The sequence below is a fragment of the Cnephaeus nilssonii genome (assembly GCF_951640355.1).
Source record: "Cnephaeus nilssonii genome assembly, chromosome: 9".
Taxonomy (NCBI): Eukaryota; Metazoa; Chordata; class Mammalia; order Chiroptera; family Vespertilionidae; genus Cnephaeus; species Cnephaeus nilssonii.
Genome location: NC_137080.1, coordinates 92240724 through 92309807, shown reverse-complemented (window position 1 = coordinate 92309807; position 69084 = coordinate 92240724). Strand labels below are relative to the sequence as shown.

General features: G+C 57.8%; 2 protein-coding genes across 7 annotated transcripts in view; one reads left to right on the top strand and one right to left on the bottom strand.

Annotated features, from left to right (window-relative positions):
• Window positions 1-35851, top strand: part of ANKS1A (ankyrin repeat and sterile alpha motif domain containing 1A) — a 174603-nt gene extending 138752 nt beyond the window's left edge. For 2 of the 6 annotated variants that reach the window (XM_079779994.1, XM_079779996.1), the window contains 13 exons: window positions 6176-6242; window positions 11721-11827; window positions 25534-25632; window positions 26286-26438; window positions 26556-26663; window positions 27572-27736; window positions 28462-28587; window positions 29387-29458; window positions 29601-29687; window positions 30009-30146; window positions 31102-31272; window positions 31425-31523; window positions 32362-33602. In XM_079779994.1, the coding sequence (XP_079636120.1) occupies window positions 6176-6242; window positions 11721-11827; window positions 25534-25632; window positions 26286-26438; window positions 26556-26663; window positions 27572-27736; window positions 28462-28587; window positions 29387-29458; window positions 29601-29687; window positions 30009-30146; window positions 31102-31272; window positions 31425-31523; window positions 32362-32481 (1512 nt within the window). In that variant the 3' untranslated portion in view covers window positions 32482-33602. The other 4 variants (XM_079779999.1, XM_079779997.1, XM_079779995.1 and 1 more) reach the window with 3 other exon arrangements.
• Window positions 35852-48533: 12682 nt separating this feature from the next.
• Window positions 48534-65608, bottom strand: TCP11 (t-complex 11). Its single transcript, XM_079781384.1, has 10 exons — window positions 65548-65608; window positions 65109-65246; window positions 60394-60490; window positions 55794-55914; window positions 52110-52330; window positions 51100-51236; window positions 50684-50892; window positions 50424-50605; window positions 49606-49769; window positions 48534-48916 (listed from the first exon to the last, which is right to left on the bottom strand). Exons 2-10 carry the CDS (start codon window positions 65230-65232, stop codon window positions 48684-48686), a joined length of 1488 nt encoding a protein of 495 aa, XP_079637510.1. The 5' UTR covers window positions 65233-65246; window positions 65548-65608; the 3' UTR covers window positions 48534-48683.
• Window positions 65609-69084: the final 3476 nt, after the last annotated feature.

Sequence of the window (69084 nt, the reverse complement as noted above, 5' to 3'; positions counted from 1 at the left end):
CCAGCCGAGAGGCTGTGCCGCGAGCCCCAGGCGCTGTGCCGGGATAGCGACGGCAGCCTCCTCCTGCCTCTCATGTCCGGGGCCTGTGGGCACGTCTCTCTTATTAGCGTGTTGAGCAGAGTTCCTTAGAAATGAAACGCAAACCAAGGTTGAGCTTATCATTTCTTTTTCTCTAAGAGATTTGGCTCTGAAAGGTTTTTCCCCCAGTATTTTATTCTGAAAAAAATGTGAACATTCAGAAAACTGGGTAGAGGCTGGAAGAGTGCATACCTCCATCCCCGCCGAGCCTCGGCTCCCAGTTAGCTGTGCGGTACTTGCTTTGTCTCGTGTCTTTCCATATCGCAGCCTACTTAAAAACCCGTTATTTCCCATGCATTTCAAACATGCATACATCAGTACATTTCATCCTTAAACATTGTATAACGTCTGACATTAACCAGCGGTCAATATTTTTCTATAGTTATTTGGGGGAGGCGGTAAATTTATGCAGAGTTAAGTGCATAAATCTTAAATCTACCATTCCCTGAGTTTTGATAAATACATACATTTGTGTGACCAGATTCATCTCAAGATATGGAAATTATCCCCACCCAGACCGTCCCCTCACGTCCCTCTCCGCTCAGGGCCTGCCCCTCCGCCCAGGGCCTCCGGCGTTCCCGCGCTGCGGACCCTGCCTCTCTGGCTTCGTGGAGACGGACTCACTGCAGCATGTGCTCCGTGTGGGGCTCATCTGAGAGATGTTAGCTGGTGCTTTAACGTGAAGTTTGGGGGCTCTCTCAGCGTCATTTACCCCGCTTCTTCCCGAGTTCAGAGCTGCTAGGCAAGCTGCAGGACACCCCGGTCAGGATGGAGGCTGGCAGTGTGTTTGTATTACGTAGATGCAATTTTTGTTTGACATCGTAAATACATGAGCTTGGTGCTCAGAGTTCCGCATCTGACAACCCTGGTGCTACAAGGCAGGCGTCCCCTGCAGCATCGGAGCCGTGGAGGGCACCGGACCCTTTCCCGGCCTCACTGCTGAGGAAATGTGAGGGGGAGCTTGGGGTGTTTCCTGGGGCTGGTTTACCGCGTAGCCAGGCTAACAGTCAGTGCGCTGGGGTGCCCTGCGCATGTGGGAGGGCGGGGCCAAGGGGCAGCTTGGGGCCATTGGTGAGAGAACCCAGAGGCCCGCGAGGCTGGTTGCCCGGGTCCGAGGGGCCTGCGGCCTTTCTGAGGCTTGTATGCCCCCCCCCCCCCCCCCAGGAAGCCTGCTCCGGGATGGAGAGTAGATCGTGCAAACGGGACTAGAACCCAAATACATAATCCTCATTAAACTTTTAGATTCTTGTCCCACTTTTTAAAGCCAGGACTTGGCACACAACCCAGTGTGATGTGGCGAGCAATAATAACGCTCATTGCAATCTAGGTCTCCCAATGTTTTTTCTTCTCCAGCAGTTTCTGGGGCTTTAAGTTAAAGATTGCCGTTCTGAGAAGGCCATTCAGCAGGTACTGTGTGCAAGCCGGACTCCCTTTCAGTCAAGTTGTGGGTCGGGCGTGAGCACCTGCGGGTCAGGACAAGGGCCGGCCGTCGACATGGGTGAGAGACGCCTTGGGAGCAAGGCCCTGCCTCGGCCTCCGAGAGGGATGGGAAGGATAACGTGGGGAGGGGGAGAGGAGGTTAGAGACTCGACTGTGATCAGTGACAGTCCTCACTCCACTGTCTGAGGGGCCCAGCACAGGCCAGCACGCCGGGCCTTCGGGGAGGACGGAGCCCGGTGGTCTCTGTCACAGGAAAGGGGGTGAGATGGGGTGGGACAGTTAACATGGTCACAGCCCGAGTGCCCTGTGACGAGGCCGATGAAGCTGAGACCCCAGCGTGTCTGTGGAGAAGGGGCCAGGATCGCCACCCTGCGTGCTTCGGGGTGTCTGGGACCCGCCGTGAAACAGCTCACCAGGGAAGCACCAGTGCAGAGAGTGTTTCTGGGCGGGTCTGATGGTAAATGTTGGGGGCAGAGGAGACGTGGAACTCCAGGCGCAAGGAGACTGCAGTGTGTTTTCCGAGTGGTGGGAGAGCCCCAAGGGGCTGGCAGCTCCCGGCACGGGCAGGGGGTTGGAGGGAGCGTCTGAAATCAGGAGCCACATCCCATGTGCCCATTTGCACAGAAGAAGGCAGAAGGAAGGCGATCCCTTCCCCTCCCCCGCTGCACTGGCCTCTGCTCTGACTTGGCTAAGGCTGGGAGCCCCTGCAGCTCACCTTTCCACGCCCCGAAGGAAGGCTGCCCTCGGGCCTGTGGCTCTGCTGTGGACCGGTGTGCCCAGCACACCTCCTGGCACACAGAATGCCCGGGGGAGCACTCTTCCCTCCAGCTGCCCCCCCCTCCCCCTAGAAAGTGGATCTTAGTCTGAGGTGCTCCTGGCAGCAGTCCTGGTGGTGGCGAATGGGGGCCTCTCTGTGCACAGAATCCCCTCCCGGTGCAGCCCGTGGGCGACCAGGATTCCGTGTTCTGTGTTTGTTTTTGGTTTTGTTTTCAGACACATGGGGAATGCATTTTATACAGCCCTGGGGTGGGGGGCAGGGGGCACATGGGGAATGCATATTATACAGCCCGGGGGGGGGGGGGGTGCGGGTGAGGATACAACCATCCTGAGGACTTTGTAAAAATGGAATGTTTCCCTGCGTGAGTCCATTATGGCGATAGCCTCAGGCCCTTCCTTACCGGACACACACAAGTTCCCTCATCGAGTTGGTGGGAAGTGCAGTGTGACTGCGGTTGTTTCCCGTCTCTCTCCAAAACGACACTGATTCTGAACCGTAGAGAAGAGAGCATTGCACCCCCTTCCCCTCACCCTGCCCCCCATTCCTGGGAAAGCAGCCTAAATGGTTAAACTGCACAAAATTTAGATCCAATCAGAATGGTATCTGCCCTCTGTGACCGCTCCTCTTCGTCTAGAGTAGACTGAATGACCGCATTCACTCTCTGCTGCTTCTGGCCTGGAGGGGGGAGGGGGCGGGTGAACAGGGAAAGACCATGTGGCCCAGCTCCTCCCCGTCTCCCAGGCCGGGCAGGACCACACCCCAGTCTGTGCCGTTGTTGCCAGGGCCGGGACCTGCCAGGCTCTGAACAGGCAGGACGGCTGCACTGCCCCTTCCCTCCTGGCCCTGAGCGTCCGCCGAGGCCGGAAGCCGTCCTGCCCGCTGCCGGTACTCCGCTCCTCTGTGAACGAGGCCCTCAGCGGGGCTTGTGCTGCAGGTCACAGAGCACAGCCCCCTTTCCAGGGGGTGGGACCGTCCTGAGTCCTCACCGCCCGGGGGCTGTGGGGCCTAAGGGTGTCTGGGCAAGCAGGAGGCGCAGGGCCAGCCCAGTCCCTGTGACTTCCGAAGGCCCTTTGGCACCGTCTGGTGAATGAGGCAGCCAGGAGGTGTGGATTGGAGAGGCCAGCTGGGGCTTTGGATATTAGGTGATGCCAACCGTGAAATATGCCCTGTGGGCGACCACTTCACCTCAAAGGACACCTGGAGTCTCCTCCCTTTCAGCTCCTCCACCCTTGACCCTCTGCGTGGCCTTGAACACGATTTTCATTGCCGGCTCTAAGCAAGTGGAAACCACTCATATTTCTCCTTATCTGCTCCCCTCCCTCCCCCCTCCCTCCTCCGGTGTGTGTGTGTGTGTGTGTGTGTGTGTGTGTGTGTGTGTGTGTCTGTCTGTGTGTGTGTGGCGAGCCAGGCCCAGGGGCCAGGGATGGGGGGTGTAAAATAGCAACAAAATATGCTCGACTCTACCCCCGTGGTGGGTGCATGGTGATTCTCCCCCACACCCCCGTTGGCTGGAGGAGGGGTGCCTGGGTAAGGACCCGTCACCCACGTAGGATAGCGTTTCCTCACCCGAGCGCCCTACTTTTCTCCTATAAATGTGGAAAGGGGACAAGAAGGCTCATCAGCAGATACGTATTGTGTGCCACTCTTTGCCCAGCTTCCTGGCTCGTCGTCTGATTGGGTAGCCAGGCTTCACCTGGCGCTGACGTGGCATTGCGTGCAGCCTGGGGTGGGGAGCAGCCTGGGGTGGGGAGCAGCTTGCTGGAGAAGAGCCTTCCCTGTGGGAGGCCGGGTGCTCTGGGGAACGGTGGGACCCCTGGGTTGAAGTTAGAAAAAGGGTTTAAGTCGTGAAAAGATAAACGTTTTAAATCAGTGTTTTCTGCAAATGGGGTGAATTGACTGGGGCAGTTAGCAACTGCCCGTCTCGGGACGGCCTTCGCAAAGTCAGAGGGCGGGTAGGACCCGTGTGGTCTGGGCCTGTAAGGATTCTTGGGGTAACTAGCAATTACTCTACGGGTGGACTGCACCTGTGAACAAAGGTGCGTGTAGGACAGTATTCACCGTGGCCCTGCTTACCATGAGAAAGGACCGGAGACCACACGCGCCCGGCAGGGCCTGGTAAATAATTATGGCACAGCCACACGCGGGATGCTGTACCTCATCCATTTAAAATGTTTCCTTTTCTTAAAGTTCTCTTCTGTAGGCAGAATTCCAAGGGGTAGTATTAAATGGAGATGGGATGTAGTATTAAATGCCTCCATCAGTGGGGAGGTGGGATCCGTTCGTAGATTTGATTACATGCGAGTGGACAGATCCAGAGGATACTGGAGAGACTGGTTGTACTGGTTTCCTCCGCAGAGAAGAACTAGGCCGGGTGGGCAGGAGACTTTTCTCTGAATGAATATCCTTTGTACCTTTTGAATGAATTTTGAATCATGTGGATGTATTACCTGTCAAAAAATAAATGTGAGAAAAATAGGTTTTAACACTTTAAAGATAAGTTTCACTGGGCCAGAGCATTCCGACACCTGAGGGACACGGAAAGCTAACTGGCCTTTTATTGAGCTGCTTCTGTGAGCCAGGGCTTCGGCCGGATGCTTTACGTGCCCGCTACTCCTGGTCCACACAACCCTTCGTGGGAGGTAGGACCGCTCCCTGCTTTACAGACCGAACACGGAGGCATTGGTGCCCACCAGGGCCGTTCCCTCGCACCGTGCTGCCTCCTGAGGGGCGGCCTTGACGGCAGGGCCAAGGATCGGGAGCCTGTGGGGTGCTCCGCCGTCAGCTGTCCTGGTCCCTTGGCTTTTGCTGAGCCCAGGGTGGAGCTCGCAGTGTGTGCTAGCAGGCAGTCATTTCTGCAGCTGGAGAATGCTCCTTCCTGGCTGCCCGGGGAGGCGGGGTTGGGAGAGGGGGGTGGGCAGGGCAGGGCGGGCTGCCCTGAGCTCTTCTGCCGGGCGTAAATGTGCCAGCTTTGTCTGCCAGCTGCAGGCTGGCTGGAGAGCGGCTGTTTTTCTGATTGTCAGACCCAGGCTCCTCGCTGGCACTCAGAGGAAAGCCTCCAAGCTCTGGTACAAAAGGTTCTCTTCCCATTTCTTTGGGAAAAGAGCAAGTGAATGAGCTCATTGTCACTGCAGCCCAGAAAGGAGCAGGGGAGGAGGAGAAGGTGGCCCCTCGCTGCCCAGGCCTGCCCCTGGCCAGGTGTCCTGGGGTGGGGGGCTCGGGATGACCAAAGCCAGATGGCTGGGACAGGGGGTCCATACCGGACCAGCGCTGCAGACATGAGACGCCTTGAGACCAGCCGTCGGCTGCGGTCCCGAGGACAAGTGTCTGGCCCTTTGCACCCCTGACGCTGAGCTCTGCCCGGATTGCTGGCCTCCAGGGAGCAAAAGGCCCTCCTCTCAGGGTTACGGGCTCGCTCCGCTCTGGAAAGCAGCCGCACCTCAGCTGGCGGTCATGCAGTATCGGTGATCTATTGAGTGCTTACGACTTGCCACTGCTCTAGGCACATGGGGTACTGCCTGCGACGAAGCTGGCCGCCTCTCTCGTGGACTGGAATGCTAGCACGTGCAGGGAAATGTGCCGGTCTGGCTGCTCCTGACCCTCTGCCCAGTCCTGCCTGGTCCGGGAGAACTGGGGGAGTGAGGTCCACGTGCCTTGGAAGAGCGGCTCTTTGGCATCTCCACCCGCTCACGCCCTTCAGAGCATGTCTTCAGACCCCCCGGCTGTGGCCACTGTGGGCTTCTCTCCGTCTGTGGAGATCCTGGTGCCTTGCAGGTTGGTGCTCCCGGAAGAGCCCGGGGGCCTGCCCGGTGCACGGACGGTGAGCTGCCGTGCTGAGCCCGAGCCTGACGGCCCCTCCTTTTTGTGCCTCTTCCGTTTCAGATCGAGAAAATCATGAGCTCTATCGGAGAAGGGATTGACTTTTCTCAGGAGCAGCAGAGGATCTCAGGTAGGTACCGCCGCGTCTCCCGCGCACACGGGCCTTGGCGCCCTTCCGCCCCGGTTCCTCTGGCCCCGAAGGTGGACCCTGAGGGGCGAGAGGTCAGCCTCAGGCCGCGGCGCCTCCACTCAGCAGCTCCTTGTCCGACAGCCCCGCTCGCTGTCCTCTGGAGCCATGCTCCTCTACATGTCGGAGGGGGGTGTGTGCCTCTTCAGAACGATTTTTCTTAATGAGCAGCCGGCAGTCATTCTTGTCATGAACGGAGGCTTTCTCCGCGTGGCTGACACCGGAGCTTCTCGGGGTTGGTAGGCCCGGCCGCGGGCTGTGAGCCGGCACTCCCCAGGGGTCGGTTTTGCTGCTTCCTGTGTCTCTCTCCGGTTCTGTTTCCTCAGTCCTCGTCTTTTTCACTCAGCTCACCGCTGCTTTGGGTGTTTTTTCCATCTCAGAGCACCCGCGGTGAGGTCTGCCTCTTTCCTTCCCTTGAAACGGGGGGCCAGGGAGTTCTTACCTGAGCTGCTGTCCTTGATAATAGAGTCGTGGTTGTTACTTTCTCAGGTCAGGTGACACTTTCAAAGGTGCCTCTCAGAGCGCGCTCACGCTCCTTCCCCCCAGCACCTGCAGGCCCCCCGGCCCCCCGCCCGGCCTCTACCCCTTACAAGGAGGGGCCTCTCTGCACCGAAGGGATAGGCTTCCTCGCTCGGAGGCTCCTTCCAGGGCTGACCTGTTAGCCCCAAGTGACCTCTGGTTCCTCGTGGGCCTCTGGCCCTGGCGGGAAGTCTGGTGGGTGGGGGTGTGTGTGCACGTCGGGGAGAAAGGACCAGCTGAGGCATGGGCTTGTGGAGGGAGTACCCCGGCCTGGGTTCAAATCGTGGTTCTAGATCCGTGTGTCTCAGACAAGCCACTAGCCTCTGAGCCCCACTCCCGCCATTGGCCTGACAGTCCCTACACATAGGTTGTGGGGCTGAGTGATGTGTGCAAACACTCGAGCTGAGAGACACTCAGTAAACAGTGGCTGTGCTTGCTTCCACCCCTGAAACCCCTGCTGACTCGTCCGGAGAATGCCCGGCTTGTCTCCGCCATTCTCAGACGGGGTTCCAGGGGCGCCCTCCCCCAGCAGCCTTGCTTCCCGGGGTTCCAGCAGGGGCCCAGCTGGCTTTGGTCTGGCTTTGTCTTGGGTTGCGGAGGGTCCACAGAGGCGCTCTCTGGCTTGTGGCCCTGTCTGCAGGCACCTGCTCTCGGGCCTGCAGCCTCACGCTCGGCTGTAGTGTGCAGGCCCGACCAAGGGTCAGGTGTCTGAGGGACAGAAGTTTAGGGCTGAGACCAACACCGCTGCCCTTCCAGAGCTCTGCCAGGGATGGTGGGCACCGCCAGGAATAGTGGGCACCTCCCGGATGGGTGGGCACCGCCAGGGATGGTGGGCACCTCCAGGATGGGTGGGCACCTCCAGGGATGGTGGGCACCTCCGGGGCTGGGTGGGCACCGCCAGGGATGGTGGGCACCTCCGGGGATGGGTGGGCACCTCCAGGGATGGTGGGCACCTCCGGGGATGGGTGGGCACCGCCAGGATGGGTGGGCACCGCCAGGATGGGTGGGCACCTCCAGGATGGGTGGGCACCTCCAGGGATGGTGGGCACCTCCAGGATGGGTGGGCACTGCCAGGGATGGGTGGGCACCTCCAGGATGGGTGGGCACTGCCAGGGATGGTGGGCACCTCCAGGATGGGTGGGCACCGCCAGGGATGGTGGGCACCTCCAGGATGGGTGGGCACCTCCAGGGATGGTGGGCACCTCCAGGATGGGTGGGCACTGCCAGGGATGGGTGGGCACCTCCAGGATGGGTGGGCATCTCCAGGGATGGTGGGCACCTCCAGGGATGGTAGGCACCTCCAGGGATGGTGGGCACCTCCAGGAATGGGTGGGCACTGCCAGGGATGGTGGGCACCTCCAGGGATGGGTGGGCACTGCCAGGGATGGGTGGGCACCGCCAGGGATGGGTGGGCACCGCCGGGGATGGGTGGGCACCTCCAGGGATGGGTGGGCACCTCCAGGGATGGTGGGCACCGCCAGGGATGGTGGGCACCTCCAGGATGGGTGGGCACTGCCAGGATGGGTGGGCACTGTCAGGGATGGGTGGGTACTGCCAGGATGGGTGGGCACTGCCAGGGATGGTGGGCACCTCCGGGGCTGGGTGGCTGACAGTTCAGCCGAGGCCGGTCTTGCTCAGACACCCCTCTGTATCAGAGGGGCCCCACCTCCCGGTGCTTGGAGCTTGGTTGTGCAGTCACCTCTCAGCGTGGCTCAGTCAGAGATCGGCTGCACCTCTGGCAGCACAGAGGAGCCCTTGTTCTTGCCCCCATGACCCATGTGAGGGGGGGCAGTTGGTTGGTCCTGCTACCCCCTAGGTTCCTGGATCCCAGCTCGGTCTTGCTTTCATACTCGTTGGGTTGACTCCTCCTCATACCCCAGCTTAGGACGTCAAAGGCAGGCTCCTGAGGGTGACCACTGGGACAGGGTGGCCACCGGGACAGCGAGGCCACCAGGACAGCATGTGGCCGAGCCCCTGCCGCATGCCCGCCCCCTGCCAGGCGTGACGTGTGGAGAGGGTGGGCTCAGCCTGCCGGGCACTCTGCTTTCTGTCTGACGGTCAGGAGCGGGCTTTCGCCAGGACCCCAGGGAGCACCAGGCCTCAGCCCAGGGTCTGGTTTATTTTGATGGTCCTTGGGCTTCTGGACCCCAGAGAAGGGCCTGGGCTCGGGGTTTGCCCCTCCTGCAGCCAGCCCTCAGCTGAGCGTGGGATTGCCCGGCGAGACCTCTGTGGCGCTCAGGTCTCGGTCCTGTTGGGGCCGTGAGCCCCTGAGCTGCCAGCATTGGAGCCAGTTACCTGAATCCCCGACAGATGTCATTTCTAGCTCACCCCACGTCCCGAGTCCAGGAGGGTGAGCCTGCCCGCTGGCCAGGCCACTCTGGCTTTGTTCTCTCAAGCGGAAGAGACCACCTGGCTTTCTTTTGCCAACGCCAGCCATTCTCGCTGTCGAGTAGCCACTGAATGCCTGCTCCCCCTCTGGGGCCTCCTCCCTGCGCCGGCCCCCGCGCCAGGGCCAGCAGCCGCCTGTTGGGTGCTTAGAGGTGGCATGTGGTCCCTGGGTGTCTTCTGCACATGTTACCTTGCTTGTCTCCACAGCTGGACGTGGGGCTTGGTCCTGGCTTCCCCGGGTCCCCGGTGCCGCCCCTCCGGTGCCCTCCTTCGGGTTGTGGGCAGCCTGCCCCCGGGCTTCTCCCTGCGCTCCACAGGCCGGAGAGAAGTCGCTCGGGCGTTTGGTGCGCTCACCTGAGGAGTGTCAGGTGTCACGGCCTTACTTGGCCGCTGTTTTTGTGATGCCTTGATGCATCTTGGCCGAGAGGCACAGTCGTTCCTCAACCCTGGCTGTGTCCTCAGGGCGGTGACCGTCCTCTGTCCCCTCTCTGGCCGTCCTAGGAACCGCCAGCCAGAACTAGAGGCATGTTCTTCCCTGTCCTCCCTGAGGTCCCTGTCCTGCCCTTGCCGCTGGCGGCTGTGGGCCAGTGTCCGATGTGGGGAAACCTGTCGTTTGTTCGGCTGCTCGTGCTGCTGTGTCCTCCCTCGGCGGTGGCGGTGGCAGCGGCCTCTGCTTCGATGTCCGATCCCTGATGTATTTCCTGAGCGTGGAGGGGAGGAGGGGAGGAGGGGAGGAGGAGGGGAGGGCCAGGCGTGATGAGAGTGAGCAGGGACTGTGGAGCGGCCGGCAGCAGGCGGCGTGGAGCCCAGGAGCCTGTAGACAAAGCCCTCGCTGCGGTTCTGTGAGCGCACACGCCCTCTGGCAGCAGGCAGCTCCACAGCCCGGCCGGCCCGGCGGGATCACAGGCAGGAATGAATCAGCAGCCGGGAGCTCGTGGCCTCACGGGTGGACCAGAGCCTGCTGCGTAGGTCCCTGGAGCAGACAGCCCGCTCCAGGGCAGGGGAGCTCGAGTGGCCCCGGGCCCGGCATCGGGCTGCTGCTGTTGCCGCGCGGGAGGCCGCGTCCCCGGCCACCATCTGTTCGGCAGAGGACAGATGCGGGGCAGCCTGGGACCCTGGGTCCCCGGGGTCTCCTAGACAACCACGCCAGTGGCCCTGGCTGCCCCGAGGGCACAAGTGCCAGGAACAGCAGGATGACTTCCACCAGCAAGACTGCCAGGAGTTCTCTGGAGGTGACGCTTTCGTAGTTGGCTCTTCTCTTCCTTCCTCGCACCTCTCTCTCCTCCCCTTTTCCTTTTCCTCCTTGTATCCCTGCTTGGCCGCGAGCACCAGAGAAGTAGGCGGGGGTTAAGGCGTTCAGCTCCGAGCGTCCTAGGTCTGCCGGGAAGGGCTGGATTCCTCCCTCACCCCACCTCCCTGCCTTCCCTGAGGAGCACGTCGGGATCCGGAGCCTCCGAGGACACTTGCTGTCTTTATCCCTCAGCCAGCGGGCGGACAGCGCAGAGCGTGCACAGACTTAAGCCGCCAGCGCGGCGGACAGAGGACGCTTCCCTTCTCTGGTCTGGCTGGGCTTTCTCTTCCTTGGCCAAGAACTGGCTCTGCCTGCCTGCTTTCCACCTGGGCAGGCAGGTGAGTCACAGGAACAGCCACCAGCCGAGGACAATGAACACCCAGCCCCTGCAAACCCGCCCTGCCCGGGAAGGCAGCCCTTCAGACAGCTCCCTGGCCCGGGAGACGCCCTGCTCGCCGGCGCCCAGGGTCTAGCGTGGACCTGGCTCCTGGCCCGCTGGCCGCACCGCCCTGCGGAGTGCGATGTCGCCGTCCCAGCAGAGCACCCGGAGCCTGGTCTCCGAGCCCTGGCCCGCGCGCCCTGCTCAGCTCCTCGCTGCCTGAGCCTCTGGCACCAAGGGCCATGGTTTGCTTGTTCCGGGACTGTTGGGGGAAAACAAGTAAATGCCTCTCCTCCCCGCTGTGTGCACTGCTGCTTGGGTTGCATGTGCTGGGTCGCGGTGAGCAGCCGCTGCTTCCCTCCCGGAGCCCGCGCGGGGCTGTGTCCCTGGGCTGCATGAAGATGCGTGTGCTCTCCTGACCCGTGTGTGCGGCAAGGTCGGAGGACTGGACCCGCGCCACAGCCCATGGGCTCCGGATGCATGGATGCCCGGCGCTCCCAGCCCCACGGTGCCTGTGGGACCAGACTCTGCGAACCACCTCAGCGTGAGCGCTGATGAGGAGTTGACCCGGAGACCCTCAGGGGTTAGCTTCCCGGCCGGTGGGCAGAGGCCGAGGGGTGAGCGGCCCGTGCCCGAGGTTGCGGGTGTGCACGGTGCCTGGCGGGCTGCCCCCGCCCGACACGGACGAGGCGCTGCGGGTCTTCCGCTCTCGCCTCTTGTCCGTAGTTTGGCTGCTTTACGGTGATGACCATGATGTGGCAGTGCCATCTGTCTTCCTCTGAGTGCCGCTGCTGCCTTAATGGTTTTTCCCTTTGCAAGCGTCTGCCGATCCCTCTCTCGGCAGGTTCGCGGGCGCTGGAGCAGAGCGTCGGGGCGTGGCTGGCGGCGCTGGGCCTGCAGCAGTACGAGAGCAGGCTGCTTCTGAACGGCTTTGACGATGTCCGCTTCCTGGTAAGTGCGAGGCGGCGGGGCGTGGCGGGGCGTGGGCGCTCCCGCTGCCGGCTGAGGTCTGGAGCCCCGCGGAGCCGCCACCAGGGCAGAGCTGACCCACAGTCTCAGCCGCGGTGTCTTGTGCCCTTTCTAGACGGTCCCTCTGCTCTGCTCCCGAAACTCCTGGCGGGAGAGCTCTTTGCAAGTCTGCATCCCAAGGAGGAGGTCCCCTCCCCAGTCCCTCTCACACTTGGGGCCAGGTGTGGTGCGGCGAGGCCCCGGGCCATCTCGTTCCAGTCAGACAGGAGTTTTGGTGGAGGGGACGGCCAGGTCCCTGTGCTGACTCTCCCGTCCTTGCCGGGTACTAGAAGTTTCCTTTGTTCGCCAGAACTTGGAGTCCAGCAGGTAGTCACTGAGCCAGCCGCTGTCTGGGAGGCTGCACGGCCCGGCGCCCGGTGCCCAGGGCCTCCCGGTGGCCCCGAACAGAGGCCGAGGCGGGGTTTGGAGGGCTGGCTGCTTCTCTGAGGTGTAACTTTGTACTCTCCTCTTACAAACACGAGGGTTGAAACAGAAAAGGAAAACCTAGGTGTCCTTCCTCAGGCTCCCGTGAGGACAGGGTGCCCGAGCTGGCACCTCTCTGGGGGCAGCCCCCCGAGACCCCCCAGGGGACACAGCTGAGCACAGGGACCGGCCCCTCAGGGCGGCATGGAGCCTCTCACGGGCCTGCTGTGTGCTGGGCGCCGTCGGCTCACTGGGCTTCCCAGCAGCCCTGGGTGAGCTCTGGCGTTAGCATCTCCGTTTCCCAGACCCAGAGCAGGAGGGGCCTCTTGTGGTCACAGCGCCAGGAACTGGCAGCGGAGGAGCCTGCCCCAGGCACTCTGGGTCCGAGGGTCCGGCTCTGACACGGAGCCACACGGTGCCTCTTACACGTGGATGGGGGAGTGGGTGTAACCGTTCATGTGCTTTAAGTCGCCGTCTTGCATGTGTTACCTCAGGTTTGAGGGGAACTTGGCAAGCCTTCCCTGCCCGCCCCTCCCTGTGCCCTGGCAGGCCTGCCGCCTGCTCTCACAGTCCGGGAGCGCAGTCCTGACGTGGCATTGAGCGGCCTTTTCTCTCGGAAGCAGATCCCCACTGGCACCACCTCCCTCCGTGCCCTGGCTGGGGGACGGTGGTCAGAGTCAGCCCGAGTGCCCCTGCTCTGCTCTCCAGGGCGCAGGCCTGGGCTCCCAGGAGGGGCCTGGCCAGGGCAGCTCCCCTGACCTGGGCCATCATCTCCAGGGCAGGCTGACGTCTGCAAAGCCGCCTTCCAAAGCCCATCTAGGGCCAGACTCTTAGTCCTTAGCTTTAAAAAACGTTAGGTTTTAAAATGACAGTTTTTAAAAAATATATTTTTACTGATTTCAGAGAGGAAGGGAGAGGGAGAGAGAGAGAGAAACATCAATGATGAGAGAGAATCATTGATTGGCTGCCTCCTGCATGCCCCACATTGGGGATCGAGCCCGAAACCTGGGCACGTGCTCTGGATAGAATTGAACCTGGGACCCTTCAGTCTGCAGGCCGATGCTCTATCCACTGAGCCAAACCGGCTTGGGTGACAATTTTTTTTTAAAGTTAAACAGTATATTTGTGGTTCTTGTACCCTAACCCCTGACACGCCAGCATCCCTTGGGGAAGGCTGACAAACCTAGAATGGAGGCGGGGTTCAGCCGGTGAGGGGATGGGAGCCCCTGGCACCGAGTGGAGAGGGGCCTTCCCTCTGGCACACCCTTTGCTCAGACGGGCGAGGGAGGGGGCCGGGACATCACGTGTCCCCTCCCTGTGCTTCAGTGTTTTAGGGGCTGAGCTCTTGACTTCTCGCTCCTCCTGCTAATTTTGGAAAGGGTAAGGTTCCCAACCCTCGAATATCAGGGCACCATTAAAACCGCTTCCCTGCCTTCCCTGTGCCCGACCAGCAAGAAGCGGGACGGCATCCGGGTAGCCTGGCCCCGGGCCAGAGGTCCACTCAGGACGCAGGGCCTGTCAGAGGCATCTGTCCCCGCTGGGGAAGGGCCCTCGGCGAGGGAGGCCAGCAGCTCCCTTTCCCGGGCCCGTCAGGCCCTCCTGTGGCCCCGGGTGCAGGCTGCTCCTCTCGCTGCTCCGGGTTCCGCGGGGTCTGCACAGGACGCCCGAACCGGCGCGTTACTTCAGGCACCAGAGTGGCCTGGGTGGCCTTGCAAAGCATCCTGGGTAATTGCATGTAAATTGCCAGATGGGTTGTGAGGCTAATTAAGTTTTAGCAACCAGAAGAACGAGGACCAAAACACACGCGCAGGGCCCTGTTTGTTTAGAAACATTGCATATGGTGTGACGTCTGTCGCGCTGGCAGTGCTGCGTCCCCGTGTGGGTGTCAGTGCTGCCGTTGTCGCCCTTGGTTCTGAAATGCCCTGGAGACTCTCCTACAAATTGCTCCCGGGGCTCCCAGGAAGCCGGGCTCCAGCTGTAGTGAGAACATCTGGAAACGGGGTGTCTCACAGACGAGGCACTGCTGTGGGGTTTCCCCTGACAGGCTCCCACAGGTTTGTTGTGGGAGGAATACAGGGCATCTGTGGGTGTCATGCAGCCCCTCTCAGGTGGAAGGGACTCAACATGTGGTCTAGTCATCGCTCTATCCTTGCCATGTGTGTTCCAGGGACGGGGCTCACCCCCTGACATGGTAGTAAGTATCCCATTCGTGTTTTCCATCGCGAGGCTGATTTAGAGCATGCTCCATATTGAGCAAAAGTGTGTCTCCTCGTGGCTTCTGTCCCAGGTGTAGCTTTAGAAAAGTGAGGATCGGTCCTGGCTCATCTCCTCACCCTCTTTCTCTTGGCTGCTCCTCCTGTGAGGTGCTGGATGGGCTAGACCAGCGAGCACTGCAGCTGGACCTGTGTCCGCACTCTCTTGCCTGCAGGCAGAAAGGGCCTTTGATTGGCAGGGGCGGGGCGGGGTCAGGGTCAGGGCAGTGGGCCTCCAGGTGCGTCAGGCTGAGCCGTGTCTGGCACCACTCTGGCTCACCACAGGTCTTGCCCACCGGAAATGGCTTTCCTGTGAGCAGGGAGGAGGCCATTGGTGGCGGCAAGTCTGCAGCCCCAAGCACGCGGGTCTCCGTACCTGGGACTTGGTGGAGGTGTTGACTGAGTGACGGTGTCCCTAATCCTGGGGCACTATGTGGACATTAAAAACGTGCTTTTGAATAGTGTCTGATGTGGGAAAACGTTCACCTTGGAGCTGAGGAAGAGTCTGAGACACGGATATCCGTATGCACCGTGATCTCGGGAGCACCGGCTTCTTCTTTGGGGTGTAGTGGATTCCTGCGCTCTCCACAGTGAATGGGTCTGAAACTAGCGTAGGTGCCCTAAGTGACCGTCCAGCTGGGAGCGCAGGCACATAAGGCAGTAAAACAGCAGCCGGGCCAGTGCTGAGCGCCCTGTAAGGTGGTAAGTGCCAGGTGCAGAGGGAGGAGACCCGGGGCGGTGGTGGAGTTGCAGGTGGGCGCTGAGGCCCAGAGGCGGGCACTGCGAGCAGGTGGCACCTCCTCGCCCTCCTCCCTCCCAGGCTTCAAGGGGAGGTGCTGCCCGCACTGCAGTCCCCACGCCCTGCCTCCGCTTTGCCTTCCTCCCCGCCGCACCCCAGGTGACTCCGCAGGTGGTCTGCCTGTGCAGGGCCCAGAGGCGTTCTCCCTGTGGCCTCGGAGTGTCGGGAGCTCAGGGAGCTGGGCTTTGAGAGGCCCCTCAGGCAGCGTGGGTCCTGCCTCCGGGACCAACTCGGCTCTGTGGTCACTTAGGGACTTAACGATCGGTGTCCCGGGGCTGGTGCGCAGCAGCTGCTTCCCCGTCTCTGTCGTGCGCACCGTGGGCCTCTTCTAGCACATTGCTCCCCTCCGCCGGCCCGGGGTTGCTCAGGGTGACGGCAGGGGCAGGGGCCATGGCAGCAGCAGCTGTGTCCGCCTGGCACCGCCCCGGCCTCCAGCCCCCACAGGGAGGGGCATCCGAGCACCAGCCTCACGTCTGTTAACTAACTGACTTGAAGATGGGATTGGATGTAACAGGTCCTGGAACGCAGCTTCTTACAAGTACAGCCGGTCCCCAGCTTTCTGTCTCTAACTCTGTCACTGCCACTCGGAGGAACCCCGGGCCGAGGCAGCCTGCTGAGGCCGCCGTTCAGTAAACCGGACAGGGAAGCAGGACAGAAAGCTCACGGTCCCCCTTCCTGGCAGAGAGCTGGCCCGGGAGTCAGGAGACAGGCTTTCCCAGGTCCCTCTGATTTGGGGCCGGGCGCTCGGCCTCCCTGTTCCTCCCTGTCCCCCGGGACCGCATTTGGCGGCTTACTTCATGGGGGCATGAGGTCTAGGGGGCCCGTTGTTACCTGTGGTGACCGTGACTGAGAACGGGAGGCGGTAGGTGCGTTTTCCCTGCACTGAGGCCGGCAGCAGCCGTTCCCTGCAGGAAGCAGTCGGCGTCCTCGGATCCAGCGGGTCAGGTGCTTTGGGTGGTCTTGGGATCAAGCCCTTTGACCCCAGACGGACTTGGGCCTAGCTAATCTACACTGTTGATTGGGGTGACTATGGCACCTGGACCTCAAATAAGGCCTCAGAAAGGCAAATGTTGGGGGGATGGGCAGCAGATGGGTGGACGGATGCTGGGCCTGGTGCAGAGAATGGGGCACAGGGACCTGCTTGGGAGGACCAGGTCATGAGGCGCTGCTTCCTGAAACGGGAAGAGTCCCTAGCACCTGAGCACCTCGTGAAGGGGCAGGTGGGCGGGCCCCCGGCTGCAGGAGCGGGGGACCTGTGACCTTGGAACTAGCTGCTCTTGGTCACCATCAAAGTCTCTCTTTCCATGTGAGAATTGGGCTGGGGGGTGGGGGGCGGTGGGAGAGTAAGGGGTGTGGGTCAAGGTGTGAGGGTGGTGAGCAGGAAGGTGTCAGCCAGGGCAGGCACAGGTCAGCGATGAGCAGTGAACACAGAGCCCAGGGCACCATCCTGCCAGCAGCTCCGTGCTCGGCACCACGGAAGTCCTTAGTCAACCCTGCCCGGCAGTTGGGTGTATGTCTGTCCACCAGGTTCTGGCTTGTACCAACCTTGAGCAGCAAAGTCGGGATTTGAACCAGTTCTGATGTAAATAGTTCTTATTCCTTGTAACGCAGCTGCCTGTGTAGTAGCTGCCACATGGAAGCCTTCTCGCTAAGACTCCTGGGCCACAGCCCTGCCGCCCCTCCTCTCCCTGCGCCTCCCTCACACCCCGGCTCCCTGGGTTGGGGGCCATGGTCTGCACTGGGAGGCAGGTGCGCTCACCCCTCCCACCTGGCCTACCCCCAGGGTGCGTGTGTGGTTGGTTCAGCCCCACCCTGGGAAGGCGATGCTGGCTTAGACCAGGGTCCTGTTCTGTGTCCCTGTGGCCAGTAGTGTGGCCTGGGGACTGCCTGCGATGGAGGAGCCAGATGTGCAGTGGCGGCTGAAGTCTGGGCCCAGGTACTGGAGAGAGTACTCACCGCGGCTACTCCAGCGTCCCCTCCCCCAGAGAAACGGAGGGAAGTGTGTACGTGCATTGGTGTGTGACAAATGCAGGTTAAAAAACAATATATATACATATATATACTACAACCCCAATTTTGCTAAAATTTAAAAAAAATAAAAGCTTAGAAAAATACACCAAAATGGTAGAAGTGACCCCAATCTTACTTTAAAAAATGTGCTTGACTTCTTTTCAAATTTTTCTACTCAGAAAAAAAAAATTGTTTTAATGTGGGGAAGAGATAAAGACAGGGCCCAGTGGAAATCCACATTTAAAAAAATTACTGATTTTTAATGAGAGAGTAAGGGGAGAGAGAGAGATTTGCATTCATTGGTTGATTCTTGTATGTGTCCTGACGGAGATTGAACCTGAAATCTTGGCATATCGGGATGACACTCGATAACCAACTGAGCTACTCGGCCAGGGCAAATCCACCACATTCTTGAAGTCAGAGACAGCGTAAATGTCCCATTGAACCAGCCAGGCTCCAGGAAGCTCTGTTACTTCCTCAGCACACAGGTTCTGTGTGTGTGTGTGTGGGGGGGGGGGGGGAGCCGTGTCGGGGGGGAGATCTTGGGAGGGGATCTCACCTTGGCCCAGAAGGAGCCACCTGGCCTCTCAAAGACTGAGCTATTTTTTATGTTAACTAGAGGACTGATGCACGAAATTCATGCAAGGGGCTCGGCCGCTGCCTTGGCCTGCGGCCACCTCTGCCTCAGCCCTCGCAGCCCCAGCTTTGTCCAGAAGGTCATCCAGAAGGACATCTGGTCTGATTAGCATATTACACTTTTATTATTATAGACTAGAGGCCTGGTGCACAAAATTCATGCACGGGTAGGGTCCCTAGGCCTGGCCGGCGATCGGGGCCTTCTGGCTGCCAGTGGGGCCTTCCTTTGTTCTGCTCCACCCCCTGGTGGTCAGTGCGTGTCATAGCGAGTGAGCGAACTCCTGGTCAAACTCCCAAGGGGACACTTTGCATATAAGCCTTTTATATATACCAGGTGTACTGGTTAATAATGCGGATTTTTTTCAATAGATGGAGTTACACATATGTTGATATATATGTGATCTGATATGTATGCTATTTTGTTGTATTGACAACAAGCTTCAAAACTTGATGTCAAATTTTCTGAAGGTGTTAACATCATAAATATTTTTACACTTAAAAAAATGTCGGATTTCGTGCCAAAAAAAAAGAACATTTGCCCGAAGTTTTAATTCATTACTTTATTTTGAAGAAAAGTACTGCTGAAAGTTATTGTGTACTTCGGGAAGCTTATGGTGAACGTGCTTCATCTCAAGATACTTGTGAACACTGGTTTAAATGCTTTAAAAGTGATGATTTCGATGTGAAAGACAAAGAACTTCCAGGTCAACCGAAAAAGTTTGAAGACCAACAATTACAAGCATTATTGGATGAAGATGTCAAACTCAAAAATAACTTGCAGAAAGATTAAACGTTGCTCAGCAAACAATTTCCGGTCATTTACAAGCAATGGGAAAGATTTTAAAGGAAGGAAAATGGGTGCTACATCAACTGAACGAAAGACAAATGGAAACCAGAAAAGTCATCAGTAAAATGTGGCTTCAACGGCAGGAAAGAAAGTCTTTTGCATCGAATTGTGACTGGCGATGAAAAGTGGATTTATTTTGAGAATCCCAAATGCACAAAATCATGGGTTGATCCAGGTCAACCATCAGCATCGACTGCAAGGCCAAATCGCTTCAGAAAGAAGACAATGCTCTGCATTTGGTGGGATCAGGAAGGTATGGTGTATTATGAACTCATAAAACCAGGTGAAACTGTTAATACTGATCGCTACTGACAACAAATAATTAATTTGAACCACACTTTGATCGCAAAATGACCAAAATGGGCCAGAAGACACTGCAATGTAATTTTGCTTCATAATAACGCAGCATCACACACTTCAAAACCAGTTAAAGGCACGTTAAAAGATCTTGCCTGGAAAGTATTAACCCACCCGCCGTATTCACCAGAACTTGCTCCTTCAGATCACCACTTGTTCTGATCGATGGCACACGCACTTTCTGAGCAGCACTTCAAAACGTACGAAGAAGTGGAAAATTGGGTCTCTGAATAGTTTGCCTCAAAACAAGAAAAGTTCTATTGGTATGGTATCTGCAAATTACCGTATTTTCTGGCGTATAAGACGACTTTTTAACCCAGGAAAATCTTCTCAAAAGTCAGGGATCGTCTTATACGCCGGGTGTCATCTTATAGGGCAGGTATATCCCAAACTATTTTAACTGGAAAAGTTGGGGGTCGTCTTATACGCCCAGTCGTCTTATACGCCGGAAAATATGGTACCTGAAAGATGGGGGAAATGTGTAGTTAGCAATGGACATTACTTTGAATAAAGCACTTTTGATGTTTCTCTTTAAATTATTGTGTTTTCTTTGATTACAAAATCCGCATTATTAACTGGTACACCTGGTATAGACTAGGTGCCTAGTGCACAAATTCGTGCACCTTGAAAGGAACTGTGGGCGTGAGGCTGCAGTGGGCATAGGGGCAGGTCTCGGCCCATCCTCCAAGCCCCTGCCCAGCCCCTCCCGCCGCAGCCCACAGTCCCCTGTCTGCCGCCGCTCCTTCACACTGATGGCGCCAACCCCACTTACACCTGCTGATGGTGTGGAGCAATTGGGGCCAGCGCCAACAGTGAGTGTGAGCGGGGCCAGTGCTGTCAGTGGGTGCGAGCAGTGGCTGCTGCCCCGATCGCCCCTCTGGAGCAGGGGGAGGTGGAGAAGCCCTGAGTGGCGATCGGGGCCGGCAGCCACTGCTCGCACCTGCTGACAGTGCCGAGCAGTCGGGGTTGGCGCCAGGTGCTGGCAACAGGTGCAAGCAGTGGCTCTGGCACCGGCAGTGGGTGTGAGCGCCCAGCGGGACTGTGGTGTGCAGGAGCAAAGAATTTTCGGTAACCACCAGAGGCTCGCCGCAATGACAGTGACCAGCGCCCCGCCTTGGTCGGGCACCCCCGCTCACCTGCTCTACCATCCCGCCATGGCCCCGATGTCCACCATGTTCCACATGCGCCCCCTGGTGGTCAATGCACTTCATAGCGACTGGTTGTTTGGTTGTTCCGCCGTTTGGTCTATTTGCATATTAGGATTTTATATGTATAGATGAACGTTAGCTGCTCCTCCCCTGGAAGCAGCGCCAGCCCCACAAACCAGTGCAGCAATGGGCCTGAGGACTGTTCGCTCCCTCAGCCTCCCACCCTCCCTACCCTGATTCCTAATTTGCACTTTTCAGGCGAATCCCAGTTGAGCCCCCCACCCCACCCCATCACACACCCTTCTTCCAATTCAGGGCACCCTCTGTCTGGAGCATCTCTTCCCACTGCCCCCTGCTCCTGAGACCCAGAGGGACTGGGGAGTGGGGGTGCAGGAGAAGCACCAGGACCAGGCCCCCTCCCCCCAGAGAAATCAGGCCAGGCCAGTAGCTCTGTCGCATTCCTTCTCCCCCAAGAGAGGAGGCTCAGCCTGGCTTTGTGGCTGATGGCAGGACAAAGGACCGCCATTGTCTGAAGGGAGAGGCCTCACTGAATATGGGAATGAGGCTGGAGGGCGGGCTGAGTGGGAAGTCTGGAAGCCATTTCTGGGAGGTGATCGCCTCCCCCCTCCATTGGAGGAGTCAGTCTGGGGCAGATCTGGGGGCTGCTGCTGGGCATGGGCAGGCGGGAGCGGAGAGCCTGCTTTGTCACGTACCAGTGTGTTGCAGGCACACTCTTCCCTCCATTTGACTGCCCTCTATGAGTCGCTGCGATGAACACCTTCACTCCAGTACCTGGGCTCCCAGACTTCAGCCTCCACTGGACACTGGCTTCCTCCACTGCAGGCTGGGGCTGTGCCAACCTACACACACACCCTGGGGCGGGCCGGGCGGGGGAGGGGCAGCCCGGGAGAGGAGTGGCAGGCTCTGGGGCTCGCACCCTAGACAGCTGTGCCCCACCCCCACCTTGCTGCTCCCCTGCCCCTGTGGGCCTGCCCTCTGCTCCGATTGCTCTTCCAAGGCTGCGTTTGAGCGAGCTGGGGGTGGAGAGTGGGGCTTCAGGCACGTATCCCACAGCCCCCACTGGGTCCCAGGGTCCTAGCTGGTCGGAGGAGGGGCAGGTTGGGCCAGCCCCCAAGGAATCGGGCCCCCTAGACCTGGTGCCAGGGTTGCCCAGCACCTCCAAGCTGAGGGCTCCCCTTCCTCGAGGAGGGGCTGCAGGTCTCAGCCCTGGGCTCAGGAGCCTCTGCCGCCCGGGCGGGCTCGCTGAGCTGGCCTCCCGGCCCGTGTGCAGGAGTGGGCAGAGCAGCGCCGCCCTCGCCCGCAGGCATGGCGTGGGCTCCTGTAGATTGGCTTCCCAGGCGCCTCCAGTTCACCCAGGGACGGCCCAGCCCCTCCCCTCACTGGCACCTTCTGCCTAGGGGCTGCCGAGCCCTCGGTGCCGGAAACAAGTCCCAGGCTTCGGGGTGAAGTCCCGCTTTGGGTCTCCTCAGGTAGGCTGGGGAGAGGCAGCTCAGGGACAGGCCGTGGCCTCAGACAAGCCCCTCCCAGGATGGACCTCCTCCCCGCCTCCAGCAGAGCCCGGGACAGCCCCCGCCAGCCTGGTGCCGCCCATGCTCCCCCAGGGGAGCCGTCAACCCACCTCTCTGCCCGCTCACCACAAGTACGTGAACCCCCCTCCACCCCTCCTCGAGCCCAGACCCTGGGGCTCCCCTTCCCACCCAGCCCCAGACCTCTCCCAGACCTGGTCCCAGACTGAGTCAGCGCATTGGCTCCAGCTGGTCAGCCTCTTCCTGGTTTTTTATCAGTTCCCTCCCAGCCGTACGTGTCCTGGTCACTAGCAAACTTTCACTGAGCAGACGAAGGGCCAGGCACGTAGGCGCCAGGCACCCCCGTAGGCGCGGAGGGCACCGTTGGGAATGAGGTTTCTGCCCGCAGCAGCCTGGGAGCCTCCACAGGTCCTCGGCCTGCTTTCGCTGGCACAGGGGTCCACGCAGTGTGCCAGCGCCCCCCCCCCCCCCGCGCCCCCAGTCCTGCTCCACTGGTTTTGAATGGAGACAGTCCAGCAGTTAAAGAAATTCCCAGCAAAATATTAACAAGTGAGAGATGCCTTTAAGATGTGAAGGACCTTTCCTTCTCCTAAATCCTGTAGCCAAGAGGACTCGGTGATCAGAGCCCTGGAGGCAGGGCGCGGAAGCGCGGCTGGGCCCTGCCGCAGCCCTCCCTCGGCCTGGAGCCAGGCCTCCCTCAGGCCTCCCAGAGGCAGTTCCTGCCGCCTGTGCTCCTTCCCTTCCCGGGAGCCCTGTCCCACCCGGGTGCCCCCTGCCCAGACCCTGCCCTGGCTGCAGACCCCCTCTGCCCCTACACCCGCTGCGCTGTGCCCAGGGCTCCGGGCCGGAGAGCCGCTGTGCAGGCTGCCACTCTGCGCCTGCTGGAGCCCAGGAAGCTGCTGGTGGGAAGGAGAAGGCGTCCAGGGGGTCGGGCTGCGCGGCCACGCAGGCCCTGCTCTAACGGGCGCCTGTCGGGCAGGGCCCCTGCAGTGACCGTGCGCGGCGCGCAGGGTGTTCACTCCGCAGAGCAGTGCGCCTGCCCCTCGCGAGTCCCTCGGGCCGCTGGCCTCCCCCGGTCAGCCTGCTCCAGGCCCCAGACGCGGAGGCCGGGCCACGTCCTGACCGTTTGTCCCTCACTGCGGCCTGGCAGGCCTCCCTCGTCCACCTCTGGGGTCCACTCAGCACTGAGCTTGAATTCTGTCAGAGAAGGAAGCACTGCTCCTCCCCCAGAGGTAGAGGAAGGGGGTGCTCTGGGGGGACACTGGTTTAAGACACTGGGGGGGCCTGTCCCCAGCCCTGGACAGTCCCTGCTCCTGACCCCGGCTGCTGCCCGCACCTTCCACCTGCCCTGCGCCCACCACGCCCACCTGTGCGGGAGCGCAGCCTGGGCGGACTGCGCGGCGTGGCAGGTGGAGTCTCGTGGTCCCTCTGCCGACGCTCACGCGCTCTCGCCGTGCGCGAGTCCTGTTCGTCCTCTGACCTGCTTCCTTGTACACATGGACCATTTCTAGCTCAGAGGCTGACTGGCACGTCTTCAGGTGGTGAAACCCTTGGAGCAGGAGGTGTTTCTAAGCCAGACGTGCCAAGAAGCGCACAGGGCCGTGTGGTCAGGCGTGCCCGGTCCAGCGGGCACAGCACTGGACGTGTCAGGACCCACGTCGGCCTGCCTCTTCACGCGTCCCCCCACAGAGCGGTGGTGGCCCCGGACTCCTGCTCTGTCCGAGCTCAGCGGCCTGAGGACCACTGTTGGCTGTGCTCGTCCCTCGCCGTCTAAGCACAGGTCGTGGGCAGGACGGGGCGTCCGGCACCAGGGCTGCCCTGTGACCTGTCCCCTCACCTGCGAGGAAACACAGGAATGAGGACACGTCAGGACACGTCAGACCGGTGGGAAGAGAGTCCTTTCCAGCGACGGACAGCTTGCTGCCTGGGGAACATACACCTTCCCTCAGAAGGAATGCCACGTAAACTGAAGATTTAATTGTAAACGTGAAACGGTAAAATCGCAGGAAGAACGTGGGAGGTTGTCTGAGAACCTTGGAGGAGGAGGTGTTGCTAAGCCGACAGCCGAGGAGCGCGCAGGCTGCCCACCGGCCTGAGAGCAGAGCAAGCCCCGCAGCGGAGGAGGACACGCGGAGACACACGTCTCCCTTCCCACGCGTGAGAGGCTCGTCTCCTTCCTGTGGACGGCATCCCGACCGTTCGGCCAGAAAAGACGGAGAGCCCCATCGATGGCACGAAAGGAGAGGCGCGGGGTTCCTGGGGGAGGCGCAGCGCCATTCCCCCCGGCGGCCGCCGCAGAGGGAGCCTCGGCTTGGTGCTCGAACCCCGCACCCGGGCTGTGAAGGGTGACTAGCTCCTGTGAGGTGGGTTGGCGGGTGTGAGCCTGGGGGCGGGGCGGGGCTCCGCTTGCTGTGAGAACACGTGATGGACAGGCCTGAAGGATGCGGGGCTCCCCCGGGAGGCTGTCACCGCAGGACGGGAAGTGCTGGGCGGCTTCCCCACAGTGTCCGCCCCGGAACCAGATCGGCCGGGTGGGGACACACCCGACCAGCAGTCTCTTCTTGACGTCACCCCAGAAGGGCCGCAACCGGGGCTTCCGCCGCGCTGCGTGTAAAGCGGAGTGGGGAGCCGGTTAGTGATTCACAATCGTCCACAGTGGTGACTGCGCAGCCTCCGGAGCGGAGGCGGTCGGCACGCGCTGCTAGTGGTCAGAACGGTGGGCACCAGGATGACATTTGTGTGAAAATGAAGCTGGCACATGCCTGTGTGTGCCCAGCTGGGCCATGGAGGGGGCATCCAGGGAAGTGGTGACGCCCCGGAAGGTGGGGGACGCTGTGGCTGAGGGACAGGGCAGCCGTGAGTTTTCCTGTTTCGTAATCGGAAAACACTTGTCTTGGGGCGGACACGGCTGTGAAGAAAAGGCCATCGTGATGGGGTCGGAGCGGAGGCCTCGTCCGTCTGCTCCGATCTTAGCTCCGCACTGGGTGTGTGAGCTCGGGCAAGGTTCTGGCCCCTCTCTGCCTCCGTTTCCTCGTCTGTAAGCGAGGGGTAGGACAGAACCTGATGCACAGCACGCAGCGGCGGTCCGTTAAAGCCCTCGCCCGGTCACACAGCACCGGGCAGTGGGCTCGGCTCTGACCCCCTCCCTGGCCCTTGAGACTCCTCTCCTCGGGTGAGGCTGGTTCCTTGGGTGCCCGCCCTGCGCCCGCTGCCCGGCTGCGGCGATGGTCACAGCCGTAAACTGCGAAGTCGTTTGTTAGGGGCCTGGGCTTGTCTGCCTGTCCTTCGCCTTGGATGGCCATGGAGCCTGCACATTCGCTCGGAGTGGGCGAGGGCGTGCGGCCGGCCTGGGCACGCAGTGTGCCCAGGGCCCTGCTGTTCCGGCCCAGGTCTGTGCCCACGCCCCTGCCCAGCCCCCTGGTGGCCGCTCAGGTGGGAGCGGGCGGCTGGCAGACCTGGCTGCTGCTTCCCTCGGCTCCGGGGGGGCACACGCCTCCCGGGGGCCCGGTCTCCACTCCCTGGTGCCTGAGGCCACAGAGGACGTGGCGCGGAGCCAGGAAAAGCTGGCCTGGCACCCTAGGCGGCCCGGCCACAGTGCAGAGGCCCTCACGCTCGCCTTTCTGCTCTCAGGGGTCTAACGTGATGGAGGAGCAGGACCTGCGGGAGATCGGCATCAGTGACCCGCAGCACCGCCGGAAGCTGCTCCAGGCCGCACGGGCCCTGCCCAAGGTGACCACCCAAGCTCTGCAGCCTGGGCCTCCCTACACCAGCTGGCTCGGGGCGTGCAGACCACGCGGGGTGCTCCCCTCATCCCAGGGCCCAGAGGGCAACAGAGGCCCCAGGAGCCAGCGGAGCGCGAGGGACTGAGAGGACCTGCCCAGCCGCAGCGGGGCTGCAGGCATCTGCCCTGTGCGGCCTGGTGCCCACAGGCCTGGCCCCGGAGCCCTGGGGTCTCTCCGGAATCACTTGAGACCAGGCCGGCCTGTGCGGACCCCTGGCATCTCCCTGGGGGAGGGGCTGGTAGGCCGAGCTCCTCGCTGACCGCGTCCAGTGCCCCATCCCTTCCACGTGCCCAGAGCGCGGGAAGCACGTATAAGTCCCAGCACTGAGGCCAGCCCTCTTCACAGACACAGCTCTCTTGTCCTGTCAGTCCGTGGCCCCATCAGACACGGGGCCTTCTGCAAAGCCTCCCCACCTCACTTAACAGGGCCACCTCCAGACCCAGACGGGAGACCGGAGACCAGGCCCCTCCGTGGTCTCCGAAGCTGCCCCGTACCTACCCAGCCGTGGTCGCTGCTGCGGCTGCGTGCGCTGGCCAGGGTCTCCACCCGGGACCTTGCCCGCGAGGGCCGAGGTGTCAGCCCCGCCCCCTCGCCCCACAGGTGAAGGCCCTGGGCTGCGAGGGGAGCAGCCCCCCGTCGGTGCCCTCCTGGCTGGACTCCCTGGGGCTGCAGGACTACGTCCACTCCTTCCTGTCCAGTGGCTACAGCTCCATCGACTCCGTGAGGAACCTCTGGGAGCTGGAGCTGGTGAACGTGAGTGCAGCCGCCTGGGCATGCGCTGCCCGCTGCCCGCGGCCCTGGGCTGCCGCCTGCCCGGTGGGGGCGCCGTGGGCCCGGGCACCACCTGACTACTGCGCCCCCCCCCCCCAGGTCCTAAAGGTCCACCTGCTCGGCCATCGAAAGCGCATCATCGCCTCCCTCGCCGACAGGCCCTACGAGGAGCCGCCCCAGAAGCCCCCGAGGTTTTCCCAGCTGCGAGTGAGTGGCGGCGGAGCGGCTGTGTTCTCTGTGGGGCTAGCAATTGGGGGAATCCCTGGGATCCCAGAGACGGGGACCTCGGCTAGGACCCTCCCTCTCTGCCCCGGGGCTGGGGGGGGCAGTGGTTTGGGCTGGTGCTCTGTCCATCACATGCCCCCGTCTAAGGGTCAGTAGGAAGTGCCGTGTTGGGAAAGGCAGGAAAACAAACATGCAGATCCCCCAGGAGGGCCCCTTGCGGACAGTGTGACCCGCGCCCGCGCCCGACACAGCCTGGAATGCAGGTCTGCAGGCAGGTCCCTGGGCAGCAGGGCCGGAGAGCCAGACCCGAGCCTCCCAGGTGCTCGGCCGCCAGGCCAGGGACCCCACTGCAAGAGCGGCAGACCCTGCCCTGGTCCAGGACGCTGTCTCCCGCCTTCGGGCTGAGCTGCCCACTCCCGGCGCCTCAGAAAGGGGGTGCCGTTCGGTCCTGCACCTGGGGAGCCGCCGTGGCGCTCAGCTGTGGACGCTGAGGCGCTGACCCCTGTCTCTGGGGGCCTCAGTCCCGCTGTGCTGCGTGTTTCTCCAGAGACCCCGGGGGGTGTGGCAGACAATTTATCTTTGAAGGCACTTCCCAGCCCTGCGGCACCCCTTTTCCTGTGCGGCTCCAGGCCAGGGGGCGCGGGGCGGGTCAGGGCTCCCGGCTCCAGCAGGAAGTTGGTTGCTTTGACTGTGCCCAGGCTGGGCCAGCGAGCCATTGGTCTGGCACCTCCCAGCCCATGCCTGTCCTGCCCCGTGTCTGTCCCGTGTCTGTCCCGTCCGTGGCTGCGCTGCCAGGGTGGGGGAGAGCCCTGAGCAGCCCAGGACTGGCCCACAGCTGGGCCTCGGCCCCACCTCAGCGCAGAGCCTCACGCGGGCTTCTCCTGCCGCAGTGCCAGGACCTGCTCTCCCAGACGTCGTCCCCCCTGAGCCAGAACGACTCGTGCACCGCCCGGTCCGCTGACCTGCTGCTGCCTCCGGGGGACGCGGGCAGAAGGCGGCCGGACAGTCTCCCTGACCCCGCGGCACCCTCTCGGGCGGAGCGCTTCCGAATCCAGGTGGGGCAGGAGGGGGGCTGCAGGGGGTCCCCTCCTTCCTCTGGGCCTCCTAGGCCAGTGCCCAGGCCTGAGCCCTGCTGGGCTGGCACTGGGGCCTCCTCCCGGCATCCCCGGCCCTAAAGGCCTTTGCTCCTCGGAGCTGCCCTCCAGATCGGGGTGCCCTCCTCGCCCTCAGGGTGAACTTTGACCTCACTCCTTTTCCTGCCTTACCTCACACGTCCACGTCTGGCCATGAATTTTACAAGACTTTAAAAGGATGTGTCTGGCAGTTCTAGTTGCAGAGAGACTTTGCACATTGCTGGGGGCGGGGGGGGGGGTGTCGTAAATACTTCCTGAATCTTGCCCTCCCCCGCCTTCCTTCCACCACTGCCCGCCGTAGGGGCCCCCTTAGCCCACGCGGGCCTGCAGTGGCCCCCCGCCTCACCCCAGCACCCCAGTGCCTCCCTGGCTGTGGGTGCCTCAGTGACGTCCCCACCCCAGGACCCGAGCCAGGGCCTCGGCCAGGAAGCTGGCTCCCGCTCCCCCCGCTTCACGCCCACGACGCCCCACATGCTTCCCCGCCGTGGTGTGGCCGTTTCCGCCTCCGTGAAGACCCATCTCAGCCACAGAGCCTTCCCGGCCGAGCAGTGGTGGCTGAGGCCCCTGCCGCCGCCTTTCCCTGCACGGACAGGCCTCGCCTCTGCCCGGCGGGGGGCAGGCAGCCTGTGACGCCGCGTGTTCTGCAGGAAGAGCACCGAGAAGCCAGGCTGACCCTCCGGCCGCCCAGCCTGGCCGCCCCCTACGCCCCTGTGCAGAGCTGGCAGCACCGGCCCGAAAAACTCATCTTCGAGTCCTGCGGTTATGAAGCCAGTGTGAGTGCCTGCCCTCCAGCCAGCAGCCTGCGCGGCCTGCCCCACCCCAGTGCACGCCCACAGCCCCCCACAGCCCCCCACAACCCCCCACACAGCCCCACACAGCCCCTCACAGCCCCCCACACACAGCCCCACACAGCCCATCACAACCCCCCACAGCCCCCCACAACCTCCCACACAGCCCCTCAGCCCCTCACAGCCCCACACAGCCCCCCACACAGCCCCACACAGCCCCCCACAACCTCCCACACAGCCCCCCACAGCCCCTCACAACCCCCCCACAGCCCCCCACAACCCCCCACACACAGCCCCACACAGCCCCTCACAGCCCCCCACACAGCCCCCCACAGCCCATCACAACCCCCCACAGCCCCCAACCTCCCACACAGCCCCTCAGCCCCTCACAGCCCCACACAGCCCCTCAGAGCCCCACACACAGCCCCTCAGCCACACACAGCCCCACACAGCCCCACACACAGCCCCTCACAGCCCCACACAGCCCCACACACAGCCCCTCAGAGCCCCACACACAGCCCCACACACAGCCCCTCACAGCCCCACACAGCCCCCCACAGCCCCACACACAGCCCCTCAGAGCCCCACACACAGCCCCACACACAGCCCCTCACAGCCACACACAGCCCCTCACAGCCCCCCACACAGCCTCGGGCTCGGGCACCTCAGCCGCGCCCAGCAGCAGGGCGGGGCCTCCCGCCGGCGGGGGCAGGGAGTCGTCGGGAGGGGCGGTCACCCGGGTGATGATGAGGGCGCTCCTGAGCCCGGCTCGCTCCCTCCACAGTACCTGGGCTCCATGTTGATCAAAGACCTTCGAGGGACAGAATCCACCCAGGACGCCTGTGCCAAGATGCGGGTGGGTGTCTGTGGGGTGAAGCGGGGCTGGCTAGGTACCAGCCGCAGCCCCTGGGGCCCCATGTCAGGGCGGGTGGGAGGGGGCTGTGGCTGTGGGACCGGGCTTGGCCCTGGGCAGGCGTTCACAGGCCCGTTTCCTGCAGAAATCCACCGAGCACATGAGGAAGGTGCCCACCATCACCCTGTCCATCACCTACAAAGGCGTCAAGTTCATCGACGCCTCCAACAAGGTGCGCTCCCCTGCCCGCAGCCCTGTTCCTCTCCATCCCACCCGCACCCCGATGCCGCAGTGCACTGCTGACCCTGCTGTCTTCCCAGCGTGGGCTCCCTCGCCCGCTGCCTGCTCACAGGGCTCCCCCTTCCCTCTCACCCCCCCTGGAGGCAGAGGGCTGGAGAGCCCGTCAGCTGCCGTGCTCCAGGGCAGAGACCCCAAACCTAAACCGGCGAGGTTAGACGCCGCCCGCCCCGCCCCTCCCCTCCCCGCCCCCACCCGGGGGCAGAGGAAGGCGGCGAGGCCAGGGAGCCGGACTCCAGGCCCCTCTCTTCAGCAGAAGGTCATCGCGGAGCACGAGGTCCGGAACATCTCCTGCGCGGCCCAGGACCCCGAGGACCTGTGCACCTTCGCCTACATCACCAAGGACCTGCACACGGGCCACCACTACTGCCACGTCTTCAGCACGGTGGACGTGGTGGGTAGTCCCGGCGCGCCGCCCTGGCACCGACGGCTCAGCCCCGCAGCCGTCGCCGGCCCCTCTGTGCACAGGGAGACCGCTCAGAGGACAGCGGCCTGTCCGGGGCTCAGCGACAGGCCGTCCTGCTCCGGTTAGAGTTAGTTGGACGCCCCTCGGAGTCCCCAGCCCTGCAGCTCCCTGAAATGCCCTCTGCCCCTCGTGGGAGCGGCAGGCCCTCCTGCCTGTTCTGGCTCGGGTGCTGGGTTGAGGGCGCTGTCCCCCGGCACCCTGAGGCAAGGCCCTCGGGGAGAGGAGCCAGTTCCTGAGTCCGGAGCTGGTTCCCGGCCTGGCGTCAGGCTCCTGGTCTGGACAGGGTGTGATGCGACTGCCTCGTGGGGTTGGGGGTGGGACACGGAGCCACCCCGTCCTCACGTTCTAGGCACTCACTTGTCGCTCGCTTTCTCACGTCAGTCAGCGCTGTGCCCCTGTGTGCTCCTGAAGGCCCCGGGCCGGTAAAACCGGGTAAACCCAGGCACAGCACGCAGAAACTCACCAGCGACACGTTCCAAAGGAACAGGAGCTGAAGGAAAGCCCAGGCCCCGCTTTGTTCTAACTAAACTCCTGAGAGTGGGTCACCGGTCCCACGGGCTCCCTCCGCAGGGCCTGAGGGGGCCTGTGGGAGGGCTGTGGCAGGTGCGGCCTTGAGGGGTCGGGGTGGAGCGTGGCCGCCCTGGGCCGTGGCCGCGTTGGGCAGTTTCTGTGTCTTCCCGGGTCCTGGTCGGCTGGGTGCAGGGTCGCGTTCGCCTAGTTTTCTCCGAGGAAACAAAACGTGTGCGAGGCTCAGGCTGTTGCGATATGTCAGTTGCTTTGGCAGAAATGACTGCTCTGTGCCCTGTCCGGTGCCCCGAGCCTGTGCTGGGGAGACGGGGTGCCCAGGGAGCCCCCGTCAGCTGAGCGTGCTCTTTCCTCGCAGACCCTGACCTACGAGATTATCCTGACGCTGGGGCAGGCGTTCGAGGTGGCCTACCAGCTGGCCCTGCAGGCCCAGAGGGTCCGGCCCGTGGGCGCCTCTGCTGCCGAGCCCATCGAGACGAAATCTTCCAAACCGGTGCCGAAGCCTCGCGTGGGCGTGAGGAAGTCAGCAGTACGTGCCCCTGGCCCGCTCGGGGTCTCCCACCCTCAGCTGCCCCTCGGGAAAGGGCCCGTCCGTTAGGCTCCCGCCGCCAGTCCCACCTCGGCTGCACGGCCGCGGGCCCCTAACGTCGCCCTGTCTGTCCGCTTTGCTCTGCACCCCAGGTGCCGCTGCCCCCTGACACTCGCTGTTGTTACTGTCACACCTGCACCACCCACCGTCCTTCTGACCTGCCGCTGCCGTCTGTCAGTCCTGGAGTCAAGGTCTTTGCGTCCCGTGTCTGTGTCCCATCTTCTGGGGCCTGCGTGGCGCCCTCCTTTCCTGCCCGCCCGCCGCCTGTCTGTGCTTCAGCCCTTGTTCTGTGTCCTCCCGCGGAGGTCCCGTGCCGCTGGGGTCTCGCCGGGGTCCTGCCACGGCTGTGGGGCTCAGAGCACGATGCCCAGGCAGGGAGGCGCCCGTAGGCCAACAGCTCTGAGCATCCCCGGGACCGGCTGCCCATGCGGAGGCCCAGCGTGGCCCTCCCACCATGCTCCCGGGAGGGAGTCGCTCCTGCCACGCGCACGCACACGCACATGCACACGCACACCCCCCCCCAGGGAGTCGCTCCTGACACGCACACGCGCGGACACACACACACACACACACACACACACACCCCAGGGAGTCACTCCTGACACACACACACACACACACACCCCAGGGAGTCGCTCCTCACACACACACACACACACACACACACACACACCCCAGGGAGTCGCTCCTCACACACACACACACACACACACACACACACCAGGGAGTCGCTCCTCACACACACACACACCCCAGGGAGTCGCTCCTGACGCACACGCGAGTGCGCATGAACACACACACACACACACACACACACACACACACGGAGCCTGCTCTTTGGACGTTGGCCTCTGATGGGCCCTGCGTCTTCCCGGCTCCGCACCCGCTGCTGGGGAAGCCTCGGCTGGCGGGCGGCTGGCCGCAGTCACCCAGACGCTGGAGATGCCCGGGCGGGGCGGGGCGGGGCGGGGGCCCTGTTGCCCCGGGCGCAGGTGTGCCCCACCTGACTCTTCCCTTCTTCCTTGGCAGCTGGAACCGCCCGACGTGGAGCCAGACGCCCAGTCCCATGCCGGCGTCTCCTGGGTTGTGGACCCCAAACCAGACTCTAAGCGGAGCCTCAGCACCAAGTACGAGACCACTATCTTCTAACACCCGCCCTCTCCTCCGCTAGTCTCTGTGCCTTGCCGCCCGCCTGTCTGCTCTCCACTCCTCCCAGCCGCCGGCGCCGGGCCCGCCGGGACCGCTCTGCTCGGCAGGAGCTGCAGGCACTGCGCTCCCAGCTTGTGCCACCACCGGACACTGTGAGCCCCTGGGCACGGACGGCTCGGGGATGACTTGCCTTGAGGCGGTGCCAAGCGGGCTAAGGGCCCGCGGCGCCGGGAGCCTCGCGGCCGACACTGTGCACCTGCGGGCGGGGGCGCTGCCGCGTCGGCGCTCCCTGACCGGCGGGCCCTGGCGCGTCCTCCGCTGCCTTCTGTGCGAGCCGCGGGGCCGCTGCTCACAGCTCCCTGTGCACCTTTCTCCACACAACCAGCCACTGTGACCCCTGAGCCAGAGCCCCGCTCTGCCCCCGCTGGCCCGTCTCTCCCCTCGAGGTGCTGGCCACCCCCGAGGCCCTGAGCTCGGTGACGAGCTGGACCGGGGCCAGACTGCTTTCTGTGAGGGCCAAGGCCGCGCCCGGCCCGGGCCCATGCCCCGCAGGGCCTGCCTCTCCCCGCGGTCTCGGGCCCGGTGGGTCTCCCCCTGAGGAAGGGGTGGCACGTGTGGCCGGCCCTCCTGCCTTCGCCGGCGTCACGGGCTGGCCGGGTCTAGCTCACCGCGGAGGAAGGCTCCCTCCCTGCACATGGCGCCCCGTCTTCTGACCTGGTCCCCAGTGTAGGGGCCAGTGTAGTCAGCCGTCACCCGGGCCCTTCCCTGGACAGGGCTGTGCCGGCTCACCGCACAGCAGCCGGCAGCGGCCTCGAGGCTGGCTCCGCCGGGCGGCAGGAGCCGGGCGGCTGCGTAGGGAGCGCAGACACGGCGCAGCCCCGCAGAACGCGAGGTGCTGCTGCCGCTTTAGGACTGAGCCCCCCGTTGGTAAACCAAGGGGTCCTCTGCCCGTCCCGTGCCTGCCAGGCAGACGCGCCGAGCCGGAGGTGACAGTGGGTGCTCGGGGAGGCCGTGAGGGACCTTCTGTTCCGCTTCCTGTCTCCGTTCTGCTTCCTGGTCCCTTTCCATGTCCCCCCTGTGCAGGCCCTGGTTAACCCTCTCCTCCCCCGTTGTGTTTGCTTCTGCCAAGCTGAGCCACTGAGGAACCAGCTGTGCTGCGGACACAGGTGTGGGAGCTCAGGCTTCTGCTGCCGCCACCTGCACCTCCACCACCACCGTCTCACCTGCAGCTTCGAAGCCCCAGGCCCGCCTCCTCCTGGCTGCCCGCCCGCCCGCCGCCGCCTCCTGCCCTGGCTCGGAGCCCTGCGGGCCTCTATCCCAGGAGACTGGAGCCCAGAGCGTCAAGATGTGACTTGTCCAGAACACATGTTTTAATAGAAAAAATTTTTATAAAATGAACTTTTAACACTTGCCTCAAACCTCTAGGTTCAACTGCCAGCCTTTAGACAGGTGCCTGTAGGGTGAGGGGACAGGGAACCGAGGCGGGTAAAGGGCCAGTCTGTCCGGCCTCTGTCCTCAGGACAGGGTTTTGGGAGGTCCAGTGGGTCGGACGGGAGGCAGTGCCCGTGGGTAGGAAAGGGGGACACGCGGGGCAGCCTTGACTACGTGTTGTTAGTCGGCTTTTCAAACCCACCCGAGTTGGACTCTGGTCCCTGAGAGCACGGCTCTCGTCCCCACCTGGCCCTGGGCCCGCCTTCGAGGCGCCTGGCAGGAGCAGAGGCTTCTGGTCCGTCTGGGGTTCCCGGAGGGAAGGTCCAGGTCCTGCTGGAGACGAGCGAACCGTTCCTAGCCGCCGTCAGAGCCCTGCCCTGGCTGCCCGGCCCACGAGCTTTCTGGGGACTTCAGGCGCCTGGGTGGAGTTGGAAGGAGAAGAGGCAGCTGAGTTTTGGGCATTAGTGGGTCGGCAGCTAAGTTGCTGCCTGCTGGTTCGTGGTCTGTCTGACCAGGCCTCCGATAGGCCTCCCTCGGGTTCTCTCAATTCCTGGCTTGACTGTTCTCAGCTGCTGGCTCTTCCCGGCTCCAGGTGGAGGAGAGGGAAGGTGGCAGTTTGGTTCCCCGTGTGGCCTTCAGGGCAGGTGGCGTCCGGAGCTCGCTGCCCCTCGGCCCTCTGGGGCTCGCTTTGCTTTTTACCTGTGGTGTGTGTCTCCATCTCCCCGCACCCCTCCCTCCAGTGGAGCAGAAATGAGGGATTCCTGTGAGGCGGAGCTGGCCAGGCGTGGCGGGCCTTTCCCAGGGAAGGTGCAGGAGAGCCCTGGGTACCTGCTCAGCCTGTGGTTGGCCAGACACGGAAGCAGGGCCGTGTCCTGCCGAGAGCTGGCCACGCACCCAGGCGGTCACCCCCTCCGGGGTAGAGGGGGTTCCTCCACTTTTCGGTACTAAACAGGAAGTGGAGAGTTTGACTCGACTTCCTGCTGCTTCCAGGGCCTGCGAGGACTCCCCTCCGCTCCCGTGAGGGGGCACCCGCTTTCTGCCAGGAGTTGGCGAGGGTGGAGGCGGGAGGGGAACGGCCCCTGCTGGGCCGCGGGGCAGGGGTACCACGAGGCCAGAAGGGAACAGACACTACGACGAGCCCCTCGGCCCGCGCTTCGTCACATGTGGGTGTTTCTCCCTGGAAGCTGCTACGTGTTCTTTATTTATTCAGGGTATTTTCCTATTGGAGAGCCTCGGCCGGTCTGCTGTGGCTCTGGCTTTGTGTTGAGACGCGTTTATTTCTGAATATCGAAAAGGAGAGGACTGGACCTGCCTTCTTCCCTCCTCTGGGCGGCGCTGCCTTCCCTGGAGGAACTGCCAGGACTTGACAGGCTTCCAGCGGACGCCCTGCTCTGCACGTCTCGGTGCAGGTCACGCGTGTGGCAGCCGTCTCCGCGTCTCTGAACTGTGGGCCCGTGTAGCTGGGACGTGGAGCAGGTGGCCCTGTCGCCGCCGCAGGCTCTGGCTGGCCCTCCTGCCTGCCCGCTCACTCCCTCGGGGGCGTCCGCGCCAGGTCCCGGGGGCGGGGGAGCCGCAGTCACCCAGACCTTGGAGGCCGGTCTGACCTCGTCTGTCCTGAGGAGGCCAGGCCGCAGAATGGCTGCCAGGAAAGCATTGTTGCCAATGGTGTGGCGACGGAACGAGTTGTAATAAAGATGTTATTTAATCTGTCTCTGTATTTTGATACTTGAATGACTTCCCTTTTACTTTACTGTACATATAATTGTTCATCTGTCCAATTTGCCGAATTACACACATCTTGTACCAAACAGCCAATCTGTGCAGCAGCATAGACTGACCTCACGCAGGCGTGTGAGCACCCTGGGCCCCGGCGTTGGTTTTGTTATTTCCTAACGTGAAACGTAGAACAGACGGAGCTAATAAACCGGAGCGACACGAAGCCAGCCTTGCTGTTTGGAGTCTTTGGGTTGGAATGTTTCCTGGTGTTTTTCTGGTGCCGCACAGGCCAGACACGTGGGTGTGAGCCCTGCTGTCTGCCGGGGCGAGTTTGGGGGTTCTGCTCTGCCCGCATTCCTCGGGGGAGGGTAGTCAGCTCCACTTCACCTGGTGAGGTTCTGCGGAGCATCGTCTGAGCGCCGGCGGAGCCACGTCTGTCCAGCCGCTGCGTCCCGGCCAGCCCGCACGTGTGGAGCGTCTGCACAGGGCAGTGGGGGCCGAGCTGTGGAAGCAGTGTCTTCCTGGGGGACTTAGTTGGGTTGTGGAGGTTGAGTTTTAGACACACAACTAGCTACCAGCCGGGAGCCATGCCGCAGGCCCACGGCACAGCCCCAGGGCTGTGGGGACTCGGGGCGGTACTCCCAGAGCCGGTGGCAGGGAAGGAGGGCTGGTGCCAGGCTGGTTTTTAAAGAGGAAGGTTTGCAAAGGCCCAGATGACCCTGATGGCCCCTTCATTGACTGGCCAGCCTCTTTACAGGCAACCGTCTCATCGGCCCTCACACTTTTCTGGGTGTTATCACCCTATTTGCAGAGGGAAACAGGCTCAGAAAGGTTAAAGCTCCAGCCCATGGCACCGGGGGGACCCCAGAAACCTGGCCCAGCATCCTCAGAGCCTGTGACATACTCCATTGTGAAGGGCTTCGAAACCATCGCCGAGCTGATCCAGCACCCGGCTGTGTTTATGATGGAAACAAGGCCCAGAGCAGGGGAGCTGTCTCTAAGCAGCCAGCCAGCTCATGGCAGAGACAACACCGAATCCGGGTCCTTCCAACACAGGGCTTCTGAGGGGGCCACACTGAAAGTGGGGGGCGGACAGGCCAGTGGCGGCCTCAGCTCCCTTGCTCCTGCTTCCGCGCCCTCCTGGGCAGCAGACGCCTCAGCCACTGATGCCCCTTCTGCGGACGCTGTACAGGACACGTTGCCACTGTCAGCCCCTTTGGTGCCATCAGAGCCTTCTGTGTGACCGCTGACCCGGCTGCAGTGCTGATTGGGCCTGGGACCTGGGGTGGGCACCTGGGCTGCTGCTCTGAGCCTAGGCCAAATGGGAACCGGGAGAGAACGGAAGGGCCGAAGGGAGAAGGAAAGGGGTGGGGAGGCCTCAGGAGGAAGGGGTGGGGCACACGCAACACAACAGCATCTGCCCCACCTTCACCCAGCAACCTCTCCCGGCTCACGGTGGTCAGGGGCCCGCACCGTCCTCAGGACCGGAGGCTGTTGGGAGGCCTGGGGTGTTGCCTCCTGCCCTGTGTAGAGGAGCATGAGGCAGACGGGCCCTCACAGGCCTCGCCCATGTGCTCCCCGCCCCATCGGCCATTTCTGTCACACTCCCCGCATCCTCCCGGCACCCAGGCCGCTGGGCCTCACTCTTGGAGGCTGAGACAGCTGCGCAGGGACCAGAACTCTGCCCACTGGAGCGCTTCCAGGGACAGCCTGTCAGCCTGGCCACCGCGACTGCACCTGAAGTGTCTGGTGCCCACTGGCTCCCTGCAAACAGGCCAGCAGCCCAGTGTGCCTGCAGTTCCACTGGCCCACCCGGCACCAGGCTCTGTGACCCACACCCACGGCGTCCCGAGCTCCGAGCCACCCATTGCGCAGGGAAGCCTCTACGGCCTGTGGCTGCTCCTCCCAGGTCTCAGGTGCTGGGAACACTTATAAACAAGCATTGACCAAAGTAGAGTCCCTAACACCATGAAACAATTACGGGGCAGCCATGGGGGGGAGAGGTTCCTGTCCCTACTTTCACCAAATAAACTCCAGATGGCGTGCTTGCTTAAATGGTAAAAGAGAGAGAGAGAAAAACCCAAACAAGTTATAAGAAAACGGGAGGTTTTTTCATAAACTTGGTATGAGAAAGTTGCTTCCAAGCATGTTACAAAATTCTGCTTTTTAAAAGATCAATATATTCAACTACATAAAAAACAAACATTTCTGCACAGCAAATGTGCCATAAGGAATGACTAGAACTGTGGCTCACAGCAGGGCGACAGCATCAAAGTGAACGAACTCCTTCCAGGAAGATAAGGAGACAAACGCTTCCCTGAGCCTCTCCCCGAGGACAATGGAAACCCCGGCAGAAACACCAGGGGCCCAGAGGAAGCCGGACACAAGCCTGCGCTCTGCAGCCGAAGAGCAGGAAGAGGCAGCCTGGCAAGAAGAGGAAGCTGCCAGCCACCGCGGGGACAGGCGCCATCGCCAGCGGGCCCGGCTGCCCCGACACACACAGGAACCGCAATGACAACCGAGTGGATGGGCTCCGAGGCAGAATGGAAAAGAAAGACCAACCCCACAAACCGGAGGCGGAACAATAGGCACTGTCCAATCTGAACAACGGAGAAAACAGACTGGAAGAAATGAAGAGTCTCGGGGGCCTCTGGGGACTATAACAAAACATCCACGGTTTCTGTCAGCGGGGTCCCAGGAGAGAAGAGGGTGGGGCTGAAAAAGTACTCCACCAAATAGCAGCTCAAAACGCCACAAATTTGGCGAAATGTGAACCTACAGATTCGAGAAGCGGAGCACACCAGACCAGATAAACCAAAAGAAATCCAAGCTGAGAGGCATCATAACTGAATTTCTGAAAATGGAAGACAAACAATTCCTGAGAGAGAGGGGAAGATGACGGCTTTCCCTCGGGGAAAGTACCCTGAGTGACGCGTCTCTCAGCAGAACTGTGAGGCAGGAGGATGCCGTGCAGTGTTTTTCAGGTGCTGAACGGAAAGAGCAGCGACCCGATATTCTATACCCTGTGAAAGGTGCCTTAGGAATGAGAGGAGAAGGCATGCTCAGACTGAAGGAACATGAAGGGCCTTGGTCACCAGCAGACCTGCCCTGCGGGATGGTGGGAAAGTGTTCTAAATAGAAAGGAGATGAAAAGATAAGGAACCTTGCAACATCAGGAAGGGTAAATGAACGTAAGGAAAAACGGGTAAATACGATAGACTTTCCTTCTCCTGAGTTTTCTAATTATGTTTGATGGTTGAAGCAAAGATTATAACTGAAATCCAGGCGGTGGCAGGCGTGGTTCCTGCGGGGCTGCGAGGGAGAATCCGTCCCCAGCCGCTCTCCCAGTGTCTGGCGGCCTCAGGTCCCTTGGCCTGTAGATGGCATTCTCCGAGTCTTCACACCGTGTACGTCTGTGTCTGTCTCTTCATATGGCACGTGTCTTTTCATAAGGACACTAGTCAGATCAAATCAGGGACCCACCTAACCCCAGTATAACCCCATGTTAACTACATCTGCAATGACCCTATTCCCTATAAGGTCACACTCTGGGGTGCTGGGGGTTAGGACTTCACCGTGTGGATTTGAGGTGAACACATTCAATCCATGACAACTGCCTTCTAAGGAAAAGGGGCCTAGTCCTGTGTGATTAAGTTAAGGATCTTGAGATGGGGAGATTATCCTGGGTTGTGTGTGTGGGCCTTAACCCCAATCACATGTGCCCTTGTAAGAGAGAGACTGAGAGGGATACGCTAGAAGAGGCCCTCCATGTGACCATGGAGGCAGAAGCTGGAGGAATGCCGCCTCAGAAGGGGAATGCCAGCCGCCACCAGAAGCTGGAGGAGGAAAGGAACAGGTTCTCCCTAGAACCTCCGCGGGAACGTGGTCCTGCCAACACTCTGATTTTGACCCAGTGAAACTGGTTTCTGATTTCTAGCCTCCTGGACTGTACGAGAGTATATTTCTGTTTCTCTTGAGCCATTCAATTATGTAATTTGTTACAGCAACCGCAGGAGACTAATACATGCCTAGAGCCTCATGCAGCTCTGCCTATACTTGAATTTTAACCCATAAGACCCGTTGTGGACTTCTCACATCCAGAACTAAAAGATAATAAATTTGCATGGGCTCAAGGCACTACATTTGTGGTACTTTGTTATAGTAGCAATAGAAAACTAATACAGAAGGGAATTTCCTCAAAAACCTACAACTAACATTATATTTAATGGTGAAAGATAACTCCCCCCTAAGATCGGGAACAAGGAAAGGATCCCATTGTCACCAATATTAAAGTGCTGGGCATTGCAGCCAGTGCAACAAGGCGAGAAAAGGAAGTAAACGTCATTCATCTCAGAAAGGAAGAAATAACACTGCCCCGATTTGCAGGTTACAGTAGTCCTCCCTTACCCATGAGGGAGACATTCAGCCCCCCAACAGATTTCTGAAACCCCAGACAGTACCAACTTTTACATGTACTATGTTTTCACCAAGGCATGCACACACCTGACAGCTCTCTGCATGCACTTTGGGGCCATTACTCAGTGAAATAATGGTGCTAGGACACAGGCCTGTGGTACAGAAGCAGCCACCAGCTAACCCGGACTGCTGACTACCTGGCAGGGAGCAGCAACACAGCACACCCCAGGAGATTCGGGCGGCTCAGATTTCGTCATGCTACTCAGAATGTGTGCAATCAAAACTTGGGAATTGCTTACTTCTTGAATTTTCCATGTATATTTTTAGATCATGATTGACCATGTAACCACACCATAGAAAGTGAGACTACAGATGAGCGGGACTACTGTACATGATGATCTATGTAGAAAATTCCAAAGAGCCTACAAAAATATTATTAGAATCAATGAGTTCAACCAGCTCACAGGATACAACATACTAGTAAACATACAAAAGTCTATTGTATTTCTGTATATTAGAAATCAGTATGTGGGCACAATTAAAAATAAAACACTGTTTATAATCACTCAAAAAAATAAAACCCTTAGGAATAAATCTAACAACACATGTTTAGAACATGTATGATAGAAACTACACAATGCTAATGAGAAAACTCAAAGAAGAACTAAGTAACTGAAGAAAGAGACCATGTTCAAGGACTGGGATGTTCAGAATAGTAAAGATGTCAATTCTTCTCAAATTGATACACAGGTTTAAGATGATACCTAACTGAACCCCAGCAAGGTTTTCTGTAGTTATAGATAAGACTAGTCTACAGAAGGCAAAGGAACTAGAGTAGCTAAACAACTCTGAAAAAGAATAAAGTGGGAGGGCTGTCTAATTTCAAGACTTATTACACAACTACAGCAATCCATACTGTGTGCTATGGCAGAGAGACAGACAGACAGACTAATCGAACAGAAGAGACAACCCAGAAAGAGACCCACACAAGCATCCGACTGGTTTTTAATAAAAATAAAGGCACAAAAGCAATTAAATGGAGGAAAGAGAGACTTTTCAGCACATTATGCTGGAGTGGTTAGATATCCATAGGCTTTTTAAAAAGTACCTTAACCGAAGTCTAACACTTTATATAAAAATCAATTCGAAATGGGTCACGGACTTAAATGTAAAACATAAAACTATAAAACTTTTATTTTTTTTATTTTTTTTTTAAATTTCTTTATTGATTAAGGTGTCACATATTTGTCCTCATCCCCCCATTCCCATCCCACACCCCTCCCCATGGATGCCCCAACCCTCTGTTGAACTTAAGCATTGGTTAGGCTCATATGCATGCACACAAGACCTTTGGTTGATCTCTCCCCCCTCCCCCCACCCTCCCCTATTCTCCCTCTGAGGCCCGATAGTCCGATCGATGCCTCCTTGTTTCTGGTTCTGTTCTTGTTCATCAGTCTATGTTGTTCATCATTTCCCCTAGATGAGCGAAATCATGTGTCACTAGAGATATAAGAATTGAATGTGCGACGAGCAATAATAGTTATGCTGACAGGCAAATGAATCAGTCTGTAGTGAGTTTCTTTCTGGTCCAACAGTTCTTTTGAGACCCAATATCAATGTCCACCAGTTCCTTATGAGTACATGTCGGCACTGACCCCTCAGCTCTGGATGGTGGACAAATGGTGGTAATGCAGGTCCGACTCCCTCTGGTTTGGTCTCGGCCGGATCCAGGGGCACGGCTTCACCCGGATCCAGGGGCCCACGGCCTCACCCGGACCCGGGATCCAGCCTCTCCCGGATCTAGGGGCACACGGCCTCGCCCAGACCCAGGATTCAGCTTCATCCGGACCCAGGGGCGCATGGCCTCACCCGGACCCAGGGGCGCGTGGCCTCTCCCAGACCCAGGGTCGCGTGGCCTCACCCGGATCCAGGGGCCCACGACCTCACCCGGACCCGGGACCCAGGCTCACCCGGATTCAGGGGCCCACGGCCTCACCCGGACCCGGGGCCAGGCTCACCCGGATCCAGGGGCCCACGGCCTCACCCGGACCCGGGGCCAGGCTCACCCGGATCCAGGGGCCCACGGCCTAACCCGGACCCGGGGCCAGGCTCACCCGGATCCAGGGGCCCACGGCCTCACCCGGACCCGGGGCCAGGCTCACCCGGATCCAGGGGCCCACGGCCTCACCCGGACCCGGGACCCAGGCTCACCCGGATCCAGGGGCCCACGGCCTCACCCGGACCCGGGACCCAGGCTCACCCGGATCCAGGGGCCCACGGCCTCACCCGGACCTGGGACCCAGGCTCACCCGTATCCAGGGGCCCACGGCCTCACCCGGACCCGGGACCCAGGCTCACCCGTATCCAGGGGCCCACGGCCTCACCCGGACCCGGGGCCAGGCTCACCCGTATCCAGGGGCCCACGGCCTCACCCGGACCCGGGACCCAGGCTCACCCGGATCCAGGGGCCCACGGCCTCACCCGGACCCGGGACCAGGCTCACCCGGATCCAGGGGCCCACGGCCTCACCCGGACCCGGGGCCAGGCTCATCCGGATCCAGGGGCCCACGGCCTCACCCGGATCCAGGGGCCCAGGCCTCACCCGGACCCGGGACCCAGGCTCACCCGGATCCAGGGGCCCACGGCCTCACCCGGACCCGGGGCCAGGCTCACCCGGATCCAGGGGCCCACGGCTTCACCCGGACCCGGGACCCAGGCTCACCCGGATCCAGGGGCCCACGGCCTCACCCGGACCCGGGGCCAGGCTCACCCGGATCCAGGGGCCCACGGCCTCACCTGGACCCGGGACCCAGGCTCACCCGGATCCAGGGGACCAAGGATTCAGCCTCACCCGGACCCAGGGGCGCATGGCCTTGCCCGGACCCAGGGGCACGTGGCCTCACCCGGACCCGGGGCCCCAGCCTCACCCTGACCCAGTTCCCAGCCTCACCCGGACCCAGGGGCACGCGGCTTCACCCGGATCCGGGACCCAGCGGGGTTTCATCTTCTTGATCCCAATTCCTGTTGGTCAATTCCCTCTCAGCAATTCCTTCGGCCATTTTCTCAGAGTTCCAGGGCAGCCACCGCAGAACTCGTTGGGCGGCGGGCTTGGCGAAGCTCCGGTGTGCCCGGTGTGCGGCGGCGGGCTGGTCCGGGGTGGCTGCGTCGGCCCTTGGGTCTGCAGCGGTGGCCGGTCGCCGAGCGTGCGCTCCTGGCCGCTTCCGGGGCGTTGAGATTCTTGAAGGACTCGGAGGTCAGGAAGCGCGTAGTCTCCCACCCCATGTCTCCCAGGGGCTCGTCTGTCCGTGCTCGGCAGCGAGTGAAGCCTTCCCCTCAGCCGGAGACCGCTGGGGGAACTGCGCCGAGCACGATCCAGGCTGCCATTGTGTCGCCTGAGCCGTAGTTTTTAAGGTGTGGTCTTTGGGTCACCGGCATCAGCTTCATCCCGCGTACCCCTCTCTTTTATTCTAGTTGTAGAGCATCTGCTCAGTCAGCCCTCCGGTGGTTCTGGATGGTGTCTGCTCTGCTCTCCCGTCGTAGTCTCAAAATTGTTGTGATAGGCAGCAATCAGGCTTCTGCCCTATGCCTCCATCTTGGTCCTTGTTTGTATAGTTAAGTCTTGATTGTTGTTGGTGTCACTGGGAGGAATTGTCCTCCAGGCCAATTGGCCGTGCGGACCCTCTGTGTCTATAAAGGAAGAGTTGCTGTGCGGGAGACACGTTTATGTGCCGGGTCTTGGTGCAGCAAGGCTTTGGCGCTCACTGCGTCTGCCTCTTGAATGTGTCCTTTATGGGAGTGGTTGAAATCTGGTGTCATCTCACACCGACCACTAGATGCCCTCGTTTCTGGGTCTCCAATGGAGTGTAGGTCAGCTACTGCCTGTGGCCCCTCAGCATGAATTACAGCATCCCTTATATTCGTGACCTGTTTCGGTGTCTTCCCCTTTTGGCTGCCTCCCTATCGCTCAGCTTCCCCAATCTCCCTAGGTGGTCGCTCTTGATACCCCCCTTTGTGGGCTGAGTGCAAAGTCTTGGTGTTGTTAAGCCTTGATTGCTGTTGGTACACTGGGAGGATGTGACCTCCAGTCCAATTGGCTGTGAGGATCAGCTGTGTCTATGCCGGGAGACAGCCCCATTCAACTAGACTTGCAAAATTGTAAAAGCCTCTGTGTTCAGCTTGGATGGGGCGGAGTTTCAGGGCGGAGCCTACAGCCTTGGCTTCCCGTCAGCCCCGCCCTATGAGGTTCCTGTGTCCCTCTGTACTCCCAGCAAACACCTCTGAGAGAAAAGCGCCCTGGAGTTTCGCGCGCTGCCAAACAGTCTAGTCTCTCCCCCAATGAATCTGGATTCCCAGATTCTCGCCCGGAACTGGGTTTCCGTGTAGTCAGAATTGGGGCTCACCGCAGTCTGGCGCTTTTGTCTCCTTCCCTACAGGGCGACTCAGCGGCACAGTCAACAGCCCATCCTCCGCGCACAATCCCCTGCGTGCCTCCGGTGCTCTGCTCTTCGCTGCCTCTCTGCACCTCTGCCCCACAGCCCAGCTTTCCCCAGTATGAGCCTGGCTTCCCCAGGTCCTTCCCGGAACTGGGGATCAGTGCAGTTGGAACTGGGGGTTCAGCACAGTCCGGAGCCCTTGTCTCCCTCCCGCTAGGGCAATCCAGCGGCACAGGCAACAGACCCCTCCTCTGCGCACATTCCCGTGCGCGGCTCCGGCGCAACTCCTCCGTGTCTCCGCCCCACAGCCCAGAATCCCCCAGCATGAGCCCGGCTTCCCAGGGTTTCGCCCGGAACTGGGGTTCAGTGCAGTCAGAGCTGGGGTTCAGCACAATCTGGCGCTTTTATCTCCTTCCCGCCAGAGAACGCCAGCCAGGCCGTCAGCCGCCCCTTCCTCTCCGGCTCCATCTTCCCCGCACGCGCGCGGGCTCGTGTCTCCGCCCGTGTCTCCATACCTCAAGCTTTTACGGCTTCCCTGATTTTCCTTGTGGTCCTCTCTTTCCTTCTAATTGTGGGCCTTTCAGTCAGCCAGCTTTCCTGTGGTTCTGGATGATGTCTGTTTTGATTTTTAGTTGTGTTTTTGAAATTGTTGTGCCCGGCTATAGGTTAGGTGTTTAACCTATGCCGCCATCTTGGTTTCTCCGACTTAAACTATAAAACTTTTAGCAAAAGACATAGGAGAAAATCTTTGGGATCTGGGTCTAGGCAGAGTTCTCAGACTTGACCCCCAAAGCACAATCCATAAAAATAAAATCTGAAATACTGGACTTCATCAAAATTAAAATTTTGTGCATCAAAGGACACTATCAAGAAAGTGAACTGACTCCACATGAGAAAATGTTTGCAAATTACATATCTGATAATATATAAAGAACTCTTACAACTCAACAACAACCAACAACCTAATTCAAAATTAGGCAGAGGACTAAAATAGCCCTTTCTCCAAAGAAGACAGACGAACGCCCGATAAGCACGTGAGCAGATGCCCGGCGTCACTGATCATTAGAGAAATTCACGTCAGACCACAGTGAGACTCCACTTCACACCACCAAGATGCCCACACCTTTTCTTTAAAGAAAGTAAGTGTTGGTGGAAATGTGAAGAAACCGGAAGCCTCATACATTGCTGGGGGGGAGGGGGCGGGGAGGGTGTAAAACAGTGCAGCCACTGTGGAAAACAGTTCTAGTGGTTTCTCAATAAATTGAACATAGAATTACTATATGACACACCAACTCTACTCCTGAGTATATTCCCTACTCAAAAGCATTGAAAACAAGTGTTCAAACAAAAACTTGCACACAAAATATTCACAGCAGCACTATTAACAGCCAAAAGGTGGAAACAAACCACATGTCCATCCCCTGATGAAGGGATAAGCAGTGTGGTAGATCCATATAATAGACTATTAGCCATAGACAGGGATGAACTGCTGATCCATGAACAGGACAAATCTTGAAAACATACTGTTTGTTGTATGATTCTATTTACCTAGAGTCAGAAAATCCACTGAAACAGAAAGCAGGTTAGTGGTCGCCGGGGCAACGGGGAGGGAGTGAGAAGTGACTGCTCCGTGGTCCGGGACTTCCTCTTGGTGACGAGTGTCCTGGAAGTAGGCAGTGGTGGCGCGGCACAGCACTGTGCTCCTGGCCACTAGCGGCACCGTTCCTGTGCATTTGCCACAACATTAAGTTGCTATCCCTCAGCCCAGGTGCAGGACTGAATGGAGCTCTTTCCTGGTGTAGGTCAGGGTCCCTGTCTCCTCCGTGTGGAAGCACAAGAAAACCGATTCAGAATGTCTAAGCCAGTGATGGCGAACCTATGACACGCGTGTCAGCACTGACACGCGTAGCCATTTCTGATGACACGCGGCCGCTGAGGCGGCTGCATGCCGAGGATGAAACATTTGCGACTAGAGTCTTGGAGTTAGTTTTTTCCTCAAAGTGACACACTACCCGAGTTATGCTCAGTTTTTTGGCGAAGTTTGACACACCAAGCTCAAAAGGTTGCCCATCACTGGCTAAGCAATGGATCTTTTCAGATTTTAATTATGAAGTAAAAGCAGGGCTGTTGTCAGCCCGTGTCTGCACCTCCACCAGGCCCTCCTTGCCCAGGATCCCTTCAGAGCACTTCTGCCTCTAAGAGAATGAGGCTTCCAAAATGTAGGGCGAGTGTGGGTTTTTTATGTTGATTTCAGAGAGGAAGGGAGAGGGAGGAAGAGGGAGAGAGAGATCAGTAATGAGAGAGAATCACTGATCAGCTGCCTCCTGCATACCCTCATTGGGAGTTGAGCCCGCAACCCAGGCATGTGCCCTGACTGGAAATCGAACTGTGACCTCATGGTTCACAGGTCAATGTGCAACCACCGAGCAATGCAGCCTGGGCCAAAATGTAGGGTTTTAAATATTGAAATTAATTGTTGCAAATCAGAGGCTGCATCTAGGCAAGCCTTGCTGTTTACTAAACACTAGTGCCCTGGTTCACGGATTTGTGCACATTGAAAGGAAATCAATTAGGTGGCCAGCGAGGTGGGACTGGGCTAGACAGTCTGGACACGCCCTAGAGCCAACCTCCCTCGGTCCCTCCCCAGCCAGCCGCACCTGGCGCCGCAGCTTGAAGGGCATCTGCGGAGTGAGCGGGGTCCCTCCAGCAGGTGGAGTCCCTCAGCCTGGCCTGCGGGGATCGGGCCAAAACTGGCTCTCCGACATCCCCTGAGGGGTCCTGGATTGCGAGAGGGCGGTTCTCGGGTGATGCACCCTGGAATTGGGCTCCCTCCTCTCTGGTTCCAGATGCATCATCTGAGAACCGCCACTGCCAAGTCACCGCAGCTCAGCAGCTCCTGCATTGAGCATCTGCCCCCTGGTGGTCAGGGAGCGTCATAGCTACCGGTCGGACGGTCGCATAGCCTTTTATACACACACACACACACACACACACACACACACACACACACTCCTTTTTCTGGCTTCCCCACTCCGAGGGTGTCTGGCTAGACTGGAAACGAAGGTCCAGGCCCCCAGATTTTCTGGTCAAAGTTGCACTATAGGCGGCTGTGCTGGCCAGCTCTTCTGGGCTCTGCTCTCTAAGAAGGAAGCCCATGGGGGGAGCCCTGGACTAATGGAACTCAATCCCCTGGAGGAAGTATAACCAGCTCCCTCCATCTCCAGAAATGTGAGAACCTTGTTTCTCCTTACCCTACCCGGAGAGCACATACGTGGATTCCACTTTCTCTTGCACATTACAAAAGGGGTAAGGGCCACATCTGAATGGAGCACTCTCAGCTCCGCCCTACTAGGTGCGCTGGTCTGCAGGCACCTGAGAACGACGGCTGACCTCCACGAGCCAGGCCTTTCCGAGCCCCTCTCACTTGTGTTGCCAACAGGAGCTCAGAGCCCAAACCTCTGCAGCACGTAGTCAGGAAGCGCTCTCAGCTTAGAGATGGGGGCAGGAGGCTCGCTCAGCTAGAGGACAGGGCCAAGGAAAACAGCCTGAGTAGGTCCCTGGCCTCACTGTCCAAGCCTGAACTCTGACACTCAAGACACCATGAGCTCTGACACCTGTCACCAGTGTGCCTGCAGCGGCCAGCACCCACTTTACCCAGGCTGCACCGGGCTCCAGACCCCTCCCAGGAGAGGAAGCGGAAGCGAAGCTCTCTTTATTGACCTCGCGTTGCACCACTGGAAACCTTCAGGGAATGAGGTCCCGGAGCCAGGTTCCTAAGGACTCCTTACAGCCACGCCCAATCCTGAGCTGAAGTGCACAAAACACATTTCTAACTCCGCAGGAGCCCTTATACTCACATAGTGGTCATTCCACAGGGCTGAGCCCTCAGACAAAACCGGCTAGCGCCTGGTGCCCTGGCTCCCAGCTCGGCTGTTGGCTTCGTAGCTCACTGGGGGCCGAGGGCGCTGGGGGCCGAGGGCACAGGTTCTGGCCGTGGCTGCACAGAGAGAGCGTTTGCTTGCAGTTCACAGGTTTATTAGTGAACGCGTTGGGGCCGGTGGTGTTTACATGTGTGATCACTACAGCGCTGGTACTGGCTGCAGGAGGGAGGGAGGGAGGCTGCTGCTGGGCTGGTCGCTGTGATGTCACCCAGGAAAATGATGGGCTTCTCTCCTGGATCAAGGCGCCAGGCTCGGGGCTGGTCCGTCAGAGGGACTCCACTCCTGCTTGCGGGGCCTGGCCCGGGGGGATGAGGGTTTTCAGGATCTCCGTGTAGTAGGGGCCGAACACCTGCTGATTGTGGTGCGTTAGGTTGACAAACCTTTGGCCCAGTTCTGCCAGCTCTGCCTCAATGAGAGTGAGGCCTCCGGGGAGGTCCAGCAGAGAGCGCTGCACACCGAGAACCAAGCAGCATTTGAGAAACAGGTGGATCCGCTGATCTGTGAGCAGGAAAGACAGTGAGAAGGGAAGCGGCAGGCGACGCTCAGGGAGAAGCGGCCCTGCACTCATCCAAGCTCGAAGTTAACCTCACCAGACGCGGAAATCTGTTTTGTTTGGGGGGGAGCGGGGGGGGGGGGCTGCTATCGAGCCCTCAAGGGCAACGCAAGGATTGGCAACCAGTGGCTAGTACGTTTTTGACCGTTCCAAAGCTTATACCCCCAGGTCCTGCTGAGGACATGACACAGGAGGCGCTCAGGCTGAGCCCTTGGACGGCTGAGGTTAAGAGCAAGGCCAAGCTCAGAGCCTCCATTCCCACGTGGGACGGTGGGGGTGGGAGTCCCTGCCAGGGGAGCGGCCGCCAGCCTAGCCAGCAGCGTTGCCTGTGGTGGGGGAACGTCACGTGTCTAAGACTGCAGTCAGAAATGGCCAAGAAGGCCAGGGGTGGCCTAACAGGCTGGTTGGCGTGTGCCACACCTAGAAGTCATGAATTCCTGGTGCAGATCTTCCTTAGAGCCAGAGTCCGTCTTTAAACTAAAAAAGATATATTTTTCAACCCAACATTTTGAAAAACTAAAGCCTGAACCGTGACCTGCCCAGGGATCATGCCTTTTACTGGTAGGTTGGCTCAGTGGCCGACTTCCAGGGGAGTCTCCCTCAGCCACACGGCCTCCCCACCCAGGACGCTCACCGACGACGCTGCGGACACAGTTCTGCGCGTGGGCGATGTCCTGGAGCTGTCCCCTCAGAGAGGCCGTGCTGTCGCTGCTCAGAGCCGCGAGGCCCATGTTCTTGAGGCCTTGCTGGATCTCCTGAGACACCTGCTCACTCACAGTCAGCATGGCCTCCTCGGGCCTAGAGCACGAGGGAGAGGAGGCTGGGACCCACGCTGGCCTGGCATCGGCCGGAGCCCTTGAGGGGGACTCCCAGACCTCCTCCTGCCTTCACCAGCCTGGCAGCAGCCCAGCCAATGGGTGGGTTCAGTGTCTCGCTCTTATCTCAACTCATCGACTGTTCTCTACATACAGCACCACGTTCTGCTTCTCAGGGAACAAGATAAACTAAAACCAGCTCCAACAAGCGTGGGCTCGGCCTTGGATCACCTCGGCACCCTCAGCTTCCGGCACTCGTGTCTGTGTGCACCGAGGTGCATTGTACGACTTTTAGGACATTTCCCAGGGCCGTCCTGCTCTCACCAGCGACAGTGACCACCCGCCGGCCTGAGGGCCTGCAGGCGATGCTGCCTGATCCCGCCTGCCGCGCACTAAGCCCAGCCCGCCAGCCTCCGCCCAGCGCCTCCTTTGCAGCAAAGAGGGTGAACCCCTCCACGCTAACCAGCCCCCGTGCCACTCCTCTTGGAGGACAGTTCTCAGTTCTGTGTCTTTGTCACAAGCCTCAAGACCAGCTACAGAGAGACCCCAACGACCTTGGCCATGGGCCTCGCTGCGGCCGTACCCGCCTGTGTCCTCGGACGCGTCACCTCTAAAGACAAAGGTCCGTGCAGCTCACCTGGAATCAAACTGCTCGGTGAGGGCGTGGGTGGCGCGCTTCAGCTTGTCCACGAACTGCGGGGAGCCGAACAGGACGCTGCCGGAGGAGCTGCTGGCCACCAGCAGGACGGAGGCCAGGACGGTGAGGCGGCGCAGCTGCGCCTCCAGCTCCCGCAGCCGGGCCCGGTCCGCCAGCAGCGTCTGAGGACGCGGGAAGGCCGTGAGGCGGAGGCCTGCCCGGGTCCCGCCACAGCCGCGGGGCCGCCCCCCCAGGCCTACCTCAGGGAACTCCTGGTCGTCAGGGTCCCAGAGAAGAAGGTTCAGGAAAGCCTGGGACAGCACCATGGCGGGGCTGAGGGGCTCCGGCCCGGAGGCTGCCTCGCCGGGAGAGGGGCCGGCCGCGCTGGAGGCGGGAGCGTCGGGGCCGGGGGCCGGCCTCAGGTCTGCGGCCGCGCGGCTCAGCCACTTGGTGGTGTGGTCCAGGAGGCCTGGGGCGGGGCGGCAGCCTCAGCGGGAGGCTCCGCTCCGGATTCCCCGCCCGGAGCGAATGCTGATGGGGTGCCTTTCTGTCTTAGATGACTGCCCCCACCCCACCCCACCCCAACACACACACTGAGGAAGACACTTGGGCTCCTAGAAGGAGGCAGAGTGCTCGCTGGCCTCGAGGCCGCTCCCGCCCGCCTGCCCGCCCGCACCCGGCTGCCTGCTGAGGCGCTCCTGGAACTGCGCCCGCTCCCGCTGGATGGAGTGCTCGCGCAGGTGGGGCTGGCGGCTCTGCAGCGTGTAGTTCCTCATGTCCATCTTCATCAGGCCCAGAACCTGGAAGATCCCCCTGACAGACAGAACAGCGTGCTCATGCTCCCAGAGGGTCTCCGGGAGAGGGGAGGCACTGACTCCCGGCGCTCAGGTCAGGGGGCTCTGAACTGACAGCCCTGCCCCCTCCTTTACAAAGATGACACGGGAGCCAGGCCCCAGGCCCAGAGCGAGGGGTGTCTGCACCTCGAAGCCTCTGAGCCAGACCTCCTTCCACAGTCACTCTGCTGTCTCTTAAAAGGGGCGTCGGTGAAAGACCACACCAGACACTAACCGTTCTCTCTGGGAAGGGGGAGTATAGGTGATGCAATTTCTGCGCCAATTACTTTATTTTATTGATTTGAGAGAGAGAGAGAGAGAGAGAGAGAGAGAGAGAGAGAGGGGAAGGGATGGGGAGAGAGACAGAGAGAGAGACTTATTGCTCCACTTATTTATGCATCATTGGTTGATTCTTGTATGTGCCCTTACCAGGGATCGAACCCACAACCTTGGAGTATTGGGACAACACTCTAACTAACTGAGCTACCTGGCCAGGGCTGTGGGTCTACTATTTTTTTTTTTTTTTCATTTTCTGGAGCTATGAAATGGGGATAACCCCTCACCTCTGCCCCTCATGCTATGTGAACTGCAACAAGAAAACTTGGGAAAGCAATGTTTGAACTCCTTGGAAGAAAAGACTGCATACACGAATGTTGCATTGTAGGATGTTATACAGGCCCAGCCCATCTGAGGATACCCAGAGGGCCCTGAGAGGCCATCTTTGGGAAAGGAAAGCTCACAGGCCAGAGAGAAGGACTCAGGATGGGGTTCACAGGGAAGACAGCCGAGATGGGGCCACCACTCGGGGTGTGGCCCGGGGCGGCAGGTTCCGGGGACAGTAGCCAGGCTTCACCTCAGTAGCAGAGCGGAGTCTGTGATGCCGTCTAGCTTCTGCACGGCCGCATCCCGAACCGGCGCGCACAGCAGGGTCATCATGCTGAGGATGCACTTGGAGAGACGGAAAATGTTCAGGTCCCCGCGCGCCGCTTCCTGCTGCAGCAGGTCGGCGGCCAGAGCTTCCTCGACCTCACTTCTTAGGCGGCTCTGGCGTGGCAACAGCAGCGACAGCAAGATCTGCCCAGGAAGAAAGCCCAGGAGGCTGCACTCTGCTCAGAGCCCCACTTTCCTCACGGAAACCCCATTAGCCACACACATCCCAGCCGGTGTCTGCTGTTTAGAGGGAGAGGGAGAACTTCTCTCTCTCTCAAGGGAATCAAACCTAAAACCTGGGTATGTGCCCTGACTGGGTATCGAACCTGTCATCTTTCGGCCTACAGAATGGGACGGCACTCCAACCAACCAAGCCACACCAGCCAGGGCCCAGCCTGTGTCTTTTAAGGATCAAGAAGTCAGGTCCCTAAATTTCCTAATGTTTATCTTTGTTTAAGGACCAATAATAGGCCATGGCTTTAGGGGATCAATTACAGCAATAAGATGTCATTCTCTAGGCAGAATGAGATAAAGAGAGAAGCAAAATCAAGGTGTGTGATTAAAAGAAGCTCAGGGTGCAACGAATATAAAATACACACCACGCGGCGACGAGGCACTCTTCATTTTAAAAAGCAGGCGTGTTTGAGATTTACTTCAAAGAGCGAGGAGAAACTAGGCAAAGGAACTGTTAGGTGTCACCAGAAAGAGTGTATTAACCTGAAAACGTAAGTTCCCTGTGAGCAGCCTCTGCCTCATCTCCATGCCTCTGCAGCAGACAGAACACAGTGGGGTCGAGGGATGGGGTTCAATGAACGTTCGGTTAATTGAATGGAATACCGTGTTGTCATAACAAGATCCCCTCTGCTCGGCTTCTTTGTAAGCATCGACATGGAAGTTGCTCTGTGCTCTGTACTTCATGGTGAACTATGCCAGTTCCCCCTGGAGCCCTCAGTTCCAAGTCTGCCCTCAGCGCCTCCTCTGTGACAGCGAGAGGAAGAGGTCCCCCTGGTCCGTGCGCTCCCCCGGGCAAGCCCTGGCACGCAGCTTCTCTTTGTTCAAACTACCGTCTTGTTTCTTCATCCTGATTAGATGCTGACTGATAAAAGATTGGCACAAGAGAAGTTCTAACTGAAATGGCTTAGTCCATGGGCTCTCATGAGCAGCAAGTAGCAAGTATTTCACGTTTTAGATGCCTTAGAACAGGGCGGGAAACGGCCGGCCCGTGGGTCATATAAGGCCCGAGAAATCATTTGGTCTGGCCCTGCCAAGGCCTTAGGGGTGAGTGAATTAAATGTTTGACCAAGTGCAGCAGGCTAATTTTTAAGTGGATACTTTTGTATGGGCAGGAAAAAGGCTCCCCACCCCTGCCTTAGGCAGGCAGACTGGAGGATGGCTAGTCCCCCCATCATGCAGCTGCCGTCGGCCCGGTGAAGCTGGCAGAGCTCCAGAGGTGTGCACCTGGCCAGCCAAGTCCTCCCAGGTGAACGGCCAGCGGGGTGCCTCACGGCACCACCGTGAAAAAGAGGCGCAGCCCTTGCAGGCCTTTGCGTCAAGGCAGCATATAGCACCTCAGGGTTTTGTGGGTGAAAAGGAGGCTCTGGCGTCAATCTGGTACATCATGTGACTCATCATACATTCCTAGCTGGCACATAACTTCTTTAGTGAAAGGTTTATCTTCACCTCAAGCAAGCCCTGTCCATTGTTCTTGTCCATTGTTTGTTCCAAATGTATAAAAGACACTGCAAAACTGTCCTTTGGAGCATTTGAGATCTTGCTTCCTGGCATGTTGTCAGTTGGGCTCAAATAAACTCAAACTCTTATAATTTAAAAAAAACTCTCTACAGTTCTGATTCAACACCCATTTTGAGTCGCTCATAAGTTTGCCAATTTCAAGTGGGAACCAGAGCCCGAGGAGGCTCCACGGCAAGTCCAGGCAGCCGTACCAGCCACTCTACCACTCGGCCTCCCCATCCAGCAGGGCCGTGATACTTGAAGTGTCCGTGGGGGCAGCACAGCACAGATCTCCAGGGGTTTGGAGCACAGCGTGCCTTTAGAGAAATGGTTCCTGGCTGGCTCCTGGGCCTTGTCAGAAAGTAAGCCCTCACCGTCGGACATCGGGTGGCCATGGGGGCTGCGCTCCTCATGAGGAACTCGGTGTTGTCCGACCTGCCCAGCGGTGAGATTGGGTGACTGGGGAATTCAGATGTGTGGAGGCCTGCGTATGGAAGCTGAGCAGCCAAAGGAGTGAAATGTGACATTCATCAATTTATTGTCTCTCAGCCTTAAATCCATCCTTGTTTTCTCTGCTCTGAAAAAATGAAGTTCTTTAAATATTTTTTCTTTACTAGATGGTAAACTTTAAGCATCATCTGTAGAAGGCACTATTAATTAGTTTCTGTGCAGCATAACAAATTACCATACACTCTGAAGCTTAATTAAGCATATACAGCCTGGTTGGTATGGCTCAGTGGTTGACCCATGAACCAGGATGTCATAGTTCGATTCCCGGTTGTGGGCTCAATCCTCAGTAGGGGGCATGCAGGAGGCAGATGATCAGTGATTCTCTTTCATCATTGATGTTTCTATCTCTCTCTTCCTCTCCCTTTCTCTCTAAAATTAATGAAAACAGATTTTTTTTTAAAAAAGAAAAAGAAAGCACATACATTTGTTGTCTCACAGCATCTGTGGGTCAGGGGTCCAGGCACAGTTTATTTAACTGGGTCCTCTGTTCAGGGTCTCAGCAGGCTGTAATAAGGCGTCAGCTGGGCTCATTCAAATTGTGGCTGAATTCACTTCCTTACAGCTGTACCCTGAAGGGCCCCAGCTTCTTCCGGGCTGCTGGCTGGATGCTGGTCCTGAGGCCACCTGCATCTCCCTGCCACGTGGCCTCTCCATAGGCACCTGTTTGCTTCTTCAAGGCCAGCAGGAGCATCTCCGTCTGCTGAGGCAGTCTTCCATAGTGAGATGTGACATCCCACCACCTTTGCCATAGTCCATTGGCTATAGGTAAGTTACAGATCTCGTCCACATCAAGGAGACAGGACTATTTAAGGGTGTGGATCTGGGGGGGAGGGGGGGCAGGTCACTTTAGGGTGTGCCCATCACATACTAGAAAGACAATGCAAAAGCCGAGAGCCTTTCTCTCTGAGTAGGCTGCTCACTTGGCAGCTCCTGCAGGTGGTATGGCTTTGCCAGCACCTGGCTCCCATGGCCTGGTGGCGTCTCCTAGGCGGGTTCCTGCAGTGCACAGTGCTCAGCAGCACACACAGGCCAGCAACTTCCCGGCATAGCTCCGCCCCCCCCAAGTGGATCCTTGGTGTTCTATGTCAGCCTCGGGGTGTGGTGGGTTCGCCTTAGATCTGATTTTCCAGTATTCCTTAGTGTTCCCCTTGCTTCTTACTAGCCCAAAGCCCTCATCTCTCCAATGCCCTGTGATAATTTTTAAATTAAAACTCCTTGTTGAAATGACTGTGCGATCTCTGTCTACAGGTTTAGATTCTGACTGACTCATGGGCCAAGCTCAGTTAGAGTTTGCTAGCCACTGACATCTGAATGAGCTGGGATGCCTGGGAACTTTACATCTACAAGCAGAAGGTTGGTGACTCACCTCTTTAATTTCTTTCAGAAGTTCAAGAGCACAGCTGAAGTCTGGGGGTGTAGCTGATAGCTGCTCTTTAAGGTGATCCCAAAAGGCATCATGCATTGTCTCCTTGGCCTGGCCTTCCAAACTGTAAAGGGGTTAAATAGACAAATTACTTTCTCTGTCCAAAAACTGTCATAAGATCCTGTCTCCTAAGCCCCACACAGACAGTGTTTGTTACGATAAAAGATCATTATACTGACAGGGGAAGGCCAAGAACTGTGTGTGGCTAGCAGCAGAGTTGAAGAGCGGGGGTCAGATGTGGATGTCAAGGGCCCAGTGATCCAGAGCCGCCCTCCCTCTGCAGCAGGAAGAGCCCCGAGCAGAGGCCAGGTAGGGCTTTGGCCCTGACTTTGCATCCGGCCTAGATAACATGGGGCTTGGGTTCTATTTATGTGCATATACAGCAACGCACTAAGAGTCTTTCATGTCCTCTGGTCCCGCTTTGACTGCACATTGACTGAAATGCCCACAGATGTTTCCAAATCGGCAGTCTAAACGGAATTCACTATCTTCCTCCTCCAGACATGTTCCTCCTCTACCCCGGGCTCAGTGCCACTACCAGGTAGCCAGTCACGGCAGCCAGAAAGATCGGTCCTTTTTCCCTTCAAAAAATAGAAGCAAAGGCAATTCCATTTAGAAAGAATCGTGTTTTCAACAAATAGTGCTGGGACAACTGGACACCCACATGCAAAAATATGAATCAGACACAGACTTTCCACCTTCCACAAATGGCTCACAGACTGAACGTAAAACTGTCAAACTTAGAGAAGATAACTAGGAGAAAACCTAGGTGACCTTGGGCTTTGCTATGACTTTCAGATACAACACCAAAAGCAAGATCCAAAAAAGAAAAAATTGGTAAGTTGCACTTCATTAAAATTAAGAACTTCTGCTCTCTGAGAGACACTGTTATGAGAATTAAAAGACAAGCCACAGACAGTCTTTTACTAAGCACACATCTGATAAAGGATTGTTTTCCAAAATATACAATGAACTCTTAAAACTCAACAATAAGAAAACAAACAACCCAATTCTAAAATGGGAAAAGATCTGAACCGACACCTCACTAAAGAAGATATACAGATGGCAAATAAGCCTATGAAAAGATGGTCAGCAACATATGTCATTAGGGAACTGCAAATTAAAATAAAGATGGGATACCAGTTCACACCTATCAGGAAGTCCAAAACCAGAGCACTGGAGCAGCAGGAGCTCTCAGTCACTGCTGGTGGGGATGAAACGGTGCCGCCAGTCTGGAAGTCAATGTGGCAGTTTCTACAAAACCGAGCACACCCTTGCCATACAATCCAGGCATCAAGTGAGCTGAAAACTGTGTCCACACAAAAGCCTGCAATGGAGGTCGATAGAGCTTTATTCATAACCACCAAAGCTTGGAAGCAACCACGATGCCATTCTGTAGGTGAGTGGGTAAATGGAAGGTTATTCAGTGCTGAAGAGGGATGAGCTCTCAAGACCCCCAAAGACACAGAGGGGCCTTACATGCGCACTGCTGAGTGAAAGAAGCCAATCGGAAAAGGCCACCTACTGGAGGCGTCCAAATACAGGACCCCTGGAAGCCTATGGAGACAGCATACAGACCGCTGGTTGCCGAGGATTTGGGGGGAGTGGGGGTGTGGGGAGAGGCGAGGAAGGATGAAGAGGTGGAGCTCAGTGGATTTTTAGGGCAGTGAAATTACTATGTATGATACAGTACTAGTGGATACACGTCATTATACATTTTTAAAACCCATAGTATATACATCTCAAAAAGTGAACCCCAACATAAACTATGGACTTGAGTTAATGTGTTGATACTGGACTGTCCATTGTAACAAATGCGCCACACTAATAAAGATGTAATTAATAGGGGAGTAGGTGGGAACTCTCCGTAATTTCTGATAATTTTTCTGTAGAAATAAAACTGCTCTAAAATATCCTATATAATAAAGAGCTAATATGCTAATTAGACTGAACAGAACGACTGTCTGGACAACCTTCCGGATGAAGACGGGGCTGCGAAGGCCAAGGCAGTTGGGGCAGTGAGGGCTGAGCCCCTTGCACGAATTTCGTGCATTGGGCCTCTAGTTAATTAAAAAAACAGAAATGACAAGGATCAATTTTCCTCTGAATGTTTACTTAAATGATGTCTTTGTGCTACAGAGTTAAACTAATAGAAAAAGAACTATTTGAAAATTCTGAGGCTGAACCTCATCATTTCCAAATAGGTACTGGTTGTCTTGAATTAAACATCCGCCCTTTAAAAAAGTACAGCAGTAATACACGCTCCTTGTAAAAAGGGTAAAAGACAGCACAAAGATGAACAGACAAGTCCAAGTCCTCTCCCTGCACACAAATCTTAGCCATCAGAGGTAACCAGCTATCATCTGTCCCCCGGTCCAGTGTGCGCTGGAACTGTGCTGAGCTCTTTCCTCTTCATCTTATTTATTCAATCCATCTCTGAGTCCAGACATTTTGCTTCTTGAATGTCTCTGGAGTTCATCCCTGCCTACCATCATCTCTTACTTGGACCACCGGCTTAGTCTATTCACTGATCCTCCTGCCTTCTGTCTTGTCTCTTTTTAATCTGTTCTCCATCAGTTCCTTCTAAAACCAGTGATTTTCCTAAAATGCAATTCTGATCATGATGCCATGCTCATTTAAAGCCCTTTAAGGGCTTCCCATCACCAGCAGCATAAATGGCTTATATTGCATGACCCTCCTGATACTGCTCTGCCTGCCTTTCCCATTTACCTCCTCCTGGGTCCTAATGCCTGTGTGCAACCATACCAAGCCCTTGAAAAGCACAGAGCACCTTCTACCACCACTCTGTGCTTCCAACGTGTTGCTTCCTGTACCTGGAGCAGTCTTTCCCACCGAAAGCACCTGGAAAGCACCTATTCGTCCTCGAAGACTCCTTCGTAGGCAAAATCTCCCTCCAGGGCACACCTCTCTGATCCTCCTGGAGCAGCTGATTGCGCATTAGCTCTATACACACAACTTATCCATCATTTTCTCTTATCAGCCGTCTCCCCTACGAAAACTTCTTGGCAGCAAAGACAGTGCCTGGCTCACCTACAGCTACAGCTCTAGTTGTATCTCGCCCCAGTGCTCAGCATTCTGCCCGCCACATAGTACAGACTCAACAATGTCTGATGAATGATGCCCAAACATGGGATTTCTTTAGGAACCCACAGCATTGTAAGCACCCACAGTAAAGCCAATTGCCAATAATGAGTCACCTCAAACTGTTTCCCTGCACATGCCCCCCTCCGGTTTCCTCCGCCTGTGCCGGCCCGCTTCTTGACCACAACCCCTACCAGACTCCGCTCCCCTGTTCCATTTCCCTCCCCTCCTGCCACATCTAAGTGGCCAGAGAGGTGGTAGGTCTGGATTTGGGTGGAAACCTGTCCCAGAGGAGCTGTGCTTGGCATGGACCCCTGCTGGCATCGGGCAGGGGCAAGTCAGAGCATGAAGACCAGGGCAGCAGCTTGGGACAGAGAAGGGCACCTTAGTAACAGATTCCTGGAGTTGTGAATGCAAACGCATTTAAGGGAGCCGACCAACCTCTGCCATGAGTTACCTGGTTATTGGTGGGAATCAGAACTGTTTAAAAAGTAAAATCTGACCGTGAGTTTACCCACTTAACTGCCAACGAGCAGCAGAGCCCTTCGATTCATACTTACTGAGTGCTTCTTACTTACTGCAATGTCAATAGAACTAGGCGGACTCAAAATAAAGCTGGAGGGGGAGGAGTATTATTATCAACAGGATTATGAACCTAATTCACAAATTAAGCTGATTATGAAGCCAGGAAAACAGCTGGAAATGCCACCATTAGAAAATTAATCTTTTTATCTGTGCCTTTTCGTCTGTTCTCACTCAAAAGAAGAACTGATAGGAGCTAGTGTAGGCAGCTGATAAAATGACCCCAAAGAACTGTATTTCCTGGGATTCACATCGTGGTGTAATCTTTCCCTAGAGTGTGGGCTGGGTTTAGGGACTCCTTTCTAGGGAACAGAAGTAGCAGAGCAGGTGGTTCTGTCCTGGGCAGCGACTCCCACACTCTCCTTCTCCTAGTGAGGGGAGCCAGCTGCCCTGTGGGGAGGTCCAGGTGGCGAGGGGCTGAGGGAGGCTCCGCCAGCAGGCCACAGACTGACGGCACAGTTAAACCATGCCCAGGCTGCCGACGCACAGAAACTGTGAGATAGTGAGCATCGTTTTCGCCCCAGCGATGGACAGCGATGCCAGGCTGCTTCCTCCGTAACTGTCGGAGATCTGAAATCCACCTATTTCTATTGAATTATTAACTGGGTCCCAGAGTGAACAGCCGACAATACTAGTAATTGCTTTCGTTTACTCACTGGTTCAACAAAATTTGCTTCTTGACCCCCTGATACCACCAGTTATAACTGATCACTCTTCTGTTTCATTGTTGAGACCTCTTAAGGCTAATACCCAATGACTGATGGCATCATTAAATAAGAATGCTTCCGTCTGGCCAGCAGCCACAGTGCTAAACACCTGCCCCAGGACTAATAAGAAGGGAAATGAGAGGAGCCTGTACCTGCTTGGAGGTAAAACCTTCTCTTCCCTGTGGAAATCATGATCCATCCCAATCCCGCGGCTCAGCTCGGGCACATCGTTAACTGATTCTGTCAGACCTGTGGCGGAGAGAACTCGTGGTGGGCAACGGGGCACCCACACAAGTCTGGGTGTCTAGTTATTCACACTCACTAGACTGAGTAGGCCCCACGTTTGGATTTGAACTGATCTTACACAAACTCATTCAATCGTTCTAGTCTTTTATGTTTTCCGAACCCCAGGCCCCATGGGGGTGAGGGAGGACCCAAAAAGTTATTTTATAAAAAACAGAAAGTGAAATTGATTAAAACCTTTCTCTTACAAAGTAACAATTAAATGGTAAAGAAACAATTTATTTGCAAAAGTAAACATTAAGATAAACATGTACTATGATTCCACACTTCTCTTCCTGCCTCTGATAAAGTTAAGTTCTCCACACGGATGGTACTCAAGGGGCCCACGTCACCTGGCCTTCTAAAGCAGTAGCTCCCACATTTTAGATGTCACAGACTAACAAAATTTCCAAAAAGATTTTGACAACTGGCCAGCTTTTTGTTTAGCCATCTACGCCCAGAGAAACAAGCAAATTCGCAAATAAAACTCCACTCTGCCACCACCGGAACCTTCATCTACAGACGAAAGCCCAGGGTAGCTTCCAGAAGAACAGCCAGGGAATCCTGTCGGAGTAAAGAGCAGTCCTTTAAATGGGATCAACTTAGCTTTAGGAGAAACTCAGTACAGTAGCTTTATTTCGTTTTACTAAATATTGCTAAGCATTTTGCCACAAACCAGCACTAGTGTTTGGGAACCACTGTTGTAAGTTGTTAGTAAAGACCCAGCCAGTAGATTCTCATGAAATAGGCATATATGGTAGTTACACTGGTTACTTGGCATCTAAAACAAAGTTGCACACAATAAATCATTTTTCTCACTCTCTTTCAATGAAGCGTCATTTGTTCACAGGAAAGTATTTGGCTCCTAGACGTGCAGGGGATACTGATGAACTGACTGGCCATGACTTGGTAATTGTTGAAGCTGGTGATGATGAAATGGGATTCATTATTCTAGCCTCTCTACTTAAGTAAATGTTTTGAGTTTTCCATTTATAAAAAGATGTAATGGCCCTAGCCGGTTTGGTTCAGTGGATAGAGCATCGGCCTGCAGACTAAAGGGTCCCAGGTTCGATTCCGGTCAGGGCACATGCCCAGGTTGTAGGCTTGATCCCTAAGAGGGGGCATGCAAGAGGCAGCCAATCAATGATTCTCTCATCATTGATGTTTCTATCTCCTTCTCCCTCTCCCTTCCTCTCTGAGATCAATAAAAATATATTTTTAAAAAAAGATTTCATGATGCAAAAAGTAAACAGTTATTATAGAAGTTACATAGGCAAATGCCTTTGTTCTTAGAAGATACATGATGAAGTTTTTAGAGGTACATGACTTATTTTCCATGAGAAAAAATATAGAGAGCACGCACATACAATGTGGCAGAAATGTTAACAGTGTGGGCATTCACTATGTTCTAACTTTTCAACAAATTTAAAATATTTCAAAGTGAAAAGTTAAGGGGTGCATATATTCTTTCTGATTGGTGATTCAGGTTTCTTAGGATATATTCCTAGAAGTGGGATCACTGGGTCAAATGGGAGTTCCATTTTTAATTTTTTGAGGAAACTCCATACTGTTTTCCATAATGGCTGCACCAGTCTGCATTCCCACCAGCAGTGAACTAGGTAGGGTTCCCTTTTCTCCACATCCTCGCCAGCACTTGTCATTTGTTGATTTGTTGATGGCAGCCATTCTGACAGGTGTGAGGTGATACCTCATTGTCATTTTAATTTGCATCTCTTAGATGATTAGTGACTTTGAGCATTTTTTCATATGTCTCCTGGTCATCTGTATGTCCAGTTTGGAGAAGTGTCTATTTAGGTTCTTTGCCCATTTTTTAATTGGATTGTTGGTCTTTCCTTTGTTAAGTTGTATGAGTTCCTTATATATTTTGAAAATTAACCCCTTATTGGATGTATCATTGGCAAATATGTTATCCCATGCAGTGGGCTCTCTTTTCACTTTGTTGATGGTTTCTTTTTGCTGTTCACAGCAACACAATTTAAAATAGCTAAGATGTGGAAACAGCCCAAGTGCCCATCAGCAGATGAGTGGATAAAAAAAGCTGTGGTACATTTATTTACATAATGGAATACTATGCAGCAGTGAAAAAGAAGGAATTCTTACCATTTGCAACAGCATGGATGGACCCGGAGAGTATTATGCTAAGCAAAATAAGCCAGTCAGAAAAAGATAAATATCATGATCTCATACAGATAAGTATATATGGAATCTAATGAACAAGATAAACTGATGAACAAAATAGATCCGTAGACATAGAAGCATGGAACAGACTAACGAATTCCAGAGGGAAGGTGGTGTTGGGGTGGCTGGGGGAGAGATTAACTGGGGAACTTATATGCATATATGCATAGCCCATGGACACAGACAATAGTGTGGTGAAGGCTTGAGAAGGGCAGGTGCGTGGTGGAGGGGGTCAATGGGAAAAAACAACAACAAAGGGGACATCTGTAATACTTTACAACAATCAAGATATATATATATATTTTTTTATTTTATTGATTTTTTGCAGAGAGGAAGGGAGAGGGATAGAAAGCTAGAAACATCGATGAGAGAGAAACATCAACCAGCTGCCTCCTGCACACCCCCCACTGGGGATGTGCCTGCAACCAAGGCACATGCCCTTGACCGGAATCGAACCTGGGACCCCTCAGTCCGCAGGCCGACGCTCTATCCACCGAGCCAAACCGGTTTTGGCAAGATATATATTTTTTAAAGGTGAGGGGAAAAGGTGATTGTAGAATTTACCGAAGTTCCTGCCTAGGTGAACTGAACCTTAAGTGGATAGTTGAAGTTCCCTTTGTTTTTCAGCCTCTCTGAAGTCTTCAGTCCCAGCCAAAATGGCCAAACACAGTCAAATATGTAAACTTACCAATAATTCACTAATTCAAAATGAGAAGAAAGAGGAAATCTTCAGAGACCGAGCTATAGCAGCTTATGGAAGGACTGAGGGAAATACACACAGGCACACCTTCCAACGACAACGAATCCAAGTTCATTGCTCTGACAAGACTGGATGCTCCCTGTAGCACATGCCGTCCAACAGCCCTCAGGAAAGGGGGCTCACGGAGGAGGCAGAGGTAAAGTGCAACTAAGGCAGATGTTTTAATTCCCGAGCCCAGGGACAAAGACATTTTTGAGATAATAACTAACTCAACCAAGTCCACCTAGTATATACAATTTCAAATTTATTTTTTTAAGAGGAATTTGATTATTTATTTTCCTGAGAGTTGTCTTCAACTCTGGATTCATTAAAAAAAGCCACCTCAAGAACTTAAATTGCTTAAATTGTCTTTACCAAAAACCCTACTTTCACCCCACATTTCAAATCGGGATTCCAAAGCACCCAACTTGCCGCTTTAGTGCCAGTCTCTTAACCAGCAGCGACCCCACGTGGCTACAAGAGAAACAAACGTAATTCAACTAAGTAGCAGGGCCTTGAAGTCATTTTCCCCATTTCAACCTTCAAGAATTTAACTCATGCCCTAGTGGTTTGGTTCAGTGGACAGAGCATCGGCCTGTGGACGAAAGGGGTCCGGGTGCGATTCCCGTTAAGGGCAACGTACCTAGGTTGCAGACTTCTCCCAGCCTGGGCCCTGGATAGGGCTTGTACAGGAGGCAACCAATCGATGTGTTTTTCTCCATCGATGTTTCTCTCTGTCTTTCCCTCTCTCTTCCACTCTCCCTAAAAATCAATCCTCAGGTGAGGATTAACCAAAAAATAAAAAAATAAAAAATTTAACTCATGTTGTTGGATGCGGACAGGTCTGCAGATGGGTGACTAGTGCACGCTGCAGATGGTTATAGGACAAATGCAGGGTGAGTCCCAGGGAGATCAGACCCAGCAAAGCGACCTTGTGCTCCTACAGGACACCCACAGTGTACGGGGGAATGGGAGCCCGGGGCGGTATTGCTTCTTGAGATAACGAAGTACTGAGGTAACACAATTCCCGCCTGGGATCACTGGGTCCTTTAAAATCTACCCCAGGTGCCTGCCATTTTCCACCTACAAACCGAAAATACAAGAATAACAGAGATGGCTTTGAACCGACTGGGCTTCAGGATGGAGCCTCAGACAGGGCGCCGCGGGCGGCTCTGTGGGGAGGGCCCAGCGAGGACTCCGCGCCTCTGCCCGCCCCGAGGCCTTCCCCAGCCGCCCTGGCTGCGCCCTGTGAGCTCCAGGCCCGGATGCTGCCCTCGTCTGCGGGCGCAGCACCAGTCACTTGGAATATTCTGTTCTCTCAAGAGAGAAAAAAAGGAGCAACCTGAACTGACTCGTGCCGCCCGCTGCCCGCCCTCGTGGGCACGACGCCGCCGGCCTCTGGGTACGGGGTCGCTGGGGCCGCCCCTGCAGGACATCCCTTGCCAGATTCGAATCATCAGCCCGAGCCGCTTCCCGGCGGCTCTCCGAGGGCCTTGCGGTCCCCAGGGCCCGGAGGTGCGGCGTGGAGGACGAGCCAACCCAGGGGGCGGTGCCCAGGGCTGCGCTGCGGGCCCTTCAACGGCTTCCTCCGACCTGACCCTGGGCACCCGAGGGGCGAGGGGCGAGGGGCCCCAGGACGGCACCTACGGGGAGGCTGGTCCTCGGGGCTGCTCTTGTCCTGCCGGGTCGGCCCTGGGCCTCCGAGCCTGCGGGAGCCGCTCTCTGCACCGCTCGGGTCCTTCAGGGGCACGTTCTCCTCCACGGCCTGCATTTCGCTGATGGAACCTGGGGGGAGGGGTGGCGCGCCGTTGGCGTCGGGGCAGGGGCTCCCCAACTGCCCAGGGGGTCGGAGGCCCGGCCCGCCGCGCCCCGGGGACCAACCCACAGAGGGCAGCCTCGGGGTCCCCCGGGGGCAGCCGGGGGCGGGGGCCTCGGGGCGGGGCGGGAGGTCAGAGGGGCCGGGCGTCGCAGCGCAGCGGGAAGGTGAGGCCCAGGGGCGGCGGCGGGGCGGGCCGGGCCGCGGGGCAGCGCCACCTCCCCGCCCGCTCGCCCGGCTGCAGGGGCCCCGGGACCCGGGCCGCCTCACCTCCTCCCGGACCCGCCGCCTCGCCTGGAGCGGCTCCGCGGCCGGCGGCCTCGAGGCTCCGCCGACGCACCGCGGCGGCCTGGCGGGCGGGGCCGAGGGCGGGGAGGCGGCCCCGCGACGCCGGGGCGGGCGCTCGTGGAGGGTCGGGGACCTGAACACAAACCGCCGCGGGTCTCCGGGGCAACAGGGCGGGGTCACGTGCCGCCCGCTGCCCGCCCTCGTGGGCACGACGCCGCCCGGCCTCTGGGTGCGGGGTCGCTGGGGCCGCCCCTGCAGGACATCCCGGGCCGCGGCAGAGGCCACCTGGAGCCCCTGGGGGAGGTGCCCTGTTCTGCTTCTCAGCCGCTTCCTCCGAGAAGCGCGGGGCCGCGGGCGCGGCCTGGGGCGAGGCCTGCTCCCCTCAGCTGTGCGGACCGCCGCCCCGGGGCCGCCCGCCTGCCGGCTCCGCACGGGATTCCGGGCCTGGCGTCGGCTTCGGGCTCCCGGCCTCTCTGGTCCTGGCTCTGCCCGCTGCCCTGGAGGGACCCCTCTCCCTCCGAGGCCTGCCCTTCGGGGGGAAAGAGGAAAAGGAAGGGTCCGCCCCGTCCTGGGCCGCGGGCCTGACCTCTCTGGCTTGACTTCTGGCCACAGAAGCTTATTTTAAAAAATAAATAAAGAAAACAAAAGGTGCACGTATTGCCTGTAAGAAGCCGAGTTCTCTTATAACTCTTTGTCGTTAGCGTGGAATGTGGGGTTTTCTTGCACAACTTTCTGCCTCCTCCTCCTCCTCCCCCTCCCCCTGAGGCAGGCTGGCTTTCCTGCACCCCGAAGTGGGAGGATCGCTCATGCCTTCAGCAGAGTTCGATGAAAATATGATTCTTCATTTTTACATAGGCTGGGTTGTTGCTTTCTCATCAAGAAAAAAATAAAAATAAAAAGAGAGAAAAAAAATCCAGAATTCTGTTTGGGCATTTTTATTTTGGGGAGAAATTTTCTAGAATGAACCAGTTCTTTTCCCCACAAAAATGGCATTGCCATAAGACCCTCCCTGCGGATGCCCGAGTTCATATGCATGCCCTCCATTCATATACATTACACAGCCTCTTTAAGTGCACTTCTTAAATCCCAATTCTCTGGAAGAAATAGCAGAGTGGGAGCATGTGTGGGGGAGGAGGGGTGGGGGAGGAGGGATGGGGGAGGAGAGAGGTAGAGTTAGCGTTTTCCCAGGTCAGCCCGGGGACAGCATTTCATGATCTTTATCAGGAATATGTCAGAACTAACTAGGCAAAGTTAAAGGTTGAGGGGAATGGAAAGATGATGTGAGAGATATGCCCCCCTCCCTTGGGGTGTTAGTTAATAGTAACGGGTTTTTGTTTAATGATTTACAAAATGCTTCGACGTGGCCAGTCCATGTGCTGTGCACACAACCCTACTGTTCAGGAGGCAAAGTGGGTGCTATTTGGGGCCACTTCATAGATGAGCCAACTGGGGATCAGAGAGATTTCAGCAAGTTACCAACACCCACGTGGCAAGCAAGGTCTTGACTCTTGATCATGTACTTTTAATTCGCACCAGCTCCTGCCTCTGGCGGAGAAGCTGTATGAGAAAACAGAACGACTGGTCACGGTGTAGTGAGCACCAGAGCTGGGGCCACGCCAGGGGCGCTCCTGGAGGCCCGGGGAGGCGGGGGGAGGTCCCCCAGATGTTGGGATCAGTTCTACCTGCTCAAGTGCAGCCTTTACCAGGACCCTAAGCAAGGCTGGGTCTTTGGAAATGGGTCTCCTGTTTAGCCGGGCTCCCTGTCAACCTCAGACCCTCTTTACACGCTCCTAACGGTGAAACTGGGCTTCCCACACTCGTCCATCATTTAGAGAAAATGCCCCTCCTGCCGGCTCCAGTAACTTGACACCTTTACCCTATTACAGTGCAGGGGTCTCCAAAGACCCACAGACAAGTACTCCTCAAGCAACCCAGGCGCGGACAGCAGTCAAAGCCACTGCTCACACGGCAGGGCGCCCAAAGCTGTCCCCGGGGCCCTTTCTGTCCAGACGTCATAAATCCATGTTTGTGGTAATACTAAGTCTGTCTGCTCTCCACACATCTTGGAGAATTCTTCTTTCAGATGGAGGTGGTTCCTGAACTTGCTGGTACACCTCTGGGTACCGCCGTGCGCACACCCACCCCAGTTTAAGAAGAAGTTTAATCTAACTTGCAGCTAGAATTTTCCTACTTTTCAACCAGTTCCCCACATATGTGAGCTTCCACCCAGACCCAAATGTATGACTTATTCTCACTTGTTAAATATTATCTTGGGTACACTATCCCACCAGAGCAAAGCATACCGCAAGCCGGTCCTGCTCACAAAGACATTCTGAAAGAGGGGTGGATAGAGACAGAGCTGTGGGAGACCGCAGCAGGGGGCCGCAAAGGTACAGACCACAGGCCTGAGGGGGAATCCTGAATGCGGATCTGCTAGCTTTAGAAAACAAAACAAAATGACAACAAACAAACAAACAAAACAACCCCCACAACCTTATTTTATAAAGAAGCATCTTACAAAGAAGGCTCAGCAGGGTTACGTGACCTAACCAAGGTCAGCCCCAGTTCATGGAAAATTCAGGACTAGAACCTGTGTCGCAGTTTACTCCATAACATAGAGAGCTAAGCAAGAGGACAAGCTAATCCTGTAAATAACTGTTTACATTTCCCAGAGAAAAATGTAAATGACAGGCCATGGCGTGGGAGAAGCCAGAGAAGACGTTAGATAGAGGCCAAGACTGCGAGTCCAGGAGGGTGTCCCCGAGGGCAAACAGCGAGTCTAGGAGAGTGTCCCAGAGGGTAAACAGCAAGTCCAGGAGGGTGTCCCCGGGGGCAAACAGCGAGTCTAGGAGAGTGTCCCGGGGGGCAAACAGCGGACTCCTCGGAGGCGCTGGTAAACACCGGGCGGGGCATTTCCAAGGAACCATGGGAGTCGTGTAAACTGGGGCTGACTTCATTATAGCCTCTCCTACGCTACAGACCGCATGTCAGACTATTTGCTTTAGTCTTTTGACAAATGTGTTTTCTTCACAGAACCCAAGAGGAGTGTGAGAAGGGTTGAGGTAATGGGGGAGTCTGGGCACAGACCTTTTTGAAATTTTAAAAATATTTTTTATTGATTTTTAGAGAGAGAGGAAGCGGGGGGGGGGCGGGGAGGGGGCGGGGTAGAGAGAAACATTGATGTAAGAGTGAAACCTTGACCAGCTGCCTCCTGCATGCCCCTGACCAGGGACTGAGCCCACAACACAGGCGTATGCCCTGACCGGGAATCGAACCAGCAACCTTTCCATGCACGGACGATGCCCAGCCAACTGAGCCACACCGACCAGGGCACTGATGTAGCGCCTGAGGCTCAGAGCGAAGTGTGGCGGGTAGGGAAACCATCACAAGTCTCTAGGGAAAGGGGGCTCCCAGAGGGGACAGAGAAGGTCCTGGCAGCAGCCTCGACTGCCTACTTGTGCAGCCACATCGCACTCCACCAGCTCCCTCCTGCTCCCGGTCCCTCCTGTCTAGGGCGCT

What these genes read in the sequence shown, in the direction of transcription:
- TCP11 (XM_079781384.1), bottom strand. Translation starts at nt 65,232, where the DNA reads ATGCAGGCCGTGGAGGAGAACGTGCCCCTGAAGGACCCGAGCGGTGCA. An exon ending in TTCTGAAAGAAATTAAAGAG is followed by an intron (nt 52,331 to 55,793) that starts GTGAGTCACCAA and finishes CTTCCTGGGCAG; the next exon opens with ATCTTGCTGTCGCTGCTGTT. An exon ending in ACCGAGCAGTTTGATTCCAG is followed by an intron (nt 49,770 to 50,423) that starts GTGAGCTGCACG and finishes CTCGTGCTCTAG; the next exon opens with GCCCGAGGAGGCCATGCTGA.